Here is a 62,068-nt window from a genome sequence, read left to right on the forward strand (position 1 = left end):
TTCCCCACTCACACCTTTGTCTCCACTAGCTAGCTCTCCCTCCCTCTCCACTAGTAAGGTATAGCATCTCCTTCCAACTAGATCTACCATGCATCTTTGTCCTAGTACTTTCGATCCCTAGATAGCGGCACCAGCCATGCACCGTAGATGTGTGCACGATCCCTCCCTCGGGACGATAGGTGAGTAAAAAGTTATGCTTTTCAAGGATGAAAATATTAGTGTATGCACTATGATGGTGAGAATGTGTGTGTGGCATGAGTTGTCGCCTATGTGTATTTGTCGGATCTTGCGTGACATGAGTTGCTTATGTTTTGCCAAAATGTCGATTTATTTCCGTTCCGGCGAATTTCGGGCAAACTCTATATGTCCTATTTTTAGGGAAGGTCATGGTGAATTTTTGTATGATTTTGATATATAGGGAAAATCCATCCTACCACCCGGTGGTAGTTACCCCACATATCTCATATACTACCATGTGGTAGTACATATACTATTTTATTATTTTAAATATGTTAATATACTATATCTAAGATATTTCAAATCAAGTTACATGAAAAAATTGCATATGAGTCCATAGTTTTTGTTATATTTGTGAAATACGTACATATTTATACATAAAAAAGAGCATACTCAAAACATGGTACATACTACCCAAAAAATAGTATATATATACTACCTAATCATTGATATATACTACATACTACACGTACATACTCTTGGTTTCGACAGATACTACATACAACATACAAAACGCAAGTGGTGGTAACTACCACTGCTTGTAGGAAACATTTGATATATATATATATATATATATATATATATATATATATATATATATATATATATATATATATATATATATATATATATATATATATGCATGCATGGTAATAATTCGTTTGCTTATTATACCGCGCAGGCAATTAATCATGAAGGTCACTGGAAGGGTGATGGAAAGATGGTTACGATCTGCGGTGCAAGACAAGTATTCAAATAACCGGACTGGGATCATATGTTCGTGTAGAAAATGCAAACTAATCGTCATCTTGGACCCCTTTGACCGTGGCAGTTTGAAGGCGCACCTGCTCATGCATGGTTTCGTGGATGGCTATACTCAGTGGATAATTGAAGATGATGATGAGGACGTCCACATGGCAGGCAATAACGACATGGGGCTAGATGAAGAGATTACTGACGATGATGGACCTGGAGGCGAGGGCGCAGGACATGGTGGCGGAGAAGAGGTCATACACGGTGGGGAAGAGGGTGCTGTACACGGCGGAGAAGAGGCCGAACACGGCGGAGAAGAGGCAGATACGCCGTAGTCTTCAACGCGACTAAGTTCAGTCGTGTAGGACCCTCATGTTCGAGACCTACTTCGGAAGAACACGACTAGCGACAGAGTTGCTTCTACAGAGGAGGGCAAGCTGGCCCAATTGGAGGTAGACTCGAGGACTCCATTGTATGACGGTTGCGATCACGACGTGGCCCGCTTGAGTTTCACACTCGAACTTCTAAATATGAAGGCCAAAAACAAATGGACAGATGCAAGCCTCGATGAGCATTTGAAGTATCTACATAATAAAGTTCTTTCCGCGGGGAACTTGTGTCCTACTAGTGTCGATGAGGACAAGAAGATTGTGTGCCCTGTTGATCTGCCCCACATTAGATACCATGCATGTATCAACGATTGCATCATTTATCGGAAGGAGCATGCGGAAAAAACCCAGCTGTCCGGTGTGCAATGCTTCTCGATACAACAAGGCCGGGAAGAAATCTGCTCAGAAAGTTGTATAGTACTTACCAATCACTCCCCATCTGCCACGTTATTTCGTAGACCCTAAGGAAGCAAAGCTCATGCGCTGGCACACGGAGAGGGTGAAGCCCTACAACGGAGATGATCCAAAGCTGAGACACCTCGCGGATGCTAGCCAGTGGGGAGCATTCAACGCGGAATATGGATATTTCGTAGATGATGCAAGGAACATCGTGATTGGCATGATTACCAATGGCATGAATCCGTTTGACAACCAGAACACCAACCATAGCACATGGCTCATGTTTGTATGGATGACACTCAACTTTCACCTTGTCCTTTCAGTCTCATAACTGTTTTCTGTTTTTCATGGCGCTGATGTCCGTACCGCTCACACAGGCACATAACAACACCAACAACTTTACATTTACCTACCCATATAATAGACATTAATGGCATCATCTACATGACCCGCAATATCTCATATTCCCGCAAGCCACCCCTCAGACTCTCACCGCGTCACCCGCCATCTCCGGCTATAAGAGCATGGTTAATAATATAGCCAGCTAATGGCTATATGAAACCGTCATGTCAACTATAGACATCATTTATAGTTACTCATAAAATAGTGTCGGCTATAAGGTTGGCTATTACATTAGTACTTTTTCCTATCTTCTCTCTTTCTCTTTCTTTATATTTATTCCATTTGTCTAGGAGCACGTATATAGCTATGCTCTTGCATGAGAGTCCACTCCCTTTACTTTTTCACATTTCTCTCCTCCACATAGGCAAAAGTGCCATGTAAGCAGGCCATAAACCCACTATTGTACTTGCTCTGACAGCTTGCCGACAAGACGTGCATAACCGACTCTAAACATATATCCACTACCGCCTCCTCTGCCCGCTCGCCGCTCTGACCATATCGACATGTTGCTTCACCTAGTACAAGCTTAATTGCCTTATAGAGAAGAATGTGCGATCCTAGGTGCTATTGGAGTATAATATCCGACCATCTCTCATAGTTTGAGCTTTTCGGTGAACTGGCTGGTGCGTGCAGTACTATTTAGTATCGGAGTCAAGTAAGTGGACTTGAGTTCAAAAACCAGTTGGCGCAATTTAATTGCAGCCTACTTTTGATCCACGTTTAGGCCCGAAGGAGCCACACGTGAGTGGCAATGTTGACGTATAAATGCATAGCTCATCGTCCCCCATCAGCTTGAGCACATGGATGATCTGGCCAGGTGCATAAACTTGCAACCAAGGGGTTCAGTGTTCAAAACCAGTAAACACAATAAATAATTACGGCCTGCCCCCACTTTCTTTGTCCACGTCATAAACACCAAAGGAGCATACACGTGAGGGGTGGTGTTGGAGTATAATGTCTAGCCCTCTCTCATAGTTTGATCTTTTGGGTGAACTAGCTGGTGCGTGCTGTTCTACAGGTCCTAGGGCTATCTCTCCCCGCCAGCACTTCCTCCACCGTGGCGGCAACAAGGCTGGGTCCTCACATGTCGACGCCTGGGTCGAATCTAGCTCCACCTGCAGGGAGACAGATGTTGGATCTGGCGCCACACGTGGCACTCCTTTGACGAAGAAGCGGACACCATCCATGACAGACCCCCTTAGCATCCCAAGCCATTGTGGAGGAGGAAAAGACCTGCCAGATCGTCGTCTAGCTCGAGCATCAGCATTGCTATTGTTGAGTCATGTCTAGGGATGAGACCCACAAGCATCATCAACTCGAGGTCCCTGCTCATTGGTCCATCATGGACGAGAAGCGGCTGGAGGAACTTTATCACCAGCTCACTGCTAGCCCATTAGTGGGGCCCTTAGCCCTGCTCCTATATCCTCAGACGAGGAGGATGAGGACTAGACAAATCTAAGATGCCTAACTAGTCGCTAGCAATGTCGAATAGACACATTGCCTATCTTTAGCAATGCAAATATTGCTCGTCAAATGAATATTCCCTGAGTATCAGAACTAGCTATTTTGAATTAAGTTCAGGTTTTCATTTTTTTCTATTCACATTTTGAATGGATAAAATTGAATCAGAAATTTAAATAAATGCTAAAAAGACTAAATAACGAAATACAATTATGGTCTCTATTTCTTAGTGAATATGTGTTTGTGCCAAGGTATTGCTCTGCACACAAGCTTGCCGACCTCCTAAATATTACGGAGCACGCCCCACATGTGATTCGGTGCATATGCGTTTTCACGACTATGCATGCTAGAGATCCTCTAACACACCGGTCATGCTGACTTCCACGTACACCACATAACAACTAAAACTCCCACCATCGAAGGAGAATCCTGCTCTCAAAAGAAGCCAAACTAGGGTCGTTCCTTGTTTGGAGAAGACGGTTTCTTAAGAACGACCAATAGCCATTGTCTTCATACCATGCCAAAGACACCCTTTCGCACTGAGGCAACCTTGCACGGATCCGGATATACCCAAAGAATAAAAAGTGGCACAAGGCGGTCGTCGTCCTCACACTGCCGACACCCTTGAACCTCATCCAATGCAGATATTTGAGCCATACAACCAAGACCCCAAAAGTTCCTCTAAGATCCCCCGTCTATGAGATATGGGTCACCTAAGGAAATACATTCGCCCCCATATCGAACAAGCTGTCAACCACATCTCACATAGGCACAACATTTCAAAAAAATTCTTTGCTGTTGGGGAACGTAGTATCTCAAAAAAATTTCTACGATCACGCAAGATTTATCTAGGAGAAGCATAGCAACAAGCGGGGAGAGTGTGTCCACGTACCCTCGTAGACCGAAAGTTGAAGCTTTTAGTAACGCGGTTGATGTAGTCGAACGTCTTCGCAATCCAACCGATCAAGTACCCAACGCAGCGCACCTCCGCGATCCGCACACGTTCAGCTCGGTGACGTCCCTCGAACGCTTGATCCGGCTGAGGCCGAGGGAGAGTTCCGTCCGCACGACGGCGTGGTGACGGTGATGATGAAGTTACCGGCGCAGGGCTTTGCCTAAGCACTACGACGATATGACCGAGGTGTAAAACTGTGGAGGGGGGCACCGCACACGGCTAAGAGATTGTCTGTTGTGCCTTTGGGTGCCCCCTCCCCACGTATATAAAGGAGGGAGGGAGGAGGAGGACGGCCAAGAGGAGGAGGCCGGCCAGGAGGAGGTGCACCCAAAGGGGGGGGGGGGAGTCCTACTCCAAGTAGGATTCGCCCCCCCTTTCCTACTTCCACAAGGAGAAGGGGGGAGGGAGAGGGAGGAGAGAAGGAAAGGGGGGGGGGCTGGCCCCTAGCCCTAGTCCAATTCGGTTTGCGCTAGGGGGGAGTGCGCCACACCTTGGCCTGCCTCCTCTCTTGCACCACTAGAACCATGAGGCCCAATAAGTTCCCGCGGGGGGGGGGGGGGGGGGGGGTGGGGGTGTTCCGGTAACCCCCGGTACTCCGAAACTTATCCGAAATGACCCGAACCATTCCGTTGTCCGAATGTAGCCTCCCAATATATGAATCTTTGTGTCTCGACCATTTCGAGACTCCCCGTCATGTCCGTGATCTCATCCGGGATTCCGAACAACCTTCGGTCATCAAATCACATAAACTCATAATACAATTCGTCATCGAATGTTAAGCGTGCGGACCCTACGGGTTCGAGAACTATGTAGACATGACCGAGACACATATCCGGTCAATAACCAATAGCGCAACCTGGATGCTCATATTGGCTCCTACATATTCTACGAAGATCTTTATCGGTCAAACCGCACAACAACATATGTTGTTCCCTTTGTCATCGGTATGTTACTTGCCTGAGATTCGATCGTCGGTATCACCATACCTAGTTCAATCTCGTTACCGGCAAGTCTCTTTACTCGTTCCGTAATGCATCATCCCGTAACTAACTCATTAGTCACATTGCTTGCAAGGCTTATGGTGATGTGCATTATCGAGAGGGCCTAGAGATACCTCTCCGACAATCGGAGTGACAAATCCTAATCTCGAACTATGCCAACTCAACAAACACCATCGGAGACACCTGTTGAGCATCTTTATAATCACCCAATTACGTTGTGACATTTGATAGCACACTAAGTGTTCCTCCGGTATTCGGGAGTTGCAAAATCTCATTGTCATAGGAACATGTATAAGTCATGAAGAAAGCAATAGCAATAAACTAAACGATCATAGTGCTAAGCTAACGGATGGGTCTTGTCCATCACATCATTCTCTAATGATGTGATCTCGTTCATCAAATGACAACACATGTCTATGGTTAGGAAACTTAACCATCTTTGATTAACGAGCTAGTCCAATTCGGTTTCGGCTAGGGGGGGGGGGGCGCCACACCATGGCCTGCCTCCTCTCTTTCACCACTAGACCCATGAGGCCCAATAACTTCCCAGGGGGGTTCCGGTAACCCCCGGTACTCCCAAACTTATCCGAAATGACCCGAACCATTCCGGTGTCCGAATGTAGACTTCCAATATATGAATCTTTATGTCTCGACCATTTCGAGACTCCTCATCATGTCCGTGATCTTATCTAGGACTCCGAACAACCTTCGGTCATCAAATCACATAAACTCATAATACAAAATCGTCATCGAACGTTAAGCGTGCGGACCCTACGAATTCGAGAACTATGTAGACATGACCGAGACACATATCCGGTCAATAACCAATAGCGGAACCTGGATGCTCATATTGGCTCCTACATATTCTACGAAGATCTTTATCGGTTAAACTGCACAACAACATACTTTGTTCCCTTTGTCAATGGTATGTTACTTGCCCGAGATTCGATCGTCGGTATCACCATACCTAGTTCAATCTCGTTACCAGCAAGTCTCTTTACTCGTTCCGTAATGCATCATCCCGTAACTAACTCATTAGTCACATTGCTTGCAAGGCTTATAGTGATGTGCATTACCGAGAGGGCCTAGAGATACCTCTCTTGACAATCAGATTGACAAATCCTAATGTCGATCTATGCCAACTCAACAAACTCCATCGGAGACAACTATAGAGCATCTTTATAATCACCCAATTACGTTGTGACGTTTGATAGGACACTAAGTGTTCCTCCGGTATTCGGGAGTTGCAAAATCTCATAGTCATAGGAACATGTATAAGTCATGAAGAAAGCAATAGCAATAAACTAAACGATCATAGTGCTAAGTTTTGGGTTCTACGGTAGGGTGCGTCGACTGCAAATAAACAAAAATTCCTACGCGCGGAACAGCCAAGAACATGCTACGGGAGATGGATCACAGTTCGTTACCACTAGACGCGCAGTGCCGTGCATCGGGAGAAGAGTTGGGGCAGCGCATCCGCATGGATCGTCTCCTCCTTGTCCGATCTCCCTCGAGCAGCCTGTCGTCCGATCCCACGTACAAGTTCACCAGAGCGGCGCAGATGCACCGCCTCTAACGTTATCCGCGCATGCAGGAGGAACACCATGCGGCGGACTGCTAGGTCCGATCACATAGTCGGTGGCGAGTGGAGGTGTCTATTCGCAACACATGCAAACCCTAGCGACGGCGCCGAAGCGATCAACCGCATGAGTGTGCCGCACGCTGATGACCCACAAGTATAGGGGATCTATCGTAGTCCTTTCGATAAGTAAGAGTGTCGAACGCAACGAGGAGCAGAAGGAAATGATAAGTGGTTTTCAGCAAGGTATGCTCTGCAAGTACTGAAATAAGTGATAACAGATAGTTTTGTGATAAGATAAATTGTAACGAGCAACAAGTAAGAAAAGTAAATAAAGTGCAGCAAGGTGGCCCAATCCTTTTTGTAGCAAAGGACAAGCCTGGACAAACTCTTATAATAGGAAAAGCGCTCCCGAGGACACATGGGAATATCGTCAAGCTAGTTTTCATCACGCTCATATGATTCGCGTTTGGTACTTTGATAATTTGATATGTGGGTGGACCGGTGCTTGGGTGCTGTTCTTACTTGAACAAGCATCCCACTTATGATTAACCTCTATTGCAAGCATCCGCAACTACAACAAAAGTATTAAGGTAAACCTAACCATAGCACGAAACATATGGATCCAAATCAGCCCCTTACGAAGCAACGCATAAACTAGGGTTTAAGCTTCTGTCACTCTAGAAACCCATCATCTACTTATTACTTCCCAATGCCTTCCTCTAGGCCCAAATAATGGTGAAGTGTTATGTAGTCGACGTTCACATAACACCACCAGAGGTTAGACAACATACATCTTATCAAAATATCGAACGAATACCAAATTCACATGACTACTAATAGCAAGACTTCTCCCTTGTCCTCAGGAACAAACGTAATTACTCACAAAGCATATTCATGTTCATAATCAGAGGGGTAATAATGTGCATAAAGGATCTGAACATATGATCTTCCACCAAATAAACCAACTAGCATCAACTACAAGGAGTAATCAACACTACTAGCACTAATCCCGGACTTGGAGACAAGAATTGGATACAAGAGATGAACTAGGATTTGGAGATGAGATGGTGCTGGTGAAGATGTTGATGGAGATTGCCCTCTCCCGATGAGAGGAGCGTTGGTGATGACGATGGTGATGATTTCCCCCTCCCGGAGGGAAGTATCCCCGGCAGAACAGCCCTACCGGAGCCCTAGATTGGTTCCGCCAAGGTTCCACCTCGTGGCGGCGGAGTCTCGTCCCGAAAGGTTGCCTTCTATTTTTTTCTCATCGAAAGACTTCATATAGGAGAAGATGGGCGTCGGAGAGCCACCAGGGGGCCCACGAAGTAGGGGGCGCGCCCAGGGGGGGAGGGCGCGCCCCCACCCTCGTGAGCAGGGTGTGGGCCCCCTGGCCTTCATCTTTGGCGACGATTTTTCTTTATTTGTTTTAAGGTATTCCATGGAGTTTCAGGACTTTTGGAGTTGCGCAGAATAGGCCTTCTATATTTGCTCCTTTTCCAGCCCAGAATTCCAGCTACCGGCATTCTCCCTCTTCATGTAAACCTTGTAAAATAAGAGAGAATAGCCATAAGTGTTGTGACATAATGTGAAATAATAGCCCATAATGCAATAAGTATTGATATAAAAGCATGATGCAAAATGGACGTATCAACTCCCCCAAGCTTAGACCTCGCTTGTCCTCAAGCGAAAAGCCGATAACAATAAATATGTCCTCATGTTTAGAGGTAGAGGCGTCAATAAAAATAAAATACGGACATGAAGGCATCACGATTATTTCCATAACAGCAACATAAATAGATTTTGTCCTATGATTACTCATGTTCAAGTAATGATCCTTTCACAAAGCCAAAGTATGAATCAGAAACCTTATTGAGCATCAACAATTATAATCTCAGTCATTGAAGCAATTGCAATTTATCATAACATCGGAAAGAGTCTATGTCAGAGCTTAAAAGCAAGTCCACATACTCAACTATCACTTAGTCCTTCATAATTGCTAGCACTCACACAATACTTGTGGTTACGGAGTTTTAATCGGACACAGAGAAAGATAGGGGCTTATAGTTTTGCCCCACAACCTTTTACCTCAAGGGTAATGTCAACAATAATAATTCATGCTCCCCACATCCAATTAGATATATATATATATATCATGTTCTTTCCAACATATTGAGCTTGCCAAAGGATAAAATGAAAAAGGAAAGGTGAAGATCACCATGACTCTTGCATAAGGTAGAGAATAATAATGAAAGATAGGCCCTTCGCAGAGGGAAGCAGAGGTTGTCATACGCTTTTAGGGTTGATGCACAAAATCTTAATGCAAAAGAACGTCACTTTATATTGGCCCTTGTATGTGAACCTTTATTATGCAGTCCGTCGCTTTTATTGCGTCCACAACAAGTTTGTACAAAGCTTATTTCTCTGCACTAATAAGTCATGCATATTTAGAGAGCAATTTTTATTGCTTGCACCGATGACAACTTACTTGAAGGATCTTACTCAATCCATAGGTAGGTATGGTGGACTCTCATGGCAAAACTGGTTTAAGGGTATTCGGAAGCACAAGTAGTATTTATACTTGGTGCTAACAATTTGGCTAGCATGAGGGGGAAAGGCAAGCTCAACACGGTAGAGGATCCATGACAACATACTTTATCTCAGATGTAAGAAAACATAACTCATTATGTTGTCTTCCTTGTCCAACCTTAACTCTTTAGCATGTCATATTTTAATGAGTGCTCCCAATCATAAAAGATGTCAATGATAATATATCTATATGTGAAACCTCTCTTTCCTTATTACTTCCTATTAATTGCAACAATGGCCAAAGCTATATTTGCCAACTCCCAACAACTTTTAATCATCATACTCTTTCTATGTGGAGTCATTACTTTCACTGAGATCAATATGAACTCTTTGATTCTTTTTATTCTTTTTCTTCTAATCACCCAAGATCATGGCAAAATACTCAAGCCCTTGACTCAACAATAATCTTTATTATATAGCTCACGGACTCGATTACAAAGAAGGATCATAAAGCAAAACTCAAACTAGATCATGCCATGACTTTATTCTACTAAATCAAGATACTACTAATAGGATCGAACTAAGAAAAACGGTAAAGATAGGAGATGTGGTTGTGATACGATACCGGGGCACCTCCCCCAAGCTTGGCAGTTGCCAAGGGGAGTGCCCATACCCATGTGATTATTTCTCCTTCTTTGTTGTTGGTGAAGAAGGTGGTGATGATGGATAGTCACACATCGAGCGTAAGAGGTCCTCCAGCTTGCGGATAATGCCCTTGAGTGCAACAATATGCTCCTTCAACAAAATATTTTCACTTGTGAGATACTTGTTCTGTATACGAGCTAACTCAATCATCTTGAAAGCTTCGATCTCAGTTGGGGTAAGAAGATTATGATCAAGTTGAAGGATGTCTTCTGCTTCCAGGGCTTGATCCTTCAAGGCCTTCTTGATCCTTTCATCCTTGTTGATCTTTATGGGTTCTTCCCTCTTCAGACCTATCTTCATTAGCCAAGCATCGTTGTCACCATTGTTGGAGGAGAGGGATGACATGATGCCTAGCCTCAAAAACCCTGCCAAGAAACAGCTCGAAACAAAAACAGAGGAGATTTGCGTGATACAAGAGTCAAAACCTTCGGGAGTATATATAATGAAGTTTTACCGACCAAAATACGTATCGTGCAAGGAAACGGAGTCCGGAGGGCACACGAGGTGCTCACGAGGTAGGGGGGCGCGCCCAGGGGGGTAGGGTGCGCCCTCCACCCTCGTGGAGGCCTCGTGTCCTCCCCGGACTGCTACTTATTTTTCTATTTTTCTAAATATTCCAAAACAGAGAAATATTGCCTTAAAAATTGTTTTGGAGTCGGTTTACTTACCGTATCACATACCCATTCCTTTTCGGAGTCTGGAACGTTCTGGAAGGTGTCCCTTATGTATTCCTCCGGGGTTACGGTTTCAATAATATTAGTTTCAACATTTATAGGATTACCTGAGATATAGTGTTTGATCCTTTGACCGTTTACCACCTTCGGATTTGTGCCTTCGAAGTTGTTGATCTTTATGGCACCGGAACGATAGACCTCCTCGATAACGTAGGGGCCTTCCCATTTAGAGAGAAGCTTTCCTGTAAAAAATCTTAAACGAGAGTTGTATAGAAACACATAATTACCTACATTAAACTCACGCTTTTGTATCCTTTTGTCATGCCATCTTTTAACTTTTTCTTTAAACAACTTGGCATTTTCATAAGCTTGGGTTCTCCATTCATCAAGTGAGCTAATATCCAATAACCTCTTCTCACCGGCAAGTTTGAAATCATAGTTGAGCTCTTTAATAGCCCAATATGCCTTATGTTCTAGTTCGAGAGGTAAGTGACAAGCTTTTTCGTAAACAATTTTATATGGAGACATACCCATAGGATTCTTATATGCAGTTCTATAGGCCCATAATGCGTCATTCAGTTTTTTGGACCAATTCTTTCTAGACCTATTGACAGTCTTTTGCAAAATTAATTTGAGCTCTCTATTGCTCAATTCTACCTGACCACTAGACTGTGGGTGATATGGAGATGCAATTCTATGATTAACGTCATATTTAGCAAGCATTTTACGGAAAGCACCATGAATAAAGTGTGAACCACCATCAGTCATTAAATATCTAGGGACTCCAAACCTCGGAAAAATAACTTCCTTAAGCATTTTAATAGAAGTGTTATGATCAGCACTACTAGTTGGAATAGCTTCTACCCACTTAGTGACGTAATCAACAACAACTAAAATATGTGTGTATCCATTAGAAGCAGGAAAGGGTCCCATATAGTCAAAGCCCCAAAGATCAAATGGTTCAATAACAAGTGAATAATTCATAGGCATTTCTTGACGTCTACTAATATTACCAATTCTTTGACATTCATCACAAGACAAAACAAACTTACGGGCATCCTTGAAAAGAGTAGGCCAATAAAAACCAGATTGCAATACCTTATGTGCGGTTCTATCTCCAGCGTGGTGTCCTCCATAAGCTTCGGAGTGACACTTGCTTAGGATCTGTTCCTGTTCATGCTCAGGTACACAAAGTCTAATAAAACCATCTACTCCTTCTTTATAAAGATGTGGGTCATCCCAAAAGTAATGTCGCAAGTCATAGAAAAACTTTTTCTTTTGCTGGTATGTGAAGCTAGGTGGTATAAATTTAGCAACAATATAATTAGCATAATCAGCATACCATGGAGTGCTATGAGAAGTACTTATGACATTTAGTTGTTCATCAGGAAAGCTATCATCAATAGGTAGTGGGTCATCAAGAACATTCTCTAACCTAGATAAGTTGTCTGCAACAGGGTTCTCAGCTCCTTTTCTATCAACAATATGTAAATCAAATTCTTGCAGCAGGAGAACCCATCTAATAAGTCTAGGTTTTGCATCTTTCTTTTCCATAAGATATTTAATAGCAGCATGATCTGTATGAATAGTTACCTTAGAATCGACAATATAGGGTCTGAATTTATCACAAGCAAATACAACTGCTAAAAGTTCCTTTTCGGTAGTAGCATAATTTCTTTGAGCATTGTCTAGAGTCTTACTAGCATAATGGATAACATTCAATTTCTTATCAACTCTTTGCCCTAGAACAACACCTACAGCATAATCACTAGCATCACACGTAATTTCAAAAGGTAAATTCCAATCAGGTGGCTGAACGACAGGTGCAGAGACTAATGCTTTCTTAAGTATTTCAAATGCTTCTACACAATCATCATCAAATATAAAGGGTACATCTTTTTGTAATAAATTAGTCAGAGGCCGAGAGATTTTTGAGAAGTTCTTAATGAACCTCCTATAAAATCCGGCGTGACCAAGGAAACTTCTTATACCTTTGATGTCCTTGGGACACGGCATCTTTTCAATAGCATCTACTTTGGCTTTATCAACTTCAATACCTCTTTCAGAAACTTTGTGCCCCAAGACAATACCTTCATTAACCATAAAGTGGCAATTTTCCCAATTCAAGACAAGATTAGTTTCTTCACATCTCTGCAAAACTCAAGCAAGATTGCTCAAGCAATCATCAAAAGAGGAACCATAGACGGAAAAGTCGTCCATGAAAACCTCGCAAATCTTTTCACAAAAGTCAGAGAATATAGCCATCATGCATCTTTGAAAGGTAGTAGGTGCATTACATAAACCAAAAGGCATACGCCTATAAGCAAAAGTACCAAAAGGGCATGTAAAAGTAGTCTTTGATTGATCTTTAGCCAACACAGGTATTTGAGAGAAACCAGAATAACCATCTAGAAAGCAGTAGTGTGTATGTTTGCATAATCTTTCTAGCATTTGATCAATAAAAGGTAAGGGGTAATTATCTTTCTTAGTAGCTTTATTTAATTTGCGGAAATCAATTACCATCCTATAACCTGTGATGATTCTTTGCGGAATCAATTCATCTTTATCATTAGGGACAACAGTAATACCTCCTTTCTTAGGGACACAATGGACAGGACTTACCCACTGACTATCAGCAACGGGATAAATTATACCTGCCTCCAGAAGCTTGAGTATTTCTTTTCTTACCACTTCTTTCATTTTAGGATTCAAACGTCGTTGAGGATCACAAACTGGTTTAGCATCAGCTTCCAAATTTATTTTATGTTGACATAGAGTGGGACTGATGCCCTTAAGATCATCCAGAGTATATCCAATAGCAGCACGGTGATTCTTCAGAGTTTTCAATAATCTTTCTTCTTCATGCTCTGAAAGGTTAGCACTAATAATAACAGGATATATTTTCTTTTCATCAAGATAAGCATATTTAAGATTGTCAGGCAATGGTTTAAGTTCAAACACGGGATCACCCTTGGGTGGAGGAGGATCCCCTAGGATTTCAACAGGCAAATTGTGTTGCAGAATAGGTTCCTGTTTAAAGAATACTTCATCTATTTCCCTTCTTTCATTCATGAACATATCATTTTCATGGTCTAGCAAATAGTGTTCTAAAGGATCACTAGGAGGTACGGCAATAGAAGCAAGACCAATAATTTCATCCTTACTAGGCAATTTTTCTTCACGATGTTGTTTACTAAATTTAGAGAAATAAACTCATGAACCATATCATCCAAGCCAACAGTAACAACATTCTTTTCGCAATCTTTACTAAACTCATGAACCATTTCAACAAGTTGGAGTCACCCGAAGGACTGTCAGGAGTTCATGATGTGTTTCATGTTTCCCAGTTCAAGAAGTGCCATGCAGAGATGGCCAATATTCCCCTATAAGGACGCTTGACCCTGGAAAGGATAATGATGTTCCACAAAGTGGAGTATGGACCTCATAAGTATAAGTTTTTACCTCGGTATGTGGGATATCCCACGAGGATGAAGAGATGAATTACTATTGGATATAAAGGAGGTATGATGTTGGAAATATGGATCAATGGAAATTCCATGATGAGTCTGAGTAATCACGTCTTAGTTTGGTGCCAACAGAAGGAAGGGAGACAGTACAATTGGATGGAATTAAGAATGCTAGGAAGCTAGATGTTGGAATAATGATCGGTTGCCCCGAGGATGATTTCAAGGTTTGCAAGTGATGAGATGGGCCATAACCCACAGGCCCCAGGACCTGCCAAGGAGCAAGCACACTCTTGCTGAAGGAAAAACCCTGGAAGGAGTTACGATTTTATCGACAGACGATCTTATAGGAGTGACGCAAAACCTGAGACTTGTGAAGAAACGATAGATGGTTGTTTGGCTTGCAGAATCCATGGATTTATCTGAACTTGGTTCGTCGACAAGAGAAATTCTGCAATGCTTGTGAGGATGACCGAGTGTTAGAATGCGAGATTCGCTAAACCATATACAAGGTAATGATTTGGGTGCGGGATGGATTGATCACCATACCGACTTACTCTTATTATTCGCCTTGCTATGTGGGATGGTAAATCTGAGTGACTTGCCTATAGTTGAGAGACGACGATATTAAACCTTGTTTGAACCTTAGAATGGTATAAGTATTTCCCCCTGTACAAGGCAGTTGTTGCCAATCGTAGGATATACGGTGAGGTTCAATCCAGACCCATTTCCTGCAGGAGAAACCATAAATGGTTGACCACCATGAGCAATCGATAGTTGATTAGTATTGGCGCCAGACCCGTCAGCTAAGAAGACCCAATCTCAGAATAACCTTACCAAGAGGAAAGGACAGAAAAATTGAGGAAACAGTTATGCCACTACCGGAAGAGCCCAGAGAAGGAATTATCCTTACGATCTGAGAAGACCGACAATGTCAAGAATAAGGATGGAGTATATGAGTTTTGATGGAACCGTCACACTGCTTCTAAGGGTGGCAGCACCCCAGACCCCTGAGATGATCGATGGATTTTGAAGACCCCCTACCCTAACCTATTTCTTGCTAGCCTCTCCGAATCTCGAGGACGAGATTCATTTTAAGGGTGGTAGGTTTGTAACATCCCAAAATTCTAAATTTTGGAATGTTATATTAAATAATTAGTTTGTTTGATTGTTGTGTGATTGATTGACTGAAAGTGAGTGAATTCGAAACTTTGAAAGTTAAATGAGAGGGAATAAAAGGACTTTCCCAAACTTTCATTTTGCATTCATGATCTCCGTAAATTCAAATTCTTTTCATCACAAAACCCTGGAGAGAAGATGACATGACTTCTTCCATTTATTTAAATGACAAGGGGTGTTGAAAATATTTGAATTTCATTTGAAAAATATTTTCAACCCAAGAACTTTATGCAACTCAATGATTTTCACGAGCGAAGATAAAATGAATTCTTCAAATTTTATGAAATATGAGTTGGGAGTTTCAAGGATCAAATTCAAAATTCTTTTGGAAATTATTTTTAAATTGGAGTTATTTGGGTTTTATTCAAATTATTTTTCTCCAAAAATAAAATATATGGAAAATAGGGTAACATGATTCCCTACATCATAAAATTGGAGAGAAATAAATTTGAATTAACTTTGGTATTTTAAAAATGATTTTTATTGGATTTTAGTAGGGCAGTAGCACTCTTCGAATTATTTGAATTTTTCTAGATTTTATTTGACCTTGGAAAAATGTCCATGATGTAGGAAATAATTTTCTGAAAATTTTGATATATTATATGCCTATAGTATATTTTATTTTATTTAGTTTTATTTCTTCTTTTGTAGAAATAAATGTTAAACAAAACTTTCTCTCCACCTACTGGGCCGGCCCAGCCGAAGCCAGGCCAAGGCCCAGCGCGCCCAGCGCGCCACCGCCTTCATCCCCGACTCTCGAGCGCGCACGCATCGCCGCCGCCGTGCTCCGCCCGGCCTCCCGCCGCCGCCTCCCCTTCCCCTCCTCCAAGCCTGACCCGGCCCCTCCTGCTTTAAATACCCGAGGCCCCGGGCCCCGTTCCTCTCCTCCCCGAGCTGTCGCCACCGCCCGCGCAAAACCTCGCCGGAGTTGTGAGCTCCGACGAGATCTTCCGCCGCCGCCGCGCGCCGTTCCGGCTCTGCAGCCGAGCGCCTACACCGCCACCGTCTTCCCCTCGTCGCGCCGCCCCTCTCCGTCCACTCCGCTAAGCCAGAGGATCACCGGAGCCGCCACACTGCCCACACCCGAAGCCGCCGCCGCCGTCTTCCTCACCGCCGGCGCCGTCAACCGCCGCGGTAAGCTGCTTCGCCCCGGCCGTCCGATCTCTTTTCCACGGTTAGGATTAGATCTGTTTTTTTCTTTCGAACTGGTATCTTTTAATTAACGGACGTTCGCTGTTTTAGTTTCCGCAGCGAACGGTCCTCAGCCAATAGAATACTGCCACGTGTCCGGGGACCCAGTTGGAGATATAAATTTCATAAATTAGTCCCTGGATTTTTCAGAACAACCCCTGAACTTCAAAACCCTCTAACTCTTTATCCGTAACTCCGATTTAAGCGATTCTTTTTGCAAAATACTCCATGTGACATATACTTTCCATGACAGATTAGTCCCTGGATTTTGGAGATTGAGCAAATAAAATTTATTCAACTTCAAATCTAGTTCAAACCTTCGTTCGATCGTAACTTTTGAACCGGAGCTCCGTTTTTGACAAAACCAACGCTCACTTCTTCATTATGATCACCTCTTTCCAGTAAAAGAACTTAAACATATTTTTGAAAGTTTAAAATGTGAATTTCAAACAGATTTGTATTTGAACTTCATTTGATCACAACTTGAGTTTTATAACTCCGTTTGAGTTGATTCTTTTTGCAAATCGAAGCTCTTGACCTAAACTTTCTGATAAGACCAAATTCACCCAATTTTGGTACTGTTAGAAATTGTTTTCTGTTGCAAGAGTTAATTGCTTGTTTTTGAAGTTTTCCGAGTTCTTTTCTTCGTTTTTTAGTGAGTGCTTATGTATGAAATTGCTTGCTTACGATAGATTGACCGGAGTATGACAAGTAGATCTATCAAGAGTTTTGAGTGCGAATCATCTTCATCAACATTGCAGGCAAGTTCACACTTTGATCATACTTTTTTACTACCCAGTTTTATTGCATTATATCAATCCTCAAACACTGCATGATTAGGATCTAATTAAATTGTGGGATCTGGGAAGTAGATGAGGTAGTACCTATGCCCTGTTACTTATCAAACCCTGGGAGTTACTTCTACGTTTTGCTTACACCGCTATGCTATGCTCGTGGACGTGGATTGGGTTTTAGTGTTTTGCATGACATATGTGAGATTGTTGTTTAATGGTTCAAATTAAGGTGGCAACTTTAATACACATCTGGGTGGATTGCTTGTTTTGGGCACCTGGGGATATACCAGTGTTGTCCTAGGAGATCCCGGGGATATACCGTGTGATCCTCCTACGGTCCGCCACCCAGGCTCAAAGGGATCATGAGATTATTCATGCTAGAAACTTCCGTGTGCAGCCACAAGCTATTATGGGCTCTAGCATAGTTGAGTAGGTTGTGTGAGCTCTTGAAGAGGTAGACTAGCAGATGTAGGGGATGTAGGTGGTACTGTCTACCCGGAGTAGAGAGTTAACGCTTCTGAAAGACTGTGTCTCGGTCATCCGTTTCTCAAACACCATGTAGTGCGAGAAATCAAACGGAGGAGATTGAGTCTTGTGGGGAAAAGTGCACAAACCTCTGCAGAGTGTACAAACTAATCATGGTTAGCCGTGTCCCCGGTTATGGACATCTTGAGTATCTAGTACCTGGATTATCATGTGAATCTCATCATGTTACTTATAATTAATTTTGTTGGGTTTAAATGATGTTACTTAATTGGGATTGAGAATGCTGTCAACCATTCTCAATGTTTAACAACCACCATGATAGTTAAATAAAATTTATTCCTTTGCAGTAGGGAAAAATTGGCTTTTCGCAAAAACATTATAACCATAGAGCTTTCCACCAGCCAAATATGCATGTAGTGATAGCTTTTATTCTGTTCATTACTCTCCTGTGTTATCTTGCCAGTACATTCAATGTACTGACCCGCTTCGGGCTGCAACGTCTCATGTTGCAGGGATCTTATGACGAGTAAGTGATACGTTAGGGTTACGGTTTCTACACTCAACTTTGCCGTTGGTGTTGATGGGAATCCACAACCTTGTTACTTCCGCTATATGGATTGAGGTAATAGTATTTACGTTACTTTATACATGTGATTTACCTCTGTTATAAATCCTCGAGTACTGTGTGTGTCAGCATACCGATCCAGGGATGACACTTAAGCACAGAGACTTGATCCATTCGGGTCGGGTCACTACAAAGATCAACATAAGTAGCAAAAGATTCACAGAAAGAAGCTACTATCCCAGAGTCAAGTCCATATTTAGTGCTAAACTTACGGAAAATATCGGTATCCATAAAAGATTTAACACAATCAAACTTAGGTGTCATACCTGACTCCTTACCTTCGTTGAGGTCCCAATCTTCAGAGTTGCGTTTAATTCTATCCAATAAATTCCATCTAAATTCAATAGTCTTCATCATAAAAGAGCCAGCATAAGAAGTATCGAGCATGGTTTGATTATTATGAGAAAGCCGAGCATAAAAACTTTGCATAATCACTTCTCTTGCGAGATCATGATTGGGGCATGAATATAACATTGATTTAAGCCTCCCCCAAGCTTGAGCGATGCTTTCTCCTTCGCGAGGCCAAAAATTATATATATAATTGCGATCACGATGAACAAGATGCATAGGGTAATACTTTGATGAAATTCCAATTTCAATCTTTATAGTTCCATGATCTCATATCATCACATAGCCTATACCATGTCAATGCGTCCCCCTTCAAAGGTAAACGGAAAGCCTTCTTCTTAACAACATCATCGGGTATACCTGCAAGCTTAAATAATCCACAAATTTCATCCACATATATTAAGTGCTCATCAGGATGCTTTGTTCCATCTCCTGTAAAAGGATTAGCTAGCAGTTTTTCTATCATACCCACAGGAAATTCAAAAGGAGTTTCATTTTGAATAGGTTCAGTAGGTTGAGGAGCAACTCTTTGCTCTACTGGACGGGGTGAAGATACCCCGAACAAGCCCCTCAGACAATTACTTTCCATAGTAACAAGTGACAGAAAATTTCAGCACACTAAATAAATTTTTCCTTACCAAATTCCACCTACCAAAGGCGCTTCACTCCCCGGCAACAGCGTCAGAAAAGAGTCTTGATGACCCACAAGTATAGGGGATCTATCGTAGTCCTTTCGATAAGTAAGAGTGTCGAACCCAACGAGCAGCAGAAGGAAATGATAAGCGGTTTTCAGCAAGGTATTCTCTGCAAGTACTGAAATAAGTGATAACAGATAGTTTTGTGATAAGATAAATTGTAACGAGCAACAAGTAAGAAAAGTAAATAAAGTGCAGCAAGGTGGCCCAATCCTTTTTGTAGCAAAGGACAAGCCTGGACAAACTCTTATAATAGGAAAAGCGCTCCCGAGGACACATGGGAATATCGTCAAGCTAGTTTTCATCACGCTCATATGATTCGCGTTCGGTACTTTGATAATTTGATATGTGGGTGGACCGGTGCTTGGGTGCTGTTCTTACTTGAACAAGCATCCCACTTATGATTAACCTCTATTGCAAGCATCCGCAACTACAACAAAAGTATTAAGGTAAACCTAACCATAGCACGAAACATATGGATCCAAATCAGCCCCTTACGAAGCAACGCATAAACTAGGGTTTAAGCTTCTGTCACTCTAGAAACCCATCATCTACTTATTACTTCCCAATGCCTTCCTCTAGGCCCAAATAATGGTGAAGTGTTATGTAGTCGACGTTCACATAACACCACCAGAGGTTAGACAACATACATCTTATCAAAATATCGAACGAATACCAAATTCACATGACTACTAATAGCAAGACTTCTCCCTTGTCCTCAGGAACAAACGTAATTACTCACAAAGCATATTCATGTTCATAATCAGAGGGGTAATAATGTGCATAAAGGATCTGAACATATGATCTTCCACCAAATAAACCAACTAGCATCAACTACAAGGAGTAATCAACACTACTAGCACTAATCCCGGACTTGGAGACAAGAATTGGATACAAGAGATGAACTAGGTTTTGGAGATGAGATGGTGCTGGTGAAGATGTTGATGGAGAATGCCCTCTCCCGATGAGAGGAGCGTTGGTGATGAAGATGGTGATGATTTCCCCCTCCCGGAGGGAAGTATCCCCGGCAGAACAGCTCTGCCAGAGCCCTAGATTGGTTCCGCCAAGGTTCCGCCTCGTGGCGGCGGAGTCTCGTCCCGAAAGGTTGCCTTCTATTTTTTTTCTCATCAAAAGACTTCATATAGGAGAAGATGGGCGTCGGAGAGCCACCAGGGGGCCCACGAGGTAGGGGGGCGCGCCCAGGGGGGAGGGCGCGCCCCCCACCCCCGTGAGCAGGGTGTGGGCCCCCTGGCCTTCATCTTTGGCGATGATTTTTCTTTATTTATTTTAAGGTATTCCGTGGAGTTTCAGGACTTTTGGAGTTGCGCAGAATAGGCCTTCTATATTTGCTCCTTTTCCAGCCCAGAATTCCAGCTGCCGGCATTCTCCCTCTTCATGTAAACCTTGTAAAATAAGAGAGAATAGCCATAAGTGTTGTGACATAATGTGAAATAACAGCCCATAATGCAATAAATATTGATATAAAAGCATGATGCAAAATGGATGTATCACACCCCACTTTATATAGGCGTCCGTCGCGGGCTCAACACTTGGGCCTCGCACGGACCCTAAAGCCCATAAGTCTACTCGGCCACAATCCGGATACAGCTCGGATCACATCCGACCAGTGTCCCCGTATTGGACCTCGTAGGTTCCTTCCCTTAAGAGCGCGACCCCTTAGGTTCAAGTTGGCTTGGTCGCAGTTCGGATCACCTCCGAACTGCACGGTTGGTAGCGGCCTCTAGCAAGGCATGCTGAACACCAAGCAGACTATGAAGCTGGTTAGCGAACCTGTACATCACACTTCCATTCCTTTTTCCACACGATATATGTTGTCGAGCTCAAGGCGAGTATGTCATCCTTGTGCTAGCCCGACCTCTTTCTCGTTCCAGTGATACCGACCACTATCCGGATTATCTCATAATCCTTGTCGCATGGGCATGCTTATCCTGGTCGGATCACACGAGGGCCCCAGAGTATATATATCCTTATCGGAGGGGCAAATCCCATCTTGCTCGACCACGTCTCGCAGCATGGGTCTGGACAAGCCTGAAACCTACCTTTGTAATTACCCAGTCACGGAGTAGGGTTTGGTCGGCCCAAAGAAAGTCTGTCATCATCCCGAGTACATGCGCCAGCTCGGGTCTTAGGACATAGAACATATGTTGCACTAGAGACTCACAGATGACATATCGCTGCATCTCATAGTTGGGTCTGTCCGACTCGGACCTTATGTCGACTCGGATCCGACTACGTCGAATCCGACCAGACCTTGCCAAGTCCATGTTATCCGGTTAACATCCAATGTTTCATGGCTAGTGAGACCAAGCCATCGACCGTGTCATATGCTAGTCTAGTCGGTTGCGCGTCCACACAGCCCTTTCGACTAGGGACCTTTTTAGGAAAGTCATCATACAATGCATAGTCCCACAAACAAGTCACGTACTTGCTGATAGACATCATTGATAATGTCCAAGGACTATCTTTATTCATAAACACATAGGAAATATCATCATACATGATTGCCTCTAGGGCATATCTCCAACAGTCTCCCACTTGCACTAGAGTGAATCAAATAGACTTCGAATGCCCATAGCTCTAACGTGCCCCTGATGCTTGGGTTGTGGAAGCGTCTTAGTCAACGGATCTACAACATTTGCATTCGTGTGAATTTTGCATAACTCTACATCACCATTCTTTACGATCTTTCGTATCAGGTGATATTTCCGATCTATGTGTCTGACCTTGTGGTGATTCCTCGGCTCCTTGGCTTGTGTGATGGCACCAGAATTATCACAATAAAGGTCCAACGGTTTTACCGAGGCTGGGAAAATACCAAGATCATCCAGAAAATTCCGGATCTAAACACCTTCCTTTGCAGCTTCACAAGCCGCAATGTATTCGGCTTCTGTGGTAGAATCGGCCACCGTATCTTTCTTGGAACTCATCCATCTCACTGCTCCTCCGTTCATGACGTACACAAATCCGAACTGTGATCGACAATCATCTCTGTCGGTTTGGAAACTAGCATCGGCGTAACCCCTTACGACGAGCTCTTCCTCACCTCCATAAACTAGGAACATCTCCTTAATCCTTCTCAGGTACCTCAAAATAGTCTTTACCACTGCCCAATGACTCTCACCTGGGTTGGCATGGTATCTGCTTGTTAGGCTTATTGCAAAAGCAACATCTGGCCTTGTACATATCATGGCATACATGATGGATACGATTGCCGAGGCATACGGAATCCTACTCATCCTGCTTCACTCATCAGATGTCGAAGGACTCTGAGTCTCGCTTAGCCTTATACCATGTGAGAGTGGCAAGAACCCTTTCTTCGCCTCACTCATGTTAAACCGCTTCCACACTTTATCTATGTACGTGCTTTGGCTTAAGACAAGCAGCCTTCTCGATCTATCTCTATAGATCTTAATGCCTAATATATATATTGCCTCACCAAGGTCCTTCATCGAAAACTTGCCATTCAATGACTCCTTGACTGAGTTCAGCATCGAAACATCATTTCCGATCAGTAGTATGTCATCCACAAACAAGATCAAAAACACTATCGAGCTCCCACTTAACTTCTTGTATAAACAAGAGTCCTCTTCGCTTTTGATGAATCCGAAACCAGTGACGACCTCATCAAAATGAATGTTCCAGCTCCGAGATGCTTGCCTCAACCCATAAATGGATCTCTTGAGCTTGCATACCTTACTAGTGCTAGTCGGATGGACAAAACCCTCGGGCTGTATCATATACACGTCCTCGGTTAAATTTCCATGAAGGAAAGCCGTCTTGACATCCATCTGCCATATCTCGTAATCGAAATATGCAGCTATAGCTAGTATGATCCTCACCGACTTCAGCATCGCTACCGGCCAGTAAGTCTCGTCGTTGTCAATTCCTTGAGCTTGTCCATAACCCTTAGCGACAAGCCGAGCTTTGTGGATCTGAACATTTCCATCCACATCAGGTTTCTTCTTAAAGACCCATTTGCAACCAATGGTTGCTACGCCAGGCGGCGGATCAACCAAGTCCCAGACTTGATTCTCATCCATGGACTTTAACTCGGATCTCATGGCCTCCAGCCATGCCTCGGAATCTGGGCTTACCATCGTTCCGCATACGTGGCCGGCTCATCGCTTTCTAGCAACAATACATCACGCACTCTGCGCAATCTTTCCGACCTTCGTGGTTCCGGTGCCGCTTCCACTACGGGTTCCCTGACTGTCTCCGGTATGATCTCATCACCAGCCGAGCCGTCCCCGAGTGGTCCTCGAATTTCTTCGATTCGAACCGTCCTCCCACTGGCCTCCCGACTGAGAAACTCTTTCTCAAGGAAAACCCCGTTCTGAGCAACAAACACTTTGTTCTCTTCCTGGCTGTAGAAGCTATATCCCAAGGTTTCTCTCGGATATCCCACGAATATGCATTTATCCTACTTAGGTGTAAGCTTGTCTGACTTAAGTCGCTTGACAAATGCTTCACAGCCCCAAATCTTTAGAAAAGACAAACCGGGACTCTTCCCGGTCCACATCTCATGTGGTGTCTTGTCTACGGATTTTGATGGTATCCTGTTAAGTGTGAAAGCTGCAGTTTCTAGAGCGTATCCCCAGAATGACAAGGGTAAATCTGATTTGCTCATCATAGACCGAACCATGTCCAACAAGGTATGATTCCTCTGTTCCGACACGCCGTTTCTCTGTGGCGTACCCGGAGGTGTGAGCTGAGGTACCATACCTCGACTTTTCAGATGATCATCAAACTCCTGGCTCATGTAATCACCTCCACGATCAGATCGTAGAAGCTTTATAGTCTTGCCGAGCTGATTCTCAACCTCGTTCTGAAACTCTTTGAACTTTTCAAAAGTTTCCGACTTGTGCCTCATCAAATAGATATATCCATATATACTCAAGTCGTCGGTAAAAGTCACGAAGTACTGATAGCCACCTATGGCAGTTGTGCTCATTGGACCGCACACATCACTATGTATAAGTTCCAACAGCTCGGACGCCCTCTCGCAACTCTTTGCGAAAGGAGACTTAGTCATCTTGCCGAGCAAGCATGATTCGCATGTCTCGAACGACCCGAAGTCGGACGAAGTTAGGAGCCCATCATCATGGAGCTTCTTCATATGTTTCAGACTAATGTGTCCAAGCCGGCAATGCCAGAAGTATGTTGGATTTATCTCATTAGGCTTATGCCTCTTGACATTCACGTTATAGACCGGTTCCTTTTCTAGATTCAATATAAATAGCCCATCAACAATGGGTGCATAGCCGTGGAACATACTATTCAAATGAAACGAACAACCATTGTCCTTTAAATTGAATTCATAACCCTGACTCATCAAACGTGAGGCAAAAATAATGTTCCGACTAAGTGCAGGAATGTAATAACAATTATTCAATTCCAAAATAAATCCAGAAGGAAGCTGGAGCTGCATCGTGCCGACCTCCAACGTAGCAACTCTTGCTTTGTTGCCGACCGTGATGTCAATCTCCCCTTGTGCCACACGCCTAGTTCTTACCAGCCCCTGCATCGAGTTGCAAATATGAACAACCGATCCGGTATCAAATATCCAAGAGCTACTAGGTATGTCAGCAAGGAAAATATCTATAACGTATGCAACAAGTGTACCTCTGCAAGCCACTTGCTACGGTTCCTCTTCCAGTGACCGGTCTCCTTGCAATGATAGCAAATGGTCTTTGAGTCCGGTCCAGACTTTGGCGCAGCGGCGGAGGTTACCATATCCGTGCCCATTGCCTTAGCCTTCTTCTTAGACCAACTCTTGTTGAACTTAGCCGATTTCTGCACCATCAACACTTGATGCGTGCCTTTCTTAATATCCTGCCCTGCCACTTTGAGCATCCCATGCAATTCAGTGAGCTTCTTATCCATGCCATGCATATGATAGTTTGAGATGAACGTCCCATAGCTGGGCGAAAGAGAACCCAGAACTGCATCTGTAGCCAGCTCATCCAAGAGCGGGAAGCCCAACCGATCCAAAGCATGCACATATCCGATCATCTTGATCACATGTGGGCTCAGTGGATCACCTTCCTTCTGCTTGCAATTCATCAAGGATCGCCAGACGTTGAACCTTTCGGTCCTAGGCTGTGTCTGAAACATGCCCTTGAGACTCTCGATCATATCGTAAGCCTCAACATTTTCGAAATGCTGTTGCAAATCGGGCTCCATACAAGCCAGCATCACACAGCTGATCTCCGTTGATTCATCAACGAGTTTTTGGTAGGCATTCTTAGCTGTGGCACTAGCATTATTGGCAGGTTCCTCTGGAAGAGGATCCTCTAGAACATGTTCCTTTTTATCATGCTTGAGAACAATTCTCAGATTTCTATACTAGGTGGTAAAGTTTGTTCCATTCAGTTTATCCTTTTCCAGAATTGATTTCAATGCAAAGTTGGGTTGAGCAGGTGGTGCCATTGATCTACAACAGAAAATATGCAATCACTAAGCAATGTGTTTATGGAGAGTAATTCAAGCCTAAACAGAAATACTCCCACTGAAGTTAGCATCCCTCCGCAAACTCTCAGTGATTCAGGATCCGACTAGCACATGCGACTAGTGAGCTTTAGCATCACTGCTAGACAACATGCCTATCCAGTAAGCAACTCCTTGCTAATCGTATCTCTATACGACTCCTGTCGGTCGGGAAGATATCTCATACTCCGGCCCCCAACCTTCTTTGCCACAAGGCCCAAAACCGTTTTGATAGCCTTGTAAAGTTAACCTTATGCAGTGCATGTCCGTGTCCGACACGAACCCTTCAGTTCAAGGACACCCAGCAGCACCTCAATTATATGAGCCCACTACTAGACATACTTGACGTGCGAAGGTGCAACATCGGGGATGGCAATTCACTTGATATTCATGAGGGATCTTTATACCATTCTAACATGCATAGAAAACAAGAAGCATAACAATCACAAATGAACATATATTGTGAAATAGTATGGCTCCTCCATGGATGTTTTCTAGGTCGGCTCCGACTCCGATGACCATCTAGAAACTCCATCTTGTTTGTCACGTCGGGACGCCAAGCCACCAACCTGATCTCCATTATCCAACTACTACAGCTAGTAATAAATTTTACATAGAGTCACAAGTCGACATGCAGGTTGTTATACAATATAATGACAGCACTTTGGCTCCTGTCGGCTGACAAACATGACGTGCAGGCCATGTATAAATTACACACATGCATCACATACACATGAGCCATACTATTCACATCAAACCTGCAAAACAAAGTTATGCATAGAATCGCATTCTACCGGTTTGTGTGTCGGGTACGAAATACGTTTTCGGAAATCACAGAGCACACCTGCACTCCGATCACGCCGATTTTCTGATCTGACCGATCTCATCCATCGCGAATCTGATTCGGATTTACGTTTCACTATTAACCCCGATGGCGGATAACCGACCGGTAGGGATAGGTTGTGTCACGACCTCATCGATACCGATTGACAGAAAACATAGCCTCATCGATCCCCATGTGCAGTTGATCTCACCAACCGTGCACACAACCGATCTCATCAACGACAACAGATCTCACCTGCCGCCTCCACATATCTAATATGCATACGATCTGAAACCAAATCCTATAGCAGAGGCTCTGATACCACTATTGGGTTATATGGTAGGGTGCGTCGACTGCAAATTAAAAAAATTCCTACGCGCAGAACAACCAAGAACATGCTACGGGAGATGGATCACAGTTCGTTACCACTAGACGCGCAGTGCCGTGCAGCGGAAGAAGAGTTGGGGCAGCGCGTCCGCGTGGATCGTCTCCTCCTCGTCCGATCTCCCTTGAGCAGCCTGTCGTCCGATCCCACGTACAAGTTCGCCGGAGCGGCGCAGATGCACCGCCTCTAACAGTATCCGCGCATGCAGGAGGAACACTGTGCGGCGGACTGCTAGGTCCGATCACACAGTCGGCGGCGAGTGGAGGTGTCTATTCGCAACACATGCAAACCCTAGTGACAGCGCCGAAGCAATCAACCGCATGAGTGTGCCGGACCCCACTTTATATAGGCGTCCGTCACGGGCTCAACACGTGGGCCTCGCACGGACCCTAAAGCCCAGAAGTCTACTCGGCCACAATCCGGATACAGCTCGGATCACGTCCGACCAGTGTCCCCGTATCGGACCTCGTAGGTTCCTTCCCTTAAGCGCGTGACCCCTTAGGTTCAAGTCGGCTTGGTCGCAGTTCGGATCACCTCCGAACTGCATGGTTTGTAGCGGCCTCTAGCAAGGCATGCCGAACACCAAGCAGACTATGAAGCTGGTTAGCGAACCTGTACATCACACTTCCATTCCTTTTGCCACACGATATATGTTGTCAAGCTCAAGGCGAGTCTGTCATCCTTGTGCTAGCCCGACCTCTTTCTCGTTCCAGTGATACCGACCACTATCCGGATTATCTCATAATCCTTGTCGCATGTCCATGCTTATCCTGGACGGATCACACGAGGGGCCCATAGTATATCTCTCCTGATCGGAGGGGCAAACCCCATCTTGCTCGACCACGTCTCGCAGCATGGGTCTGGACAAGCCTGAAACCTACCTTTTTAACTATCCAGTCACGGAGTAGCGTTTGGTCGGCCCAAAGAAAGTCTGTCATCATCCCGAGTACATGCGCCAGCTCGGGTCTTAGGACATAGAACATATGTTGCACTAGAGACTCACAGATGACATATCGCTGCGTCTCATAGTTGGGTCTGTCCGACTCGGACCTTATCTCGACTCGGATCCGACTATGTCGAATCCGACCAGACCTTTCCAAGTCCATGTTATCCGGTTAGCATCCAATGCTCCATGGCTAGTGAGACCAAGCCATCGACCGTGTCATATGCTAGTCTAGTCGGCTGTGCGTCCACACAACCCTTTGGACTAGGGACCCTTTTAGGACAGTCATCATACAATGCATAGTCCCACAAACAAGCCACGTACTTGCTAATACGCATCATTGATAATGTCCAAGGACTATCTTTATTCATAAACACATAGGAAATATCATCATACATGATTGCCTCTAGGGCATATCTCCAACACTAAGCTTACAGATGGGTCTTGTCCATCACATCATTGTCTAATTATGTGATCTCATTCTTCAAATGACAACACATGTCTATGGTTAGGAAACTTAAGCATCTTTGATTAACGAGGTAGTCTAGTAGAGGCATACTAGGGACACTCTGTTTGTTTATGTATTCACACATGTACTATGTTTCCGGTTAATACAATTCTAGCATGAATAATAAACATTTATTATTGCCTCTAGGGCATATGTCCTTCAGTTGCTACACACTCGACTTCTTCTCAAATATGTGGCCATTTTGCTAACTCCGACATTCATAATTCCCATGCATGTTAGCGACTTCCACCAGCCTTCCTCCCTACCGATATATGCCACTATGCCTGTCACACGTCGGAGCTTCTCCTGCATCTCCGTAGGGAAAAACTTCATTTCACAAGCCCACCATGACACCAACCAAAATATTGGTTTCTTGTTCGCACCACAGGCGCGTAGACCAATGGAGTGTGTGGGCGATCACCACATATGATTGATGCCAGCTAGCGGGAGTTGCGACATGTGGAACCACGGTGAGATATTGATACACCTTCAATGTATCTATATTTTTGTCATGTTCATGTATATTAATATCATTTATATATAGTTTTAACACATATGCATACCAATCTCTCTCTCTCACTCACACACACACACCATCACACATACTGACACATACACACACACACACACACCAACACACAAACACTCACACCCACACACACCAACAACACAAACACTCACACAAACCACACAGAAAAAATTCGAAAAAACTGCAGAGGCCGCGTCGGCGAACTCTGCCTTGGGAAGCAAGCTCGGGGAGGCTGTTGGGCCATAGAGGGTAGAATCGAATGGGGACAAGGTGAGGAAGGAGGGGCGAGCCACGCCAATGCGGGCAAGGTACGCAATCACACTTGAGCCGGTGACCAGCGATGACAGAGTGCCAGCGGGGTGGTCTAGGGGCAACGGCGACGTTCGGATCTGGGCCACGGTGGAGGCGGAGCTGGGGCAGAGGTGTGATATAGGTGTGGAGGCGGGATGTGCCACGACGGGGTAGGTTATAAATTTAGAGGGAAAAGATAAAGGCGTGTGTGGCAAGTGGGTTATTTTTCTAAGTCCTCTGCCCACGATGGCTAGTGCCAGACATGGGGATCTCGATAGAGACAACCTTTCCCGAGAGCGTGACGAATAGAACTTAGCAAAGACCATTTTTTGTTATTCCCTTGTTCCATATGTTTTCTTTAAATTCATGTTTCATTTCTTTCTCTTATTTTAGTTTCTTTGCTCCTTTACCTAGGACCTTATGTAGATGGGGGGAGGTCTGCACTAAAGCCTTGGATCTTCTTGCGAGGCGGTCCGATTTGTGAAGTAGATGCCACTTCAAAGTTGTGTATTAAATTTTCCATCATTGCAAAACACTTGGATACCCATATTATGACCCCATGCAAAAGGAAGAATGCTTCTGACACTTCCTCCCATGATTTCATGCGCCACACTCTCAAATAGGCCCTACGGTGTCTAGCCCAATCTTTTCTTCTGAAGGATCCACTACATGTGTCTTTTAGTACTTGTTTGTGCTAAAATATGTTATAAGACCAAGAAAACTATAAACAGAGCCAACTGTAGCACGTGTTGGGTTGGGTGAACCGAAGGGGGAAAGTTCGTAGTAAATCACTGAATCTTCCTACGGATGGTCTGGTTTGTGAAGGACATGCCACTGCAAAGTTTGCTATTGACTTTTTCCTCATTACACAAACAATGGATATACATATTAGGATCCCACACAAAAGTAGAAGTGGCTCCAACACTTCCTCATGTGATTTCATATGCTCCACTCTCTGGCAGGCCATGTGGCGTCTAGCCATAGCTTTTAGCTAGAAGAGGCCACTCGATGTGACTGTTAGTCTTTCGTCATATTGAAATATGCCATAGGACCAGGACAAACCCAAATAGAGGCTAACTCCTACCAGTAGTTGGGTTGGGAGCATCAGAAAGTGGCCGGTGCACATTGAAGCCCTGGATCTTCCCGAAGGTCTGGCTCGTGAAGAAGGTGCCAGTTTAATTTTTTGCATGGAATTTTTTCCTCATTGCAAAACTCTTGGATACCCATATAAGGACCCCATGCAAATGAGTGATTTCAATACTACCCCATACAATTTGATCTGCCACCCTCTCCTTTGGGTCCCCTGATATCAAGATGTAGCATTTCTTGGGACGGGATCACTCCATGTGACTTTCAGTCTTTATTATGTCGGAATACATCATCGGATCATGAAAAACACAAAGAGAGGTCAAATCCTAGCAGGCATTAGGTTGGGGGTACCGGAAGGAGGGATGACCACACTGAATCCTTAAACCTTCCCGCGAGATGGTGTGGTTTGTGAAGGAGCTGCCAGTTTCCTTATTACACAATTCGGGGATACCTGTATTAGGACCCATGCAAAGGAGGAGTGGTTCCAACACTTCCTCGTGCGATTTGAGCCCCCTTTTTCGGCAAGCCCCATGGCGTCTAGCCCTTGCTTGCCTCTGGAAGGGACCACTTCATGTAATTTTAGTCTTTGTTTATGCTGGAATATATAATATTATCATGAAAAACCCATAGAGAGGCCAACTCCAAATTGGATTTAGGTCTGGGGTACTGGAAGGGGGAAGGTCGCAGTACTGCAAAGCATGCTAGGTGTGGCAGGTGCAAAGTGGGCTGCTGGAGCGGCGGAGGTGGGGAGCTCGCCGAAGATGTCGTCGAAGGCCATGGCGACTGATACCAAGTTAAAGATAAGATTGCCTCCCTGCACTGCTGTTCTGTTGATGCGAGAGGTACAGGTTACTTATACACAGAGGTCCTACGTCTCCCGTGACTATAGGCACGCAGGCCAGCATCATGGAGTGTTGGTTGACATCCTGTAAACTAGGAAAGGACTACAACGGATACATATGATACATGCGGTGTACAAGGAAAGGACTGTCACGTTTGACAGTTCTGCTTGGAACTAGGATGGTAAACCACGGCCATGCCCAATGCACACCAGCCATGCCTTGGACACCTGCACGCACGCATGCCCCATAGACAGATATGTGTACACCGTGCCTGGGCCACACACACACACACACACACACACACACACAGAGAGAGAGAGAGAGAGACACACACAAACTGGCCCTTGTCACACACGCATGGGCGCACATGCCTCACACTGGCGCTCTCGACCATGGCCGTGCACACGCGGATGCAGACGTCCAGCGATGCATGGTTGCACATCAAATGTGACCATGCGCGCAAAGAGTCTGCACGAGATTACACTGCTATGTGCCTAGATGAGCCGCCAGTGGTAGAACAACTTGCAGGATATTGTTGGTGCTACTTGTGTAAAGCACGCCAGTGGAGTTCGGGTGTCAATGAATGAACTGGCACGTAATTTCCTATAGATTATACTTCTCCACGACTCATATGATTACGCTTCCTATGGGGATCGATGCACCATGACATTCAATCATGTAGTTATCCCATTTATATGTTCTCACAATCAAGCGTTCAAAAATAGTCCTTAAAATGCAAATCACAATACATCATATGTTAGAATATGCATATGGTGAGATTTGAAAAATGCAACGCTGGGTTTTTTAAGACAAAAGAAACAGATGGCGTTATCCTGAAGGTGAACATATCAGTTACATAATTCCACGGAGAAAGATACAGATAACACACATCACTAACAGGATGTCCAGTGATTTTGGTAGCACCAGAATTATTAATAGAAATAGACAATGACTACTCTTGCCTTGATCTCTTTAATGGGGAGGTCACCTCATCACCATCCTCATCATCCTCACTCAAATCGTCAAGTGGAGTGATATACGTTGTAATTGCAACATCCTCATTCTCTGGCAACTGCATTACCGCCTCCACTTGCTGGAAACTCACATACTTCAAGCCAAAAATATCATGTTTCTTCTTGCATAGCTTCTCAACATGATCCAATTTTGGTAAGCTGATGTACATACCTCCATTGACATCAATGCATCGCGATGTAGCACTTGTCGTCGAAACGTGGTTCCACATCAACTTTGAAAACATTATTAACCGGCCCAACTTCAATCTCTAGCTGCATAATGGTGGCCATTGACAACGTGACTCTCAAATGCTCAGCACTATAGATTAAATGAAATTTACAATGTTGTGAAGTTAGCGAACACGAAGCATGTAACTTATAGTATCTTATTAAAGAAATGTATCATCAAAACTAGCAGCATATGCACATCCTCGATCGATATTAGAACTCGGATAAGGAAATCTGTCACAGATATAATAAATACCCAAAACTAAATAAATCAAACTGTGCAATCCCTACAAACATTCTCTTTTCACCTAAAGGGCAGTTTGCGTAAGATATCTTGAAAAAACACAAGAGATTGTGTTGTTGAAATATTAATACAAGCCAGTCCCAAAACCTGAAAATTTAATAAAAATACTACTTTTTAATTGATGAAGGTTTTCACAAACATCTCTAGGAACTACACGCGTCCAGAAACACCACGATCAGAGATAGAAAATACTAGTTCAATACTAGATCTATTCTGAAAATGAATAATGAAGAGTTTGTCAAGGATATGTATGAACTGAATAAACCCAAAAACAACTCCAGAAAAAAAAATCTAGATCTAATCAACTATGAAGGGTTTGAAAGCATATGGAGGAACCGAACATGCCAAAACACCATGATAAAAGATAGGAAATCCCAGATCTATTCTAAATATAAACAATGAAGGGTTTGAAAGCATATAGAGGAACTAATCCATCGGAAAAAACATGATAAAAAAGGAGTTAAAATCTTAGATCTATTCTGAAAATGAAACGGTGAAGGGTTTAAGAGAATTTGTAGGAACCGGATGCACCAAAAAACACCACGACAAAAGATAGAAAATCCTAGATCTGTTCTGAGAATAAGTAATGAAGGGTGTGACAAATATCTGTCAGAACTAAAGTTGCCTAGAAAACAACATGATAAAGGATTGAAAATCCTAGATATGTCGTGGAAATGAATGATGAAAAGGTCTAGAATCATCTGCATAGGAACCAAATGCAACCAGAAACAACATAATGATAAGCTGCTAGAAAAATCCTAGATCTATTTTGAAAATCCTAGATCTATTTTGAAAACGAATTTAGTGCCAATCTTTTTTGTGTAAAAATGAATGAAGTGCCCATCTTTGTGTTAAGCAACACATCTCTTCAAATTCTTGGGAAATAACATTCTACAAATGGGCGAACTCCGCAAAAAAGGTGGGATATTGGGTCGGGAAAAAAATCGTATCCATTGTCCAGACAAACTCACGAGCAAGACTGCAGAGAATTTGGCAAAAGATTGGACGTAAAATAACAGGGCACAAACCACATAATCAAGCTCGGCCAGAATTCCATTAAAATAATCAGCCTGGTGGCGTACAGTATGAAACCAGATCAAGCATGATTACGTGCATGCAAACGGGCCAGAGTTGCAGCCTACCTTTTCTTTTTCCCCCGTCGCATGGGCGCCATCGTCAACGGTCAGGTACCTACAGACAACTACTGCACGTTCGTTGCTTCTCACGTTGTTATGTGACGGGTTTATATGAAGCGAGCAGGCTGGAAAAAAATGGCAAGCCTTGAACGCATTGATAAGGACTAGAATAATGGGAGGGAAACAGCTAAGGATTTTGGCGCCGAGGCAAAATGGAAGATTGTCATTTAAAGGGAGCTCATTTTAGAAAGAGATAATGACAGGCCCATCGAAAAGAAAAGGGAACGCGTGGAAACAAGCTGTGAATTACCAATAAAAACATTTCTAACTAAACAATCATCCTAGAGAAGGACTTGCCCAGGACGTAAAAGCAAGCAATCATGAGAGTTTATTTTTATATACCAAGCACCAACTGCCCAGGGCTTATACAGTCTCATGCATGGGCTTAAATAACCAAGGCAGTTTTTTCCTCGAGAAAAGAAAAATGGGGCATCTCTATGCATTTATCGATAGAAAAGCGGTAATGAGAACTGGTGAACGTTCGTTGGGAGGAAGGCCCCAGCAAACGCCCGCACATCCATAGGATCTAGATCGCTCGGATGGCTGGTCCTGAAGAAATTTGTCCCAAAACAAACGAACAGCCGTGCACTAGCACTAAATCCGCCTGCAAATGTGCAGCAACCGGTCGCTGGATATTGACGTCCTAGAAGAAAGGATGAGTTTTGATGGACAGAAAATCAGGGAGGTGTTATATGTCGCCTTCAGCGAGTGCTGCTCGCCCGCACGTCTGCCTGATTGGGCCGGCTAAACCTTGTCCAAGCGCTAATTTATTTTTTCGGGTAAGCCTCATCGCTAGCTCTGCGCCAGTAATTTTGGGGCTGATGGGTGGCTGCCAAACTAAGTTTCCCCCTACCCTGCTTATTCTGGCCCCAAAAGAACTGGGCTACCAATGATTCGTTGGTTTCTTCTACTGATTGCTAGACTTTTACTTGTACATCTTTGATCACTAGCTTCTAGTTGGCTTTTCTTACAGCTACCAACGATTTGTTTTGTTTTTTGCATTTTGGTTTTTGCTTTTCGCACTCTATGTTATATTTGTTTATTTTCAAATAAAGACAAAGTTTGATTAAAACGTTATTTGAAAACATGTTCATGAATATAAGAAAATGTTCTCAAACTAGGAAACTTTTCTAGTATACGGTGAAAAATTCTTTAATATATAATGAATTATTATAAATACACTTTGTGCATTTTTCGTATATGCACTGAACATTTATTTAATATGAACTAAAAAATATTTTAATCTACAGTAAACCTTTTATGTATGGTGATCTTTTTTATATTATACACTAAACTATTTTAAAAAACATACCGAACAATTGTTCGTGCATTCAAAACAAATCGTACAATAATAAAGTATTCACAATATTAAGAACTTGTCAGATGATTCAAAAAATATCACAATTTTTAAATGTTCACAAATTTAAAAAGAGTCATTAGTGTAAAGCTAATGTAATGTGCATGTGGACGATGCCATTAGTGTCTATGATATGGGTAGGTAATTGTAAAGTCCTTGGTGTTGTTATGTGCCTGTGTGAGCTGTATGGACATCAGCACCACAGAAAACAAAAAACATATATGATATTGAAGGGACGAGGTGAAAGTTGAGTCTCGCCACAGTAATTCTGTTTGGAGTGCACCCCAAAACAGCTACCGACCTACAACCTTCGAATATGGGGAATGAACCACGAAAGTGCATATGGTTTTCGGGCTCCACGGAACTTGATATTGTTTTCAGCAAAAATACATTTTCTACCTCTTAAAAGAAAAATCTGAGAAAGCATACACGTAAGAATGTATTTAGTATATACATACGAAATTTCATGAACATGCATGTTTATATGTGATCTACACAAAAAGACAGATATATAGATTAAAATAGTTTTTTCCTTAGTTGTGTTTAGGTCATATTTTTTGGGCATGCAAACAATCATATTATTTAGTAAAAATTTACTCATAGTCTGAGCACAAGTATATGTATTTTAGGAAAACATTGATATTTTTTTGATACTTTTTAATAAATGGGCTCCCTGGAGCTCGTCCTATAGAACACAAGTCCCGCCTTAACCGCTCTTTTTGTAGCATGTACCCTCTAGAAATTATGTAGTGGAAGGATGTGATGGCAATTCTGGTGGCTAGAGGGCATATTTTACTCTCTAGCTTTCATATTGGCGATTATTATAGAGGGCGGGGGCATACGGTGACTCTGCTAGAGTTGGTATAAAGGTTAGTAGGTGTCATTTCTCCTCTCACGACAGGTTCTTGTGTGTAGAGAGAGAGAGAGAGAGAGAGAGAGAGAGAGAGAGAGAGAGATGACTCGTTGCAGGTTGTTATGGGTGTTCATTTTAATGTACAACCTTGATTCTAGGTCCTTGAAAATGGAGCTTTTTTTGAATCGATAATTTGATATGCATGAAGGCACATGCTTTGTGTTTTCTGGTGGGAAAAAAGCCTTCGTTGTTCAAGCCCATGAAGCTATATAAGCCTTGAGCCGTGTGCTCTTCCTACAAATTTTATCTCTCCTGATTGCTTGATTTTGCGTCCTGTACAGCTCCTTCTCAGGGACTAATTGTTTAGGAAGAAATTGATTTATTGGTACTAATTGATAGCTTGTTTCCACGCATTTGATTATCTTGATTCTTGAGGCCTGCCATTATCGTTTTCTAAAACAAGAGCCCTCTTTAAATCAACAATGTTCCATTTTGCATTTGCGCCAAAAGTCCTTAGATGTTTGCCTCCCAAATTTTTTGTCCTTATCTATACTATCAAGACTTTCCATCTTGATTCGATTGGCTGACTTTATATAAACAGCTAGACACACCATATCGCCTCCACCAAAATCCATCACATCAGAGCCTGAGAAGCAACTGGGGCAGTGTAAGTGCGTATACACCTGACCGACGATGACGCCGATTCCATGATGGAGAAGGAACCTCATACACGGCAAGCCATGGTAGACTGCAACTCTTGGTATCTTGCATGTTTTCATGCAGGTAATCATGCTCGGTTTGATTTCATGTTGTTAAAGTGCCATTCACATTTAACCAATTTATATGATGCATTTTTGTCCTTGATAATATGTAATACGCACTTTGGTATATCTTGTTTTTCAGGAGATTTCAGTATATTTGTAATGCTTTCCTACTCTTAGAAATGACTCTCACCTGGTCACCCGCCGTCTCCGGCTATAAGAGAATGGTTAATAATATAGCCAGCTGATGGCTATATTGAACCGCCATGTTATCTACAGCCACTAGGTGCGTCCTCCTAATCACCTCGCTTGTTCAATGGGTCATCTCTTCGTTTATACTATATCACATGATGCAGTAATTCCGGATAATTGAAAATGGATGATGGATTTGAGATACCGATCATACTCTTTGAACGTACCAAAACAATTTGGTCAGAATTGAGATGAGGGTATTAATTTGAGATATCATCTCTAGGACCCACTTCTGGAATACAAATGATATCATCTATAGCTCGAACATCGGGTGAGAAAATAACCAAAAAGAAATCCAAGAAAGTAGACTGGGTCATGTGCCAGGCCACGAACAGATATATTGACATTTGTCAATGGAAAAAGTAGGAAGCTTCATGGAGGAGAATGAAAACAAATATATATTTCTTTCTCTTCTTTGTACACGATATATCTTTCTTTCTCTCACTTCTTTGTAAGAGACTTGCTTCGGTAGACCCCCTCACAAACCGTATAAAGGGCAGCATGGTCATTTGACGTATTGTACGTTGACGTACACAGCCGATCCGCACGACACACACACCCCTCCTCCTGGGCCTGGCTAGGTGCCAAGTTGTTTTAGTTTTCGACAAATTTTGCATTTTGGGAGTTTTTCGCGGGCAAAAAACTCATAAATGGCCGAACTTGTCACAACTTGCATACGATTTTGGTAATCGTTCAAATCTGACCTGGATGCCTACCATGGGCATTCCCACCTACTTGCAAGATTTGGGATCATTTGAAGGATGTACAAACATAGACCATGTCCAACGGAGGGTGCCCGGCTAGGCCAAAAGGCTTCATCTGAGAGCACGATGTTTCCCGATATCCTTCAAATGACCCTAATTTTTTTTCTATGCCTTGTATGACTAATTCAAGGCACCATGCCAAGTTATTTTGGTTTTTGATAAATTTTGCATTTCTTGGAGTTTTCTCGGTTAAAAAATGGTCAGACGTGTCGCAACTTGCATAAGGTGTTGGAAATCGTTCAAACCTGGCATGAATGCCTACCATAGCCATGCGCTTACCAAAGTTGGGGTCAATTCAAGAATTTCTAAAACTAAACCATGTTTAATGGTGGATGTCTAGGTATGCTAGAAGGCTTCGTCTGAGAGCATGTTGTTTCTCCACATCCTTGAATTGGCCTAATTTTTTTCATGACCTTGTATGATCAATTCAAGACATCATGCCAAGCTGTTTTGGTTTTCGGTAATTTTTGCATTTTCTGGAGTTATCTCGGTCAAAAAAGGTCGATACAATGACCAAACGTCTCGCAACTTGCATACGGAGTCGGAAATCGTTCGAACCTGACATGGATTCCTACCATGGGCATCCCCACCTTCTTGCAAAAGGTTGGTTCATTTCAAGAATATCCAATACTTGACCATGTCTAACATAGGGTGTCCGGATAGACAGAAGGCTCCGGTTTTGGGAACCTTTCAGAACGTTCCTGAATCACTTTTCTGACTGGTTTCCCTTTTAATATTTTGTTTTATATTTTTGTTTTTCATGTTTATTTTTATTCTTTTCTGCTTATTTTCAAAAAAAAGTTCACATTTTTTTTCACAAATTCAATAAAAGTTCCCGATGAAAAACATTTAGAAAATCTGTTTATTTTTACCATGTTTGAGAAAACATGTTTCTTGATAACAAGTGTGTGTGCATTAGTATACATGTAGGCACGGTAAACAAATGCAAGTTTTCTTCCATCGATACAGTAGTTGACCCTTATACATTTCCTGCTTCTAAATATCACGAGCGGTGGCGTAGTCTGGTGGCAAAGAGTGTAATCAGGATGATGAGTTTAAAAAATTTGTTCCCAAATTCAAAAAATATTCTTGATTACAACAGTTGTTCACAAATTCAATAAATGTTTGTAGAATTTCAAAATAATGTTCGCACTTTAAAAAAATTGTTTGTAGTTTTCTAAAATGTTCGTGCTTTCAGTTTTGTTCCTGTTTTTTGAAATGTTCTACTTTTCAATGTTTTTTTCCTTTCTAAAACAAATGATTGAGATTCCAAAAAAATCACGTTTTCACAAATGTTTTATTTTTTAAATCACAAATTTGAAAATGTCGCATTTCCCAAAAGTTGTTCACAATTTCAAAAATGTTATCATTTTCAATTTTGTTCATTTCCTATTTCCAAAAAACGTTCACATTTTCACAAAATGTTCTAGTTTCTTTTAATAACAGATTTTTAAATGATCGTGTTTCTAAAAAATCCAAAAAGCAAATGAGATCCGATTTTTAAAAAAAAATCATGGCTTATGGTTCATATAGACCGGGCTACCTTTTTGGACACCAAATCTCATTTAGTATTGTGGCTACCAAAATTGTAGACTGGCGCGAGGTTCCAAGTTCGTTCCCTGTCGCACACTTTGGTTTATCTTAATTTTCTCAGCTCATGTTTTAAGTTTTGCCCGGACATTAAGTTTCTTAATGTTTCGCGTTGATAATTTAACATCAAAGGACCGAAGGCACAGCGGGCACCAACAAATGGGCCGGCCCAGCATAAAACATCGGCTACTTGCCTGGTATGGTACGCAGGCTATGTATTGGAGGTCTTCACGTGGAGGACGTACTTTAAAAAAAGACCATAGTATCCTTTTTTATGAAGGGGTATAAAGTAATCTCAGCCATTGATGTGTTTAAGGGGGTCTACCGAAGCAGAAGTGTCTTTGTAAACAAGAGATTTAATGGTGCCATTCAATCACAAGTATACGAGTGCACACCCTCTCCTTGCCCGGTCAAAGCAAGTAAAAAGACACTCTCTCCATCTCCATTCAACAGAAAAGACCAAGAGCCTCTCCTTCGTAATTCAGAGCATTTCGTGGGAAAACGACAAAATAAAAGAAATAAAACAGGAACAGAGCCGTGGTTTTTCTCTCCTCTCATCGATGGAACCATAGGCCAACGTAAATACTGTATATGCACATATTATGGAGTAGAAAGTACTTTATGCAGTGCACACACGCACGATGGCAGAGTGGCCTTCCACCTCTCCACCGCTAGACTTCCACCCCTCTCTCCTATAAATAGCCCCCTGGATCCTCTAGCCCTCTCACCACTGCAGTCTTTCTCTTCTCCAATCCACATTGTTCTGTTCAGGGACGATTTTAAGGGGGGGGGGGGGGGGGGGGGGGGGGGCGGGGGCTAGACCCCCCCCCCCCCCCCCCAACGATCTCGTTATCCCTTGATAGCGATTAGTTAGGAGCGATATTTTTCCTCGTACACACACAATTTCTAGTTGTCTCGCCCCCCCCCCCCCCCATGCTCTCATAGGCAGAGGCCCAGAGTCATGTACGCAGGCCGCATGTACATACACGGTACACACAACACCAAAGGCCCAAATATATCAGCAAAAGGGAAAAGAAAACACAGCCCACCGTGGTCCGTGGATGGAAGACAAGGAGTTGGAAGCAATACGCACGACCTACGCAGCGCCGCAGCGGCGTGTACCAGGTCTTCTGCTTCCTTTTCAATCTGCTCGTTCTTGCGATCCGAAAAACTTGCTCGCTGCCACCGGCCGCCTCTATAGTCTATCCTCTATGTAATCTCTCCATCCGTTCCGTTCAGAAGGGAAGGCCTCCGTCCGATCGTCCCTGAGACCCAGACGGCCACACTCCCCTGCGGCCCGGCGTATTCTGGCCGGCCACACTGATGAGCGACCAAACAAGGAAGAAAGGTTAGTTTTTTTGCAGCACCAGCATTAGAATAATTTCTGCCTTGGAATGTAATTGTAAGAATATAGACATTAAAAACTAATTAGAATTTTTTTATTGTCCAAAATTGTGTTCTGTAGACATGAAGAGGAAGAGAGCTCAATCAATCCATACTTATTTCAAGCCAATTGGTTCAATCTCCCAGCCATGTGAACATGGTGATGGTGCTAATACAAATGATGTGCAGCCTAGCGAAGAGAACAACCCTAGTCATGCTGAAGGTGATGCTCAAGATGTTCCAGTGCCAGAAGTTACAGAAGAAGCTACAGTCATAACCACAAAATATGATCGAGACCCAGGGAGGCGCCCTCAAATTTGGCAACTCCCTCCAGAAAAGCAAGATGATGCTAGGCGTTTTTACATATGTGATTGGGCCTACGAGCCCGAATTGGATAATTATGAATATAATGATAGAAGTGCTGTTCGTCGGCGATTCCAAAAAGATTGGTACACAAATTTTTGGTGGTTGGAATATTCGACTGATACAAAATGTGCCTATTGCTTGCCGTGTTTTCTCTTTTCGAAGAAGACAGTTGGGAAGTGTGGTTCGGACACATTCACTGTCAAAGGATTTGATAAGTGGAAGAAGGTTAACAATGGAAAAGAATGTGCTTTTCTCAAACATATGGGCACTACTCCCAGCTCTGCTCATAACTTTGCAGTTCGGTGTTACGAAAATCTGAAAAATAATCCAATTCATATTGACAAGGTGATGAAAAAGCAAACTAAGCAAATGGTTCTTCATGCAAGACTGAGGCTTAAGACTTCTATTGATGCCATGAGGTAAGAAACATATATTTAATTTAAGACAATTTTCTTAATACATTACATCTAATAATTATTCTCTATTGATTGCATCAGGTGGTTAATGTTTCAAGCATGTCCATTTAGAGGAAATGATGAATCTGAGGATTCCAAGAATCAAGGTAATTTCAAGGAAATGATTAAGCTTTTGGCTTCTTATAATAAGGATGTACAAGAAGTTGTACAGAATGCTCCTAAAAATGCAAAGTACACCTCCTCAACTATTCAGAAGGAAATTGCTAGCATAATTTCACGAAAAGTGCAAACCTAAATTAAAGAAGAAATGGGTAACAGCAAGTTTGCAATACTGGTTGATGAATGTCGGGATGAGTCTAAAAAAGAGCAGATGGCAGTAGTTGTTCGGTTTGTGAACATAGAAGGGTTGATAAGGGAGCGTTTCCTTGATCTTGTTCATGTTAGTGACACTTGTGCTTTGACTCTCAAGAATAAAATCATTGCTGTCCTAGTTGATAATGGGTTGAATGTGCAAGATATTAGAGGCCAAGGGTACGATGGAGCAAGTAATATGAGAGGGGAGTGGAATGGGCTAAAGGCTCTAATTCTCCAAGAGTGTCCTTATGCTTATTATATCCATTGTCTAGCTCATCAACTCCAATTGGCTTTGGTTGCCGCTTCAAGGGAGGTAAATGAGGTTCACAATTTTTTCCAACATGCAAATTTTGTTGTGAATACAGTTAGTGCATCTCCCAAACGTAATGATGAGTTACTAGAAAACCAGGCAGCTCAAATTGCTAGACAGATTGAATTGGGAGAGCTTGACACTGGAAGAGGGGCTAATCAAATAGGATCTTTACAAAGGGCCGGGGACACGAGATGGAGTTCACACTATAAGTCAATCAAAAGTTTGCTCAAGATGTTTGCTGCAACTATTTCAGTTCTAAGAAGTGTAGCAACTGATCGCTCAGCTACAAGGAATTCAAGAGGAGACGCTGCAGGTGCCCTGAAGATATTAAACACATTTGATTTTGTCTTCATTCTGCACCTAATGGAAAGAATTATGAAAATCACGGATATCTTGTGTGTTAAACTTCAAAATAAAAGTTTGGATATTGCTAATGCACTGGATTGTGTTTCTAACACAAAGTCGTTGCTTGCTGAACTGAGACAAGATGGATGGGAAAGTCTTTTTGAAGATGTCAAATCATTTTGTGTGAAACATGAGATTGATATCCCGGACATGGATCAAAGGTATGTCTCTTTCCCTATCTCTATGTTCATTAAATGCCAATGTAGAGATTTAGTCACTTACAAACTTACTCATTATTGTCTAAATCATGCAACTAATTCATGTTTTTCATATATATTGCAATTATAGGTATGTTGATGTAACAAAATCAAGAAATAAGCATGACAACACCACCGTTATCCATCATTACAAAGTAGATGTGTTTAATGTTGCAATAGATCAACAAGTGATAGAGTTGAATGATCGATTCAGTTCTCAAGTTACGGAGCTTCTAGATCTTTGTTCATCATTGGACCCTAGACATGATGCCTTCGACAAGTCAAAGATATGCACTCTAGTGGAAAAATTCTATCCTGCTGATTTTACTAGTCAATAAAGAGATCGGTTGGAGTGTGAATTACCACATTTTCAGCTTGATACATTGAACCATCCAGAGATCAAAAATTGCAAATCACTTGCTGATATGACAAAAGGGATAATTAAAACTGGCAAGTCTTCTGATTATCCTATGGTTGAGAGGTTGTTACGATTAGTAATAACTCTTCCGGTGTCAACTGCAACAGCAGAGCGAGCCTTTTCCGCAATGAAACTTGTCAAGACACGTCTTCGAAGTAAATTGGGAGATGATTTTCTTCGTCATTGCACTATAGTCTACATTGAGAAGGAAATAGCAGCCAAGTTCAGCTCCGACGATATTATTGAGATATTTGATACTGGTGCTCGTAAATCCGACTTCAAATTAATAGATATGTAATTTTTATTCTTATTATGGAGCAACATACGTACATTGACTATTTTTATCTTCCAATATTTACTAAGTTATGTGACTATGTATCCAAAGATTTTGATGTTTTTTGTTCTTGCCCCCCCTATCTCTATTTTCTGGCTTCGTCCCTGGTTCTGTTCTTCCTGCCGCGAGGAAGCCATTGTAGGAGGTGGAAAAATCAGAGATCTCATCTAATAGAGGTTTTGGGTTGTGCTATTAGATTGTAGCGGGGTTTGTGTTGGTTAGCTCCCGTTGTTCTTAATTAGGGTTTTCTTGATGGTGTTTGCTTTGCCAGATCGGAAGAATTTCGGAAAACATGGCCGCGATGGGCGGGGACCAAAGACAGAGGATGGAGGCTCCCGCGCATGCTTGCCGTGGACGACGACTGCGTCTGCCTTAAGGTACTGGAGGCTGTCCTGCGCCGCTGCAAATACAACCATGAGTCTCTCTTGATCCCTCCACAATCGGACCCATAGTCCATTACAATGGGAGCCATGTGATCGTTTTCTGTCAGTGATGAATAATGCTTGGTCCTGTACAGCAACGACAGTGATGGATGGGATGAAGGCGTTGAAGATACTCAGAGCGGGGAAGCAGGAGTTCGACCTATTGAATATTGATCACGGACGTGCGCATGCCAGGCATGGACGGCTTCAAGTTCCTCGTGATGGATCTGCCCTTCATCAGTACTACTCTCAATGCTCAAACCAAGGTCTTATTTTTTCATTCTTTTTAACACGCATGAGCTGAGAATACTTTTACTCCTGAATTTTGGAGATGGCAAGGACAGCATGTGAGATCCTGCACCACCCATCCTTCGCTCGCCTCCCCGCTGCTGCTTCCATCGGCCCTTGCACCACCACCTCGCCATCTGCCGCAGCTGCACCTCTCCCCGTTTGCTCCACTTCCGCGCACGAGCTGCTGCCGTGCACAAGCTTTGGCCGATGCCAAGCGGGCTCCCCGGCCTTAGCTCTCTGCTCTTCGCCTACGAACACCAAGTGAGGCTAGCTTCCTCCTCCGGCCACATCAGCGCATGTTTCCTTCGTAGACCACCACCACCCTCTTGTCCCTCTCCCTATGACGAGAGGATCTTCACCACCCGACCCACACCTCGTACCTCCAACAGCAAGGCAATACGGCAGGGACGCTCCAGCGACTACCGGAATGCCAAGTGCGAGACGACCTCGGACATATACGGAAATTGTACAACTACCGTCACGAAGGCCGAGACTCCCATGTACTCGTCGGATCACCAAGTTCGTGTATCGACGCCGTGTGCTTTCTACCGCCAAGTACAACAACGACCCGAAGGCCCTAGGATTCGTCAAGTTTTCCTCTAAGCGTGAATGACTACCACCGCTTGGATTCAACAAGACAACCGTGAACATCTACACCGCACCGACTCGCTCCGGTCCAAAAATGCACGCTTTGAAGGTTTAACCCGAGACGGCGCCCGTGGACGAATGCATGTTTTGTATGCACCCTATATTTGCTCCGTGTCCGAATTGTTACGTGCATGATCCTCATTTGCAATGCCACCGACACATAGGACACCCGGTAACCGGGATCACCCCATCGACACTTTGGACGACACATCCATGCACACCCACACTTATTCTTTTGCGTCGATATCTCAATGAGTTATCGAAACCGGAACGTTGCCGTGGCACCATTTCCTTTTTAGCCGTCATGGGCCCCTTTCTTTCCGCCATGGCGACTAATGCTACATATCATATTATGCCACTATTTCCATAACATTGCACATAACTTGAATATGTCGTGCTCATGCATTTAATAGCTCATAAACCATGCATCGGACTAAAATGATCTATATATGTTAAATGCTTAGGGTTTTGTGTAGTTTTATAATTTCCAACCTACATCCATGTTATTTTTTTTCAAAATGTTGTTTGATTAAATATGCATAAATGTCTTGCTAAAATCATTTATTTCATAACTAAATATCCTTAGCTCCGAATTAAATAAATTATATATGTAACTTGACTAGAAAAATGCGTAGAATAACATGGTGCACTTACTTTGAATTTTTTACAATAATAAAATTTTGTTTAGGGAAGAACAGTACCAATTTCGAAAATTACATATGGGGATTTCCCTGAAATGTTATGTGTTGTTTCCGGCCTCATTTAAACTCGCCTAGATAGGTAGTTTAACTATGTTTCATCTCTTGCATGTTTAACAAAACTTAATCGTGTCATGTACATAGACGAGAGTGAACTAAATACTTGAATGTGAAGTTCGTCAATATGCAACTTGCTGCATATTGAGCAACACTTAATGTGTAGTATGTGGTTGGTGCATCTTGCAGTAACATGACTCATTAAACCGGACCTGGATCATACTCGATTGTGCATCATGCCATGATTATGCTTCTTCTCGATAGATCCCCGTAACATTACAAGTGTGAGGGTTCGTTCGACTACGATTGTTCGTCTACCATCTCAGCAAACCGTTATCTGGCTATGTTGTCTAATAAAGCCAAATATTGCACACGAACCTGCTAGCCCCGCAGATAATTAATCAACAAACCGGGCTAGTGCTCCACATGAGTGTTGGTCTACATTTCACAAGTATGCCAGAGATCCTCTAACACACCGGTCATGATGACCTCCACGTACCCCACATAACAACTAAAACTCCCACCATCCAAGGAGAATCCTGCTCTCAAAAGAAGCCAAACTAGGGTCGTTCCTTGTTTGGGGAAGACAGTTTCTTAAGAACGACCAATAGCCATTGTCTTCGTACCATGCCAAAGACACCCTTCGGCACCGAGGCAACCTTGCACGGATCAGGATATACCCAAAGAATAAAAAGTGACACAAGGCGTTCATCGATCGTCCTCACACCGCCGACACCCTCAAACCTCATCCAATGCAAATACAACCAAGACCCCAAAAGTTCCTCTAAGATCCCCCGTCTATGAGATACGGGTCAAAAACCCATAACCAACTGTATTGTGAATATATCACCTAAGGAAATAAATTCGCCCCCATATCGAACAAGCTGTCAACCACATCTCACATAGGCACAACATCATGATGTTGCTACAGCCTCGACTTCTACTCAAATATGTGACCATTTTGCTAACTCCAACATTCACCATTCCCATGCATGTTAGCGACTTCCACCAGCCTTTCTCCCTATCTATATAGGCCACTACGCCTGTCACATGTCGGAGCTTCTCCTGCATCTCCTCAGGGAAAAACTTCATTTCACATGCCCACCATGACACCAACCAAAATATTGGTTTCTTGTTCTCACCACAGGCGCGTAGACCAATGGAGGGTGTGTGGACGATAACCACATATGGTTGATGCCAGCTAGTGGGAGTTGCGACATGTGGAACCATGGTGAGATATTGATACGCCTTCAATGTATCTATATTTTTGTCATGTTCATGTATATTAATCTCATTTATACATAGTTTTAACACATATGCATACCAATCTCTCTCTCTCACACACACATACACACACACACACACGCACACACCATCACACATACTGACACACACACCATCGCACAAACACTCACACCCACACACACCAACAACACAAACACTCACACAAACCACACACAATTCTTTTTTGAAAAAACTACAGAGGCCGCGTCGGCGAACTCGGTCTTGGGAAGCAAGCTCGGGGAGGCGCATGGAGTCGCGGGGCCTCGAGCGACGACGGTGGAAACAGAACGGGGGAAGCAGGTTGATGGCGAACTAAAGAGACAGTGGCATCAACAGCGGTGCTGTTGGGCCATAGAGGGTAGAAGCGAATGGGGACAAGGTGAGGAAGGAGGGGCGAGCCACGCCAGTGCGGGCAAGGTACGCAATCACAGTTGAGCCGGTGACCAGCGAGGAGAGGGTGCCAGCGGGGTGGGCTAGGGGAAATGGCGACGTCCGGATCTGGGCCACGGTGGAGGCGGAGCTGGGGCACAGAGGTGTGATATAGGTGTGGAGGCGGGATGTCCACGACGGGGTAGGTTATAAATTTAGAGGTAAAAGAGAGAAAGGCGTGTGTGGCAAGTGGGTTATTTTTGCTAAGTCCCCTGCCCATGATGGCTAGTGCCAGACACGGAGATCTCCGCAGAGACAACGTTTCCCGAGAGCGTGACAAATAGAACTTAGCAAAGACCATTTTTTGTTTTTCCCTTGTTCCATATTTTTTTCTTTAAATTGATGTTTCATTTCGTTCTCTTATTTTAGTTTCTTTGCTCCTTTTCCTAGGACCTTATGTAGATGGGGGGAGGTCTGCACTGAAGCCTTGGATCTTCATGTGAGGCGGTCTGATTTGTGAAGTAGGTGCCACTTCAAAGTTGTGTATTAAATTTTCCATCATTGAAAAACACCTGGATACCCATATTATGACCCCATGCAAAAGGCAGAATGCTTCTGACACTTCCTCCCATGATTTCATATGCCACACACTCCAACGGGCCCTAGGGTGTCTAGCCCAATTTTTTCTTCTGAAGGATCCACTACATGTGACTTTTAATACTTGTTTGTGCTAAAATATGATATAAGACCAAGAAAACTATGAACAGAGCCAACCGTAGCACGTGTTGGGGTGGGTGAGCCAAAGAGGGAAGGTTCATAGTAAATCACGGAATCTTCCTACGGATGGTCTGGTTTGTGAAGACATGCCACTTCAAAGTTTGGTATTGACTTTTTCCTCATTACACAAACAATGGATGCACATATTAGGATCCCACGCAAAAGTTGAAGTGACTCCAACACTTCCTCATGTGATTTCATATGCTCCACTCTCTGGCAGGCCCTATGGCGTCTAGCCATAGCTTTTAGCTGGAAGAGGCCACTCGATGTGAATGTTAGTCTTTCGTCATATTGAAATATGTCATAGGATCGGGACAAACCCAAATAGAGGCTAACTCCTACCAGTAATTGTGTTGGGAGCATCAGAAAGTGGGAGGTGCACATTGAAGCCCTGGATCTTCCCGCTAGAAGGTCTGGCTTGTGAAGGAGGTGCCAGTTTAATGTTTTGCATGGAACTTTTTCCTCATTGCAAAACCCTTGGATACCCATATTAGGACCCCATGCAAATGAGTGATTCCGATACTACCCCATACAATTTGACCTGCCACCCTCTCCTTTGGGTACCCTGCTATCCATATGTAGCATTTCTTGGGACGGGACCACTCCATGTGACTTTTAGTCTTTTTTATGTTGGAATACGCCATTGGATCATGAAAAACACAAAGAGAGGTCAAATCCTAGCAGGCATTAGGTTGGGGGCACCGGAAGGAGGGATGACCACACTGAATCCTTAAACCTTCCCGCGAGATGGTCTGGTTTGTAAAAGAGCTGCCATTTTCCTTATTACACAATTCTGGGATATCCATATTAGGACCCATGCAAAGGAGGAGTGGTTCCAACACTTCCTCGTGCGATTTGAGCCCCCTTTTTCAGCAAGCCCCATGGCGTCTAGCCCTTGCTTGCCTCTGGAAGGGACCACTTCATGTAATTTTAGTCTTTGTTTATGTTGGAATATATAATATTATCATGAAAAACCCATAGAGAGGCCAACTCCAAATTGGATTTAGGTCTGGGGCACTGGAAGGGGAAGGTCGCAGTACTACAAAGCATGCTAGGTGTGGCAGGTTCAAAGCGGGCTGCCGGAGCGGCGGAGGTGGGAAGCTCGCCGAAGATGTCCTCGAAGGCCATGGCGACTGATACCATGTTAGAGAGAAGATTGCCTCCCTGCACTGTTGTTCTGTTGATGTGAGAGGTACAGGTTACATATACACAGAGGTCCAGCGTCTCCCGTGACTATAGGCACGCAGGCCAGCATCGTGGAGAGTTGTTTTTTTTTTTGCGGGGGAGTGGAGAGTTGGTTGAGATCCTGTAAACTAGGAAAGGACTACAACAGATACATATGATACATGCAGTGTATTAGGAAAGGACTGTCACGTTTGACAATTCTCCTTGGAACTAGGATGGTAAACCACGGCCATGCCCAATGCACACACCAGCCATGCCTTGGACACCTGCACGCACGCATCCATAGACAGATATGTGTACACCGTGCCTGGGCCACACACACACACACACACAAACTGGCCCTTGTCACACACGCATGGGCACACATGCCTCACACAGGCGCTCTCGACCATGGCCGTGCACACGCGGATGCAGACGTCCAGCGATGCACGATGCACGGTTGCACATCAAACGTGACCATCCGTGCAAAGATTCTGCACGAGATTACACTGCTGTGTGCCTAGATGAGCCGCCAGTGGTAGAACAACTTGCAGGATATTGTTGGTGCTACTTGTGTAAGGCACGCCAGTGGAGTTCGGGTGTCAATGAATGAACTGGCACGTAGTTTCCTATAGATTATACTTCTCCACGACTCATGTGATTATGCTTCCTATGGGGATCGATGCACCATGACATTCAATCATGTAGTTATCCCATTTATATGTTCTCACAATCATGCGTGCAAAAATAGGCCCTTAAAATGCAAAGCACAATACATCATATGTTAGAATATGCATATGGTGAGATTTGAAAAATGCAACGCTGGTTTTTTAAGACAAAAGAAACAGATGGCATAATCCTGAAGGTGAACATATCAGTTACATAATTCCACAGAGCAAGATAAAGAGAACACACATCACTAACAGGATGTCTAATGATTTTGGTAGCACCAGAATTATTAAGAGAAATAAACGATGACTACTCTTGCCTTGATCTCTTTAATGGGGAGGTCACCTCATCATCATCATCCTCATCATCCTCACTCAAATCGTCAAGTGGAGTGATATACGTTGTAATCGCAACATCCTCATTCTCTGGCAACTGCATTACCTCCTCCACTCGCTGGAAACTCACGTACTTCAAGCCAAAAATATCATGTTTCTTCTTGCATAGCTTCTCAACATGATCCAATTTTGGTAAGCTGATGTAGATATCTCCATTGACATCAAATGCAGAACAATAATTGTTATTTGTGAGACTCCTGACCACATGCATCGCGATGTAGCCCTTGTCGTCGGAACGTGGTTCCACATCAACTTTGAAAACGTTATTAACCGGCCCAACTTCAATCTCTAGTTGCATAATGGTGGCAATTGACAACGTGACTCTCAAATGCTCCGCACTACAAATTAAAGGAAATTTACAATGTTGTGAAGTTAGCGAACATGAAGCATGTAACTTATAGTATCTTATTAAACAAATGTATCATCAAAACTAGCAGCATATGCACATCCTCGATCGATATTAGAACTAGGATAAGATAATCTGTCACACATATAGTAAATCCCCAAAACTAAATAAATCAAACTGTGCAATCCCAACAAAACTTTCTCTTTTCACCTAAAAGGCAGTTTGCGTAAGATATCTTAAAAAATACAAGAGATTGTGTTGTTGAAATATTAATACAAGCCAGTCCCAGAGGACAAAACCTGAAAATTTAATAAAAAATACTACTTTTTAATTGATGAAGGTTTTCACAAACATCTCTAGGAACTAAACGCGTCCAGAAACACCACGATCGGAGATAGAAAATACTAGTTCAATACTAGATCTATTCTGAAAATGAATAATGAAAAGTTTTTCAAGGATATGTATGAACTGAACAAACCCAAAAACAACTCGAGAAAAAAATTCTAGATCTAATCTAAAAAAATCAACTATGAAGGGTTTGAAAGCATATGGAGGAACCGAACATGCCAAAACACCATGATAAAAGATAGGAAATCCTAGATCTATTCTAAATATAAACAATAAAGGGTTTGAAAGCATAGAGGAACTGAATCCATCGGAAAAAACATGATAAAAAAGGACTTAAAATCTTAGATCTATTCTGAAGATGAAGCGGTGAAGGGTTTAAGAGAATTTGTTGGAACCGGATGCACCAAAAAACACCACGACAAAAGATAGAAAATCCTAGATCTGTTCTGAGAATAAGTAATGAAGGGTGTGACAAATATCTGTCAGAACTAAAGTTGCCTAGAAAACACCCCGATAAAGGATTGAAAATCCTAGATCTGTCAAGGAAATGAATGATGAAAAGGTCTAGAATCATCTGCATAGGAACCAAACGCAACCAGAAACACCACAATGATAAGCTGCTAGAAAAATCCTAGATCTATTTTGAAAATCCTAGATCTATTTTGAAAACGAATTTAGTGCCAATCTTTTTTGTGTAAAAATGAATGAAGTGCCCATCTGTTGCGTTAAGCAACACATATCTTCAAATTCTCTGGCAAAATCCATTCTACAAGTTGGCGAACTCCACAAAAAAAGTTGGGATGATATTGGATCGGAAAAACTCACGAGCAAGACTGCAGAGAAGTTGGCAAAAGATAGGACGTAAAATAACAGAGCACAAACCCCATAATCAAGCTCGGCCGGAATTCCATTAAAATAAGGAGCCCGGTGGCGTACCGTATGAAACCAGATCAAGCATGATTACGTGCATGCAAACGGGCCAGAGTTGCAGCGTACCTTTTCTTTTTTCCCCGTCGCACAGGCGCCATCGTCGACGGTCAGGTACCTACAGACAACTACTGCACGTTCGTTGCTTCTCACGTTGTGAGGTGGGTCTGGCTGTTTATATAAAGCGAGCAGGCTGGAACAAAATGGCAAGCCTTGAACGCATTGATAAGGATTAGAATAATGGGAGGGAAACAGCTAAGGATTTTGGCGCTGAGGCAAAATGGGACATTGTCATTTAAAGGGAGCTCATTTTAGAAAGAGATAATGACAGGCCTATGGTAGAGAAAAGGGAACGCGTGGAAACAAGCTGTGAATTGCCAATAAACACATTGCTACCTAAACAACCATCCCTTGGAAGGACTTGCCCAGGATGCAAAAGCAAGCAATCATGAGAGTTTATTTTTATATACGAAGCACCCACTGCCCAGGGCTTATACAGCTTCAAGCATGCGCTTAAACAACCAAGGCATTATTTTCCTCGAGAAAAGAAAAATGGTGCATCTCTATGCATTTATCCATAGAAAAACAGTAATGAGAACTGGCGAACGTTCGTTGGGAGGAAGGCCCCAGCAAACGCCCACACATCCATAGGATCTAGATCGCACGGATGGCAGTTTCTGAAAAAAAAAATTGTCCCACAACTAACTAACAGCCATGCACTAACACTAAAATGCCACCCCCACTAGCACTAAAAATACCATCCGCGTCATTAGCAAATGCGCATCAACCGGTCGCTGGATATTGACGTCCTAGAGAAAAGGATTAGTTTTTACGGACCTAAAATCAGGGAGGTGTCATATATCGCCTTCAGCGTGTCCTGCTCCTCAGCACGTCTGCCTTGGTGGGCCGGCTACCCAGTTCTTTTGGCAGCCACCCATAAGCCCCAAAAGAACTGGGCTATCAATGCTGCTTCTAATTGCTAGACTGTTACTTGTACATCTCTGATCGCTAGCTTCTAGTTGGGTTTTTTTAAGCTATGAATGATTTTCTTTTTTTGCCTTTTGGTTTTTGCTTTTCGCACTCTTATATTATATTTATTGATGTTGAAATAAAGACGAAGTTTGATTGAACAGTATTTGAAAAAGTCATGAATATAAGTAAATGTTCTATTATACGCTGAACCAGTCTTTAATATACAATCTATATTTCTGAATACACTTTGTGCATTTTTTACACGGGCTGAACATTTATTTAATATGAACTAAAGAATATTTTAATATACAGTGAACCTTTTATGCATGGTGTACTTTTTCTTATTGTACACAAAAACTATTTTAAAACACATACCGAACAATTGTTCACGCATTCAAAAGAAATCATGCTTTAATAAAATATTCACGATATTAAGAATTTGTTAGAGGACTTTTAAAAACGTCACAATTTTTTACAAAATTAAAATTTTTCACAAATTTAAAAAAGGGTCAGAATTTCTTTTAGAAAAGTAAAGAAAAGGAAGGAAAAAAATGACAAAAACAAAAACACAAAGACAAAACTAAAAAACCGAAGAATACCTCAAAACCCAGTGAAAAGACAAAAATGGAAGAATATCAATTGGGCAAAAAGCAGGGCACACAATACAATCAACACAGCAGCAACCAGTCATGTCCCTAAAAAAAGTTGCAACCAGTTGAGAAAGGAGAGATGACTAAAAGCCAACCCTAAGAGCAACTCTAGGGGAGTCATCATATGCCGTGGCCCTCTAATAACAACCAATTTGGACACTAGCGGGTCAAAATCGCACTCTAGCTAGCTGGATCGCCACCACATCCTCATACCATGATTTTTAGATGGCTCTTAAAAAAAAGGGGGGTTCAACGATGAGCGGTGTTTTATAGGATGGGCTCCAAGAAGCCCGCTTTTTGAAAAGAAAGAAATATATCTCCAAGTTTCAAAAATATGTTTTCTACAAATACATAAACATGTTCTTGAAATATGTGTAAAGTTTGATTAAACAATATGATCATTTGCAGGCTACAAAAACACACAAAAATATAACTCCAACATAACAAAGGAAAAGCCCATTTTAATATATGTATTTATTGTTTTAAACATCACATGTAAACAACAAGGCATGAACACTCAACCCTAACCCTAGAACAACTACATACTCCTGCCCTAACCTCAGCCTCCTCCTTCCGCTCCTTGCTCCGACAATGTCAAAACAACGCTCCGCCTTGTACTGGCTTGATCAACCGCCTCAACCGGTTAGAATGTGCCAAAATGGCATCGGGAGCACCTCTCCCCGCCGGTGCTTCCTCCTCTCGTGGTGGCAATGGAGCTGTCCCTCTCATTGGAACGCTAGGGCTGAATCTAGCTCCACCCGTAACACCGCAGACCAAGGTGGGACTCCTCCTTCAACGATGAGCATGTCATCCACGCTCGACCCCATCAACATCCTGACACCTGTCAAGGAAGAGGATGAGACCTGACACATCATCGTCCTGCTCGAGCAACCATCTGCAACACGGACTACAGATGCACATAGGAGGATGAGCATTGCTGACGTTGGGTCATCTCTAGGAACAAGACCAACAATAATCATCAGCTCGTACAGTCACTGAGAAAGGACTTGCCAAGACGCAAAAATCAAGCAGTAATCATGAGAGTGATCTTTATTCGAAGCACCCCATGGCACAGGGCTTATACAACCACAATTGCTTAAGTAACCCAGGTTTTTTTACTCGGGAAAACACATAGCATGCTTCAGGATCAATTTATCAACCTAAATCAGGCAGTACATTACAATGAAAACTCATATGAATCTACAAATAGTTGTGTCCCTCAAAAGAACCTACAACTAGTTGTGCGACTTCGACAACTACCAAACCCTAAGAGCAACTCTACCACAATCACCATATGCCCATGCCCACTGTAATAACCACCGGTATGGAGTCTGGCACACTCTATCTAAAAGAATCGGCATCACCTCCTCGCACTCCATAACTTTCAGAGGCTGCTTCAAAACGAGAGGTTTAGCATAGAATAGTGTTTTATGGGACGGGCTCAAACAAACACGTTTAAAAAAATGAAATATATTTAAAAGTTTAAAAATATTTTTTTCTACCAATAAATAAACATATTCTTGAAATATGTGTAAAGTTTCAGTAAATAATATGATCTGCCTACACAACAGTGAAAAAAATCTAGCCCAAATACAACAAAGGACAAGCCCATTTTAATCTATTTATTTGTCTTTTTGTACAAGTAACATATAAACTTTCAGATGTATATCCTACACATATATGCTTATGTGCATTTTCTTAAATATTTTTTGTCGAAAATTTATTTTCATTGGAAAAAAGACAAAACTCTAGGGCGCTCGGTCCTCATACGCACTTTCCGCAATCCAACTGCCATATTTGAAGGTTATATAGGATTTGTTGGAGCTAAGTCAAGTATATCCTCGGTAGGGTATCCTAACTAGGTGACTTGGCATGATGGTAATAGGAGCAGCATCTTACCTAGGTTCCGGCTCTTCGGAGGAGATAATACCATACATCATGCTTTTGTTTATTTTGTTGGACTATGTACAGAGTACAATTAAAGTACCGAGAGATTTCAAGTTTTCTAAATACGAGCCAAGCCCCCCCCCCCCCCCCCCCCCCCCCCGGCCGCCGCGAAAAACACCATCAGATTTCAAAGTAGCCCAGTCTAATTCAAAATTTTCCCCTGATTCCGCTTGTATCGCCTGCCGGGCGTCCAAGAGTTACAGATCCTAGTCGGTTATTTAGGTGAAGGTGAACACCTTCATGTCTCCATTTCCTTGTCTTGTACGTCAATTCTTCTGGAGCATTACTAGAATTCTCTTTGGGCCACCTGATGTAGCCTAGGGTGGAACCAACCTATGGGGTCCACTTATGGAGTCCTACATTAAGGGGTACTTGCCACGCCGGCTGCCAGTCATATTGGCTAGGCCGAGTACCCCAAGATTGTAAACTAATAGGCCTCATTCGTCGTAGCCCCGGAGCGCCAAGAAGGAATCTCCTGAAGACTTGGCACGTACTCTAAGATGTAGATGTAGTCTCCAGCACATTTGCCTCTAGATCTAACCACCTATGTTTAAGCCTAGGCAACCCTGGTACCTATACAAACAAAGGGGTGAGGGTCGTAGAAAACAACTCACCTCATATGCGCGATCTCATGTTAGATCACTTGTACTTTGTATACCATTGAAATCAATACAACCAAAGAAAGACTTAGGGTATTACCTCTTCGAGAGGGACCGAACCTAGGTAAACTCTTGTGTTCTTGTTACCATCGTGCAAGATTACCAGCTCGGGATCCCTACCAGAGATCTGCAGGATTTAGTGCCGACATCGTGTAGTCGAAGCGGTTTGACGGCATCGACAGCTGACGATCAAGTCGGCGACAACGTGTTTTACACACCTGAATTCTCTTGCTTCGACTTGACTGAACCATTGGACAAGATCGACGCTCTAATACACTGCCGAAACATAGAGCTTGATAGACCAAAATCCACCGACTCTTCCTCTCCAATGATCTTAGAACATGTTGAAGGACCGTGAGTAACCTTCCTCCAAACGACGATGTCATGTGAATCTTGGGATGCAAGTTGCGTCTCATCGTACCAGGCCATGAGCTCAGATCCGGTGACCCAGCATAGAGGCTAGGTATACCAGGCCCCGCGAGTTAACCTAGGGCCGATGTCAGATTGACCCTTGGATAAACCATCTTTGCTTCCGATTAGACCCAAATTTTTGCTCCCACCCACCACCCATGTGAAGTACTGCCCAGATAACATGGGACCTACCGACATCTAGGACCTCACACTATTTAATAAGAGGGAACATAAGACCCTCTGACAATTCTAGGAATGCTTTATATCAACGAAAAACAATATTCCAAATTCTATGAACCAGGAAGCCCCCGTGGCATTCCACCTCAATGTTTATGAAGAAGGGGCTCGAAGAGAATAATTTCACCGACGTCCGAGGTCGTTCGCCGAACTCTTTTACTTTGTGACAGACTACAACGCCCAATAGGACGCTCCCCTAGCCAACCGGGAGCATCAATCCCCGAGCTCGGGGTCACCCAAGTCAGCAGAAGAAGTCAAGCACCACCGTCGCAAACGGTGATCCAAGTGCAGTAGCACGTATCTTCATGACGAGCAACCTCGGCGGAAGAAAGTCGAGATGACAACAACAAAGTTAAATCACAGTTGGACACGATACTCGACCAACCATGGTCGATCTACTCCACCTCTTCAGATAAACTGGCCACCAACAAACACAGGAACTGTTGGGTCCTCAGAACGGTAGCAAAACAAGGTTTCGTGATCCTCGACAACCCAAGCGCTAGAGCAAATTAGGTTGCAAATATAAACCATGACCAAGGAAGATATACTTCTAAGCTAAAGGACATGATCATGATCTATGGAACACACTCTTCGAGAAATCAATGGAAGAGAGCTCTTCGAGAGACCTACACCACCATTGAAAACGTGAGAACCTCAGAAGATAGGTGGTTGAACATTCTGATCATCTTTGATCATGAAGATCAACCGCGAAGTCCACAACCAAGGAGTTGCGGCTCTCATCCTCGACTACATAATCGACGGTTACTGTTTCTCCAAGGTCCTGATGGATGGAGGTAGCAGCCTCAACCTCGTATATGAGGACACTTTGCTAAAGTTGTAGTTTGATAGATCGCGCAATCAACGGAGCAGGACAACCTTTAAAGGAATAGTCCCTGGTAAGGAAGCATGGTGCACCGGAAAACTCGCATTGACATGGTGTTCAGAACTCACGACAATTATCTGGTCGAGGAGTGAATGTTTGATATAGTCCCATTCCGGAGTGGTTACCACGCGCTGCTCAGTCGATCGGTGTTCGCCAAGTTTCATGCAGTTCCCCATTACGCATATATGGAATTGAAGATGTCAGGGCCCAACGGCGTGATTACGATAGACAGCAACCTCGATCGGTTATTCAAAGCCGAGGACAAGACTGTAGCTTTGTCACTTGAAGCCAAATTTGAGGCCTTAGCAGCCGGGGAGTTTTCCGAGTTATGCGCAACCGTCGATAAAGGATGATGTTATTCTCGCCAAGCATTCCAAATCACCATCTTTTAAGCCAGCTGACAAGATCGTCTAGTTCCATGTCCATCCCGAGGACTCACCCAAAATGAACACTATTGGAACTAGCCTGGATGCCACACTGGATGTGCCGCACAACATTTTTCTTAAAAAAAACTAGGATATATTCGTCTGGTACCCCTTCGATCTGCTAGGTATCCCATGAAATATCGCAGAGGATAGCCTGAACCTAACTAACGGATTTTAACCAATCAAACAGGCGTTCTGCAGGTTCTCTGGACCCAAACGGCAAGCCATGGGAGAAGAACTAGCCGAACTACGGGGCCAGATTTATCCGAGGAGTTAAATGCCCAGATTGGTTGGCAAACCTGGTGATTGTACCCAGGAAGGACAAATCATGGCAGTTGTGCATCGATTTCAAGGATGTCAACAAAGCCTGCCCTAAAGGATGCCTACCCCTTCCTCGAATTCACCAGATCGTCGACGCCATGGCTGGCCACGATATGTTATGCATTCTAGATGCATACTCGAGCTACCATCAAATCAATATGAAGGAATCCGACCAGGAAGCAACAGGCTTGATTACTCCCCTACGCTCTGGTTCAACATTATGCCCTTTGGGATAAAAAATACAAGCGCAACTTACCAACGACAACGAATGATACAAACATGCATGCACACACAGATCGGCAAGACTGCCGAAGCCTATGTGGACCATGTGGTTGTTACTACCAGGCAGACCAACACCGCAATCCATGACTTCGGCGGGATATTAAAAAATACCCATGCATATGCTATCAAGCTGAACCCGTAAAAATGTGACTTTGGCGTTCCATCTGGCAAGCTCCTTGGTTTAATTGTCTCTCAAAGAGGCATTGAAGCAAACCCTGACAAAATCAGGGCGCTAGCAGGGCTAATCACACGTACTGAGCTCCGAGATATCCAAAGACAGGTTGGATGTGTTGCCTCCCTGAGCCGTTTCACATCCCGCATTGGCGACAAGGCACTGTCCATTTATTAGCTCCTTAAACAGATGGAGTGCTTCAAGTGGACCGTCGTGGCTATTTCGGCTCTCGAGGAAATCAAAACACTACTGGACACTAGTCCTGTCTTAGCTGTTCCTCACCCCAGCGAGCCAATGTTATTATACATCACAGCAACTAACCAGGCAGTAAGCGTCATTCTAATCGTCGAGCGAGCCATGGAGGGCCACATTTCCGAGGTACACACATTGTGTAAAATGAGGTACCCACATTACCAGAAGATACCATATGCGGTTTTTATGGCATCTCGAAAAATAAGGCACTATTTCCAAGATAGCTCGATAACTGTGGCCTTCGAAATGCCACTGAACGACATTATAAATAACTAGGGCGCCACCAGTCGTATCATGGAATTGGCCATTGAGCTCCTTCATTTCGAAATCCTCTATCGACCATGTCGGCCTATTAATTCCCATGTGTTGACCAATTTGGTCACCGAATGGACAGAAGCCGAGCTCCCTAGAGAGCATGCAGCCTATTCCAACTAGGTAATGTACTTTGATGGTTCCAAAAGGCTCGCCGGGTTAGGAGCAGTTGTGGTTCTCATCTCACCCACTAGCAAAACCATGAAGTACATGGTCCAGATCATGTACACCGACTCCAATAATGCCATAGAATACCAAGCATTGCCTCATGGACTTCAAATGGTAGTATCTATGGGTATTCAATGACTAGAGATCCAAGGCGATTCCACCCTTGCGATCTCTCAGTTCAACGGTGATTTCCATGCCAAGGACCCACCAATGTCAGTGTACTGGAATAGAGTGATGACCATGTCGGCTCGCTTTGTGGCCTAGAATTTCATCACATACGGCAGGATAACAATCAAGCCGCAGACACGTTGGCGAGGATAGGAGAACGGCGCAAACTTGCTCCCCAAAATAACTTTCTGGAACGGTTGTTCAAATCATTCGTCAAGTGGCAAGGTGCGGCTGATTCAAGCAAACTAGTCGAGGAACCTACTACCGATTTGATCACCAGGAAATAGTTGGGGGCTTAGAGCTAGAAGAAACATCCTCAACCACTAAGATCATGGCAGTAATTACGCTATGGACCGAGCTGCACCTTGCATATTTGATAAGCAAAGAACAACCCGAGGAACATACGGAGACATGGCGCATCTTTTGACGATTTGTCTCTTATACCATCTCTGAAGGAGAACTCTACAAACATAGAGTTATCGGCATACTATAACGCTGCATTTCTGAAGAGGAAGGGCAACAGGCTTCAACAGGTCTTATAAAAAGTTCACTCCGGCATGTGTGGGCACCATGCAACACCTCAGACCTTGGTAAGCAAGGCATTCGGAGTAAGCTTTTACTGGCCCACAACAGGGTCGAAGCAGGAGACTTGGTCGACAAGTCTGCCGGATGCCAGCTCTTCGCTAAAAGGAGCCACTTGCCAGCCATAGATCTAATAATAATCCCAATCACATGGCTGACTGCGGTCTGGGGGTTGGACATGGTCGGACCACTCCATAAAGAAAAACCGGAAAAAGGTATCTTTTAGTTATGGTCGACAGGATCACCAAATGGATTGAGGCAAAACCTCGGCCTTGGCAAAAGCTAAATCTGCGATTTACTTCATCTTGGGTGTTGTACACTGTTATGGGATGCCTCACAGCATCATAACATACAAGGGATCAAACTTCACGGCTGAAGAGGCAAAATCATGGTGTATTAAGCACAATATCAAACTTGATTACGCCTCCATCTACCACCCACAAACGGGCAAGTAGAGCGAGCCAATGGATTGATCCTAAGTGGTATAAAACCATGCTTGGTCCGATCTCTGGCAGAAGCTGATAACAAATGTGTCGAGGAGCTTAACTCGTGTTATGGAGTTTGCGTACAACGCCGAACATATCCACTGGCTACGCACCATTCTTTATGGTGTATGGTCCTGAAGCCATTTTGGCCGGTGACCTCATTCACGACTCACCTTGGGCACGCTTGTATGAGGAAAAGGAGGCCAAACAAAGGTGACTAGATGATCTAGACGCCATGGATGAAGAATGAGACGGGGCTAAAGCACGATGCGCCTTGTCTAAGTAGCAGTTACGGTGCTACCAGCAGCACGAGGTCCGAAAAAAGGCCTTCAACATTGGGGATTTAGTGTTACGACTTCACCCTGACAAGAACAGTAAGCACAAATTATCGGCCACTTGATTGACTCGTGATTCGCAAAAATTTTGGATCGCTCACGAGATCACAAAAGGTTTTAAGTTT

The 62,068-nt window shown here is 43.3% G+C and overlaps 1 protein-coding gene across 1 annotated transcript; it reads left to right on the forward strand.

Annotated features, from left to right (window-relative positions):
• Positions 1 to 1,179: 1,179 nt before the first annotated feature.
• Positions 1,180 to 44,883, forward strand: LOC123495015 (uncharacterized). The gene is made up of 10 exons (XM_073504632.1): positions 1,180 to 1,321; positions 41,567 to 41,907; positions 42,016 to 42,269; positions 42,348 to 42,497; positions 42,585 to 42,811; positions 42,986 to 43,499; positions 43,627 to 43,756; positions 43,910 to 44,247; positions 44,559 to 44,705; positions 44,805 to 44,883. The coding sequence occupies exons 1-10, from the start codon at positions 1,180 to 1,182 to the stop codon at positions 44,881 to 44,883; spliced, it is 2,322 nt and encodes a 773-aa protein (XP_073360733.1).
• Positions 44,884 to 62,068: the final 17,185 nt, after the last annotated feature.

This window comes from Aegilops tauschii, chromosome 7 (assembly GCF_002575655.3).
Source record: "Aegilops tauschii subsp. strangulata cultivar AL8/78 chromosome 7, Aet v6.0, whole genome shotgun sequence".
Classification (NCBI taxonomy): domain Eukaryota; kingdom Viridiplantae; phylum Streptophyta; class Magnoliopsida; order Poales; family Poaceae; genus Aegilops; species Aegilops tauschii.

Excerpts from the sequence above, each read along its gene's own strand:
- LOC123495015 (XM_073504632.1), top strand. The coding sequence starts at position 1,180 with ATGAAGAGATTACTGACGATGATGGACCTGGAGGCGAGGGCGCAGGAC. Across the intron at positions 42,812-42,985 it reads CCAAGGGTACGATGGAGCAA|TTAGTGCATCTCCCAAACGT; the intron begins GTAATATGAGAG and ends TTGTGAATACAG. Across the intron at positions 43,757-43,909 it reads ATGATCGATTCAGTTCTCAA|CTTGATACATTGAACCATCC; the intron begins GTTACGGAGCTT and ends CCACATTTTCAG.